The following is a 72,089-nucleotide window of genomic DNA, read 5'->3' on the forward strand; positions in this document are numbered from 1 at the left end:
GATTTATGTTTGGTCAGGGTGTATACAGCGATGATAAAAGTTCCCACTGTTTCCCGCTACTCCTGGGACCTTCTGTTAAATATTGCTCTTTCATCTATAGCATTTTCTTTTCCTATGAAATTGTTATCAAAAGCTTCTCTGACTTTCTCATAAGTTTTCTGGTCTTCTGCTGTGAGGAGCAGACCACACATAAAATATCATCTGTAGAGTTTTCTATTGGAAAAAAAAGTCTATATTTAAAAAAATGAGAGCATTCACTTGATGTTGTTCTGGTTTCTAAATTAACCCAGGATCCACCTTTACCTCTAAAATCCCCTGGTTCAGTTGGGTCAGCTGCTTAGATTTTGAACTCCATCTCTCCTGTGTAGAAGCCTGAATCTGCTGAGTTAATATTAATCATCCTTTTGAGGAGTTAATTTGATATACAGATGTTAGGCTGGATTAATGGAATGTGAGCTTATTTTTAGACTATAGAGATAAGGCAGTGAAATAACCTTACCTTATCAAGACATGGGTCAATCTGGACTGATTGCCTAGAATGATAGGTGATCATTGGTTCGTAGAATCAATTCCATGAGAATGACTTGGATTGGTGTTTCTTGCACTAATAATAGAAGACAGCATGTCAACCCTTTGATGTACCTGAGACGATGCCCTTGGCTGACCAGAGGGATATAGTATATAAGTTCCAGCAGTGCTTGGAGAGATCCCAGTGTGTTAGACTGAAAGAGAGGCAGGATATGCTGCACTTCTGGAGGAGTTTTCCCAGCAAGAGCTTTGTTTCCTTATACTTTCCTTTCTAGTATTGTCTTGCTGAAGACAGCTTCTTGTTGAAGTGCAAATTGATATTTATTTGATTGCCTACCTCAAAAAGAACACCTTGCCCCTTGGCAACACACGCAGTTCAAGGACACTTCCAACTAACCAAAATCATTCAAAGAGGACACAGAGCAGGAATGGGGAGGTGGGCATTGTAAGGGAATGCCCACCTCCTGGCCTGTGGGGGTGTGAGTGTTATTGGGTTGTTGTTTTTATTTTGATTATATATTTTGTGGTTTTATATTTTGATTTTGTTCTGTGAACCACCCTAAGACCTCCGGGTATAGGGCGGTATATAAATTCAATAAATAATAATCATCATCAACTCAACTCTGCAGTATGGTTTTAAAACAATCATCTTACCACAATTCATTTTAGATGGTGGTAATACTTTGGAACCTGAGATACAGCCTTATCACAGCCCCAGTAAAGTTTAAAACAATTCTCTTACTTTAATTCATTAAAATGCCACCGTATCTATTTCATTGTTCATGGAAAATCATTCAAGGGCATCCTTAGGAGCAGTGTGAGTTTTCTAGTCTCTGTAGACCTTTTTCACTGCACATCTAAGAAACAGAATAATAATGTCTTGGAATATTGTCTGATTTGTCTCATGCAAGCATTTCTCCCCTCCCCTCCCCCTCCACCGCACTCAGGCAGAAAGAAGGCCTAGCGATAATGTCTGTTTGGCGCCCTGTCAGATCTGATACTGGAGCCCCTGAGGATGCTGAACTTCAAAGCACTTGAAAAGTTTGCTTTGATAAAAGGCCAGAGTTCAACTTTTCTATAAGGCACCGAGAAAGGACAGGGTTTGATAAGATTCACTTGTTAGCCTTGGTCTGTGTAAGTACAGGCTGTGTCAGAGTTGCAAGTGTGGTTAAGCTGAATGAAAGGATGATTGACACACACATACAAAAATGTGAGTTGTGTGGCAGGAGGAGTAGAGGAAATGTATGAATACCTGTCAAAACCAGGAAAGATGGGGATCTTACACAGAAAAGCCTGAAGGGTTTTGACATGCCCACGTTTACTAGGAATGTGCTCTGGGTGTGTTGCCTGAATGTATTGATTTTGGATAAGTGGTGATTCTCATTTTTCAATGAGCAGGTAGTAATGGGAAACTCATTGTATTATGTCACTGGGACAAAGGAAGCTGTTTGAAACAAAGCGAGACCACTGGTCCATCTAGCACAGTACTGTTAACATTGACTGGGAGTGGTTCTCCAGGTATCAAGCAGGACTCTCTCCTAGCCTTACCTGAAGATGTAGGGGATTATACCACAAGATTTTATCATGCGAAGTTCTGCCACTGAGGCTATATCTTCAAATTATATTCTTTTCTTCTGAACAAATAGCCCCTGAATAAGTCAAAGAGGTAGTGGTAAAATATCTTTACTCCATTCTGTGAAGCAACATTTGCTGTAATACGAGATAGTTGCCTCCAGTTCAGGCTATGATCCCTGAGTTTGCATAAGGAACTCTTTAGTGGTTCAATGCAGAATGATTTCTAAAGGTTTGCCGAAGCAAAATATGAAATACTCACAGGATTTCCTTCTCAGAGGAAACATCTGAGGAACTGCAAGAAAAGTCAAAGGCACTTAAGAAAACAAATTACAAGGTATGTCCCTAGTTGGAAGCAGAAGTGATGGCCGCCAAGCAATGTTGGAGTACGGTCAGCCATAGAAATTGTGTGTCTCTAAAACAGAGCTTGGAAAGTTCATTTTTAAAAAGTGACTAGTTCTAGTTTGACATGTAAGAACTGTTTGACAGTGGAATGGACTCCCTTGGGAGGTTGTAGACTCTGCTTTAATGGAGGTTTCTCGACAGAGATTTGATGGGCATCTGGCATGGATGCTTTAGTTGAGATTCCTGGGGGTTGGACTAGATGACCCCTGGGGTCCCTTCTAACTCTACAGCTCTATGCTTTTATGATTTTATGTCCACAAAGAAACTAATTCCAATTCACATCCATCCTTTTGCAAACAAACCCGTTCATGCTAAGTTTGCAGTTCAACTTCACTCAAATGATCCTTGGCATTAGTTTTTCAGCATTCAGAAAGCAACATCAAATACACACAGTGACATGTTAAGGCCCAAAGAGCCTAAAGAGGAAAAACAAATGTAAGAAAATGAAGATGACCTAGAAATCATTCAAAGTTCTACCACCAAATGAATTTAATTCATGTTCTGTTCATTTGTCAAGGATGGGAACTACTTTGGAGTGTAGCTGAGATTTTTGAAGTAATTTGGTGAACTTTGCTAGATCAAACTAGTTCATTTGAAGCACTGGTTTTAACTGACTACTATCTGGGCGTACTAGTCACAAGTTGAGATAAACTGTGACTTTGAACAGCCTATGCCTATATTAACAGTAGTGGGAGGTGGTTTCAATATCCTTGGGAAATAGCTTCTTTCACTCCTTGATGAAGTATAATTATCTAGCTAATTGCTGACTAGAGTTGACTGTGTCTTCCTTGTAATGTGTTTCCTGGGTATATTGAATGTGGTTTGCAAGACTACTTCTAACTTTATAAAATCTAAATGTATTAATTATTGGGGGAAACCAACATTTATGCTGTTAGCATTGGTGGACAGCTTTACTACACATCCACTCTTAATTATTTGCAGCTTTTCTTTTTTAAAAAATATTGCATCTTAGGCACATTGTTGCAGATTGATTTATGACAGGAAGAGACAAATGAGCATGATCGCAAACAATAAAACCCTTGATCAAAATTCTGATTAAAATTGGTGCTTTGAGAAACATAAGGGCAATGTCAAAGATGCGAGAAAAAATGAGTTTATGAAGCATCTTCAAATGCCATTTTTTCTTCAAATCAGAGTTGATTAGTTTCCTCACAAACATACACTCACAACTGTACCACATACTCCAGTGTGCAAATAAAATAAAATATACAAGAAACAGCCTAAATAGAATATGGGACTCTGTAGCTCTGAAGTTCTATATTTCTGGTCTGCAGGAATCAAGTTTCAATTTCAAATGATATCTTAATGACTCGTTGGGGTGTTTTATATTTTGTACAGCTTGTTAGTGATCTCCTCTTCACTTCATCTTTTCCTCAGAGATGGTTCTTTATTAAATTAAATATTTCACTCCAAGAAACTTCTCAAATGTAGTTTTAATAGAGATGGAGATGTGGGGATGAGGAAAGTCCCAAAGACCCTATGAGATGAACATCCAAAGCAAAGAGATGCATGATGAATTGCTTTGTAGAATATTCTAGATGGCTTTGCTTTTCTGACAGTTGCTTTGGGAACACTCTTCTTATTCTAGCACTGTAGACACTGAAAGCAAACTTGCCTTTTGTTAATCTGGAGTGCATATACACAAGAATGCCTTCCTGTTTCTGGACTCCATGTGGCCTTGTTCAGGGAAGCAGGAAGGCAGGCAGCCCAGACTGAGCAGCCCAGACAAGGAAGCAGATGGGTGGCTCAAGCAGGCAGGTGAGCAAGCAGGTGAGTGGCCCAGGTGAACTGCAGAGAAACAGCCAAGACAGGCCAGGACAGCTCCCCAGTGACTGCCTTGTTCTGAAGCCACTAGTCACCTCACATTGTTGATGCAGATTTCAAACTCAGTGGCATTGGGGATGAGGAGGAGGGAAGTGGTGGCAAGTAGGCAACCTGGATGAGATTCTGAGGAACAGTCAGGACAGGCTGGGCAGCTCCCTATACATGACCTGCTCTGCCATTGCTGCTTGCCAGTTTCTTCCTCCTCACCCTCAGAGCAGCTGAGGCCCAAGCAGTGGTGTTGGTGTGAGTTGTGCAGTACGAGCAGGAGGAAGGGAGGACTGCATAAGGAGAGGAGAGGAGGTTCAGGGTTTCTGCAAGCTGTAAAGAAAGTAGTAAAGGTCAGGGTTGAAAATTTGGCAAGATATATGGGAAGTGGGAGGTGGAGGAAACATATAGGAAAGAGGAGGGCTTGCAGAGGTAAGAAGAAGAAGAAGAAGAAGAAGAAGAAGAAGAAGAAGAAGAAGAAGAAGAAGAAGAGGAGGAGGAGTTGTTGTTGTTGTTGTTTGGATTTGATATCCCGCTTTATCACTACCTGAAGGAGTCTCAAAGCGGTTCACAATCTCCTTTCCCTTCCTCCACCACAACAAACACTCTGTGAAGTGAGTGGGGCTGAGAGACTTCAGAGAAGTGTGACTAGCCCAAGGTCACCCAGCAGCTGCATGTGGAGGAGCGGAGACACAAACCTGGTTCACCAGATTACAGGTCTACTGCTCTTAACCACTACACCACAATGGCTCTCAGGCACCCCATATACATGTGTATGCAGATGTGTCAGGAATCGGGGGGACAATGCAATGTCGTGTGGCACCCTGACATTGTGTGCACAACGTCTTGAAGAGGCAAATGCTCTCTGAAAATTGAGGAGTCCTGGCCCTTTCAAAAATATATATTCAGAGGGTTGAAACTGCCTCACCCCCTAGGAGTCAGCACGTGTGTGTGTGTGTGTGTGTGTGTGTGTGTGTGTGTGTGTGACAGTTTCCTTGCAAACTGACTGTTTTGTTACAATCACCATTTGAATGTGTGTTTTGTTAAGTGCCCTGTCTCAGCATTTGTACAGCCGATATACCTATAAGCTGGGTCATTATTATTATTTCCACATTAAGTATGCTAGAAAACTGATAGTGAGAGCTGCGGGCAGTGGTGGCTCTCAATTAAATTTGGTGACAAAGGTATTGGTTTCAGGTTTGGGTAAAATGCGCCCACTCAGTCCCAATTCCTGAGGGGGCTCTTTTTCACTGGCACCAATGCCCTATTGCCCAAAGGGAAGATTCCCCTGCCATTTTGTGTGTTTTCAAACTGATTCAAAAAGCCTCCATTTTGCAAGAAAATGTGATCTGGTACAGCACTAGTCAAAAGGACATATTGGACATAGGCACACAAACTATCGAAGTGGACAAGGGAGTGGACTCACTACATTGGTACCTCAGGTTAAGTACTTAATTCGTTCTAGAGGTCCGTACTTAACCTGAAACTGTTCTTAACCTGAAGCACCACTTTAGCTAATGGGGCCTCCTGCTGCTGCCGCACTGCCGGAGCACGATTTCTGTTCTCATCCTGAAGCAAAGTACTTAACCCGAGGTAATATTTCTGGGTCTGTAACCTGAAGCGTATGTAACCTGAGGTACCACTGTATTTGTTCAGGTAGCGTGGGCTTCCAGAAGTCATAAACAACCCACCTTCATCCATGCATCATGTGATGCATGTTCAGAGCACTTAGGACGCCAACCATCTGATATTTTGGAAGATTGACTAGTGATCATAAATGAGAAAGGGAGGTAATGCTTGCATCACAAACAGAAATAATTTTAACTTTCTGCTAGGTGAGTCCTCCCCATCCCAAATGTGGGTATTTTTGGCATAAATCGTATGTCAGTATAGAGCTACACCTTGATTCACCTGCAAAAAAAACCAGTTAGGATGGGCATATATCAGTAGTTGCACCACTACAAAATCGCCAGCCATGATGTTATATGAGCTCTGTAGGGACACTAATCAGAGCTGCAGGCAGATATATAACATCATAACACGATTACACTTGTTGGATGGTATGCCTATAACTTTACGGTATATAAGCACAGTACCATAATTTCCAAGGGTCCAAGAAGTCCTGCAAGCATCTGTTAAAGTGTTATGTTTCCAAGCAAATTCAATTACTATTGCTCCTTTTATCACTATTATTAACATTATATAGTGCTGACAGTGTGGTAGGTCTTTACAGAGCTAAAAAAATGACAAAGTCCTGGGGAAAAATAGACGTGGCCCAGTAAAATTACAGTAAACATGAGATGGACAAGACAGGAAAGAAGGGAAGATACCAGTGATTTACTGTGAGTGACGAAAAGACTTAAAACAATGATTTTCCAGTTTTCAGCCCCTGGGGTGCTTCTGAACTTTCCCTTAGCATTGAGAAATCCCTTCTACACCTGGGATCTGGTTCCTTAATTCCAACAGGATAACTATCCCAGTACTGAAGATGGAGAAGTTGAGGCTAATAAATAGTGGTTTGCCTACAGCCAGCTACTGAGAGCTAAGCTCCCTTTCACTTGCGGCTGGTGTCTACTGGGACTGACAAGGTAGAAAACCAGGAGACCAACAGCAGGTGGAGCCAGAGACAATGACAGCTGGAGCCAACTAGTCTAGTTTTGTCCCTCATCCTGCTCCCTTGCCAGAGGTGCCGATTTGCTCCCAAGATTGAAGGGGCTTGGCACACGTGTGTGTGACATCATGCACCTGGGGCATGTCGTACACATGTGACATTATGTGCATGTCACATGCATGAGTCACATCATCAGGATGAGGATGAGTGTGGAGCTCAACACGGCGCTGCTTCAATGGTTGCTAGCTCCTCTTCTCTCTTGCTCAGGAGGAGCTGGTTGCTGAAGCCATGCCTCACTGTGGTCCAAGCTTGGTCTCCTTCGCCCCCTCAACATTGAGGGGACCCAGCCCCCTTCCAGCAGTGGAAGACACCTTGGCCCCATAAAGCTGGTGCCCTTGCTCCCTGCTGAGTTATTGTGATGGCCTGGGAATCCGATTCAGAGGCTGAACCGGAGGAATCCCAGCCTGCACAGGAGTCCCCGCCTCCAGGGCCGGCTGAGCTGGGGCAGGGTCTTGATTCTGAAGCACCTGCACCTATGCTGGATCCTCAGGAAGAGGCACCAGGTGAATCCACTCTGGCTCCGGAGGTGGTTGAGGACTCAGTGCCTACAGGTGAGTCTCCCCCTGGGTCCAGTAACCCTTCAGCCTCTCCTGAACTGCAGTGGCGAAGGGCAGAGAGGCGAAGGGAACTGGTTTCTCCCAGGAGGAGTGCTCGCCTTAAGGCCAGGAGAGGCGGGTGTCCTGGGGGCCGGGACCGCCCCTGGCCTCAGAGAAGATAAAGGCCAGTCAGCCCGGTCCCAGGTTGTGGGAGCAACGTCGTTGAAGAGCTGTTTCGGCCAGCATCCAGTCCTGTTCCCCCAGAGTTCCTGTCCTTGCCCGGCTTCTCGCTGTGGACCCTGCTTCACCCAAGGAGGACTGTCTGCCGACCCTCAACTCAGATCCTGGACCTCGCCCCATGGTAACCTCCCCCCTGGACCAGCACAGTTACATAAGGAGCAAGCAGGAGAAAACTGATAGCCAGTGCTCCGCCTGGTCTGCTTCTAAGTACAGCGGTACCTCGGGTTAAGTACTTAATTCGTTCCAGAGGTCCGTTCTTAACCTGAAACTGTTCTTAACCTGAAGCACCACTTTAGCTAATGGGGCCTCCCGCTGCCGCCATGCTGCTGGAGCACGATTTCTGGTCTCATCCTGAAGCAAAGTTCTTAACCTGAGGTACTATTTTGGGTTAGCGGAGTCTGTAACCTGAAGAGTATGTAACCTGAAGCGTATGTAACTCGAGGTACCACTGTACGCAGGAAGACAGGGGTGGGTAGGGCAGTGACCCAGTCACCCTAATAGACCAGTCTATAGGGTCTCTTATAGTTACAGCATCTCCTCATCTGGATCAGGCCAGTGGTGAATAGCAAAATGAGGTTTAAGCATGTTGCCACCACCTCATTGATAATCACCATTGGCATTCTATCCAAGATACCCCTAACTCTGATAAGTTAATACATTTCCTCTGGAAGGTTTCATAGGGAAGGATTGTTTCTTAAACAATCTATACCCAACAGAAAACCTTGTTGCCATCCCACCACAGCCACTAAATTCAAATGGAAATAAGCATATGAATCTCTGTGCCCTGAAGAAGATGAGATAGAGCCTTTTCTCCGTGGAGCAGATGCTGTTGTTTACACAGATGAGTTCATTGAGGGGGTGTCTCCACCTCTTAATACTCTGAGATATTGTCATGCATGAAAGAAAGAAAACATAAATATCTGAAGAAATAGAAAAGGGTTCTTCAGCCAGGTGTTTCTGATTGCTGGTTTCCACTTTAAAATAATTGGATTTCAGCTGAACGTGCTGGAGTTCAACCCTCAGCAAAAACAAAGTGAAGGGGTATATAGATTTATATGTTTATATTTTTTTTTCAATGACTACTCCATCAAGAACCCAAACGGGGGGGGGGGGGGGGGAGGGGACAACTCACTGAAGATGAACATAACTTCAGGAAAAACCTAACAGAACGGAATACTGTTAGCAATTACTTATCTTAAAGGATGACACATGTATCAGCTCCAGAGTTAACCCTGTGTTCATTCACAGGCAAGAAATAGTTATTTTGTTTTATTTTTAAAAAATGTATGACCTGCCCTTCATCTGCACAAATACCAGGGAGGCATAATAACACAATAAATAAATAAAATATTACAACCCACAACAATAAAACACCTCAGCAAGACAGTGGAAGCAGCTAAAGCCAAAGAAACTACTACTGTGCTGAAGGCAAACTAATTCCCCTCTCTATTTTCTGAGGAGGGCATGAAAGGAATGATTTTTCGATGTGCGTACACGCACGTGGTTTTGCCTTCCTTAAAATCGTTATGAGGTGGCTCATGATATTGAGTATCGTCTACTCTTGCTTTTAGCCATTAATTTATTTATTTATCCATTGATTGGAAACGGCTTTTCTGCCTCCCGGCTTCCTAGAAACCAGCTTAGAGGAAGCTGCAGCCAGTCATTCTCTAGGGAACTTTCTGAGAAGTGTGGCCTGCAGAGTTCTGAAGTGCACTGGGGAATTCTGTTGTTCTCTTTAAATACATTTTTTTAAAAATAAAAAATCTCCAGAGCTCTTCAGTACTCTGCAGGTTGCTTCTTGGTCAGCCACGCTTTTTGGAAAGCTCCCTGAAGATTGACTTGCTGTGGCTTTCTCTAAGTAGGCTTGAAGCTATTATAAAAATTGGTTATAAGCAAGAATAGACAGCAGTCAGCCACCTAATGAGTGCAATAATACCTGCACCAGCAGTTGGTAGGTACTTCACTGTGCTGTCAGCTTCTGCCTTCAGGTATTTGGGCCTCAAGCTATTTAGTGCTTTATAGGTGAGCAGGATCAGCCCCTTGAATCTGGTGTCAAATCTGGAGGCAAATCTCCTTATCAAACCATAGAGAAGGTGCAGGGAAATGGGAGCTAGGCTGCCTGTTTCAACTCTTGTTATCATGGCTGAAAGGTATTGAAATTTGTGCAGGGGAGGGGCAGGGATTGTACTTGGAGCTGTATAATATTGCTGTAATATTTGCATGCTTAAAGTGGCACAACATGTAGTCAAGACCATGGGTAGGCAAACTAAGGCCCGGGGGCCGGATCCGGCCCAATCACCTTCTCAGTCTGGCCCATGGACGGTCCAGGAACCAGCGTGTTTTTACACGAGTAGGATATGTCCTTTTATTTAAAATGCATTTCTGGGTTATTTGTGGGGCTTGCCTGGTGTTTTTACATGTGTAGAATGTGTGCTTTTATTTAAAGTGTATCTCTGGGTTATTTGTGGGGCATAGGAATTCATTTTTCCCCCCTTCAGAATATATTCCGGCCCCCCACAAGGTCTGAGGGACAGTGGACCAGCCCCCTGCTGAAAAAGTTTGCTGACCCCTGCTCTAGACCTTAGATGACTGAGCAAAACTGTGAATAAAAACAGAAAAGCTGCTCTGTCCTCCTGTCCTGTACTCTCTACAAAGACCTGAGGAACGAGATCATCATCCCATTCATACTAACCACCCCAGGGTGCTCAACCACTGCCATAATGTCCTTTCTTCTATCAGATCAAAATAAGCAGATAACAGCAAAGGTGGCTAGGTTCATAGTAGGGGCAATCAGAATAAGGGCCACTGACTGACTGCTGATTCAGGACTTTAAATTCTGCTTTTATATCAAATTTCCTTTTCTACGTATACTGCTATGGCCATTGGCTAATGAAAATAAAGTTTTATCTCTCTATTTCTAAGCTGCTCTGAGCTGCTTTCTGTGCTGAAATGGTCTGCTACCTTGCTCAGTCATAGTGACCACAAAGCTTTTCAGCTAATCCATAGTACCTCTTTTCTGAGGAAAGACAGAGAGAGATGTTTGCAAAGCAAAGTTCTATGGATGTAGAACTTTAAGCAAGCCATACTAGACCAAACTTTTTTTTTTTTTGTTTTACAGTTGAAAATAAGGACATAAATATGTAGGTTGTATGGCCCACAGTTCCAGCCACAACCATTTTTTTCTTCCAAGAAACAGGGTAATGGGATAAAGGGGATATTTAAAGTGGCTTCTTTTGAGAAATGCCATCAGGTAAAGATTAAATGACAATGAGCACTCACACTTTACATTGTGGGTGCCGTTTGCAGGATCACACGTGGTGCAACAGTTCCCATTGAGCTTACTGGCAAACGGGCTGGTTGCCTCTCAGTGTTAATTTTTGGAGGTTCACGCCCAGCCTCAGTAACCAAGTTTCTTGCTGGGAGGTGGGGTCAGTCCCATTTATAAATAGGGGGTGGAGCCGATAATAGCCAGGTAGTCGGCTCTGGAGATTCACCCTCTCTTTGCTTAATGTTTCTTGTTTGCAGCTTAACTTTTTCTTCCTGTTTAGCAGGCGCCGCTACGGTCTTTGACTGGTTGGGACCGGGAAGAAATTTTCCTGCATTGGCAGGTTTTATCTTCCCTGTAGCAATTCATCACAACTTTGGGGGTTATGGCCTTGGGTGGAATCCTTTAGTCTTTTCTTCCCCATATGGAGTGGATGGGTGTGAAGTGGTGACTCACTTCCCTGCAGCGGCAATTCCAGGGTCCCCCTCTTAAAGGGGTTATATATATGGGTGTCACTGGCCATACACTGAAAGGTCGCTAATGAATTACCCTGTGTGTGGGGATATGGGCTTGGCTGCCTGCTACACTTACGTCTCGCAGAGCACCCCCATGTCCCATTTACCCTGATGAGCCCCAGTTCCCCTAGATGGGGGGCTGGGAGGGATACACACCCAAGGCCTAAGCCAAAGTCTTCCTACATTCAGAAGTTTAAATAAAGTTGTGGCCGAATTTTAATTCTATAACACATGTCAGAGTCTTTACTCCTTTCTTGTGATTCCTGGGGGCTGGGGTTGTTGCCGCCTGGTCACGCAATAGAAGCAGAAGCCAGGAATCTGAACTACTCAATAGGCAGAATTACAACTTTCGGGGACAAATTGTAAAATTAACACTTTGGTTGCTGGATCTGGAAGCCTTGTCATATTTTGCAGCTGGGGAATATTCCCAAGAAATTATGGTGCATAAAGAAATTAACTTTCAGTGTGTAAACAGCATCTGCACCTCTACCACAGAAGCCGTAAGTTTATGGCAGAGGTGTGTCTGCCTCCCAAATATGTTGGATAAGTTCCTACTGCTGCAGAGGCTCCAGTGCAATAAAACATCTCTTTTTTATCAGTGACTATCCAAAAGACATTTGGGCTTCATCCATACCATTCAGTTAAAGTGCAATTATAGCACTTAAGACACTCCCAAAATCATAGAAACTGTAGTTAGTTAAAGGCGCTGAGACTTGTTAGGAGACCCATATTCTCCTCACAGATCAACAGTCCCAGTGTGGTAAGAATTGCAGCTCTGTCTCTCATAAACTCTCAGCATCCTTAACAATCTACAATTCTCGTAGCATGTTGGGAAACTTGAGCCTTAGCGACTTTGGTTTCAAAAATTAAAACTTTTTAGACATCCCAGGAACAAATATTGTTTAAAATAAAGTACAGTGGTACCTCAGGTTAAGTACTTAATTCATTCCGGAGGTCCATTCTTAACCTGAAACTGTTCTTAACCTGAAGCACCTCTTTAGCTAATGGGGCCTCCTGCTGCCACCACACCACCGGAGTACGATTTCTGTTCTCATCCTGAAGCAAAGTTCTTAACCCGAGGTATTATTTCTAGGTTAGTGGAGTCTGTAACCTGAAGCGTATGTAACCCGAGGTACCACTGTATCTTTGAACCTGGGCAGAGTACCGTATATTTAATGACATCTAGCTTAAACCAAAGACAATACAGGAATTAAATAGATAGACTTTCATAGTAAAATATATTAGAACATTTGTGGAGGACACCCACCCCACCCCCTCAAAAGAATAATCCCAAGGCAACTAGGAGGATGTCAAAGAAGAAAAGCATGAAGGAATCTCAAGACTATATGCAGAATGCCTTGATTTCAGTAGTTCTCACATATCACATTAGGCAAGATGGAAGGATTATTTCCAAACAGATGGTGGGAAATCATGGAAATCTGAGTTCTGGCACGTTTCCTTATATATATTATACACAGCATAGCAGAAGCCTGGAATTAGAAGGTGTGCATGTGTAAAAGTCACCCAGAAAACAACCAAAGTCACCTTCTGTCTGTCATTAAGAATGACATACAGTATTCTGAAAATATATTCAATTCCCATTCATAGCATAATGGAAGGCAAAAATATGTGAATATGCACTAATAGCTAAGCTTACCTGTTATATAAAAGTGGAAGATGAAAGGCAGAAGTTTAATCAGTTTGCACGGTATTGATTATTGGAACTGGAGGCTCATTCGTCAGGTGGTTGTGGCTAATTATTTGACGTCTTTATGACTCCTTAAGAATATATGAAGAATCCTGCTTATGGAATATGCAGAAATGGCAAAACCTATTGGAAAAATGAGAAATCAAGATAACAAACTTTTTATAAAAGAATGGAAATGGTTTATTGAATATCTACAAACAAACTGTAAACAGATAAGAACACTGGCAGGATTATTGTAATAACCTGCAGTTTTATAAGATTATATATTTAAAGGAGATAAATAAATGAGTAAGTTAAGTAAATTAAGAATATGCAGGAAATGTAAAAAAAAAAAAATTAAGGAACCGCAGAAAGCAGAGGAAGGAAGTCAAGTTTTGAAATGTTAGATTGATTGTAAAACTATTGAAATGTATATAATTGAAAATTATATATATGTGTGTGTGAAGAGCCCTGCTGGTTCAGGCCAGTGGCCCATCTAGAACACTGAATTGTCTTCACAGTAGCCAGCCTATGTGAGAATCCCACAAGCAGGACCTGAGAACAACTACTCATATTTGTTGTTTAGTCATTTAGTCGTGTCCGACTCTTCATGACCCCATGGACCAGAGCCCGCCAGGCATTCCTATCTTCCACTGCCTCCCGCAGCTTGGTCAAACTCATGCTGGTAGCTTCGAGAACATGTCCAGCCATCTCATCCTCTGTCATCCCCTTCTTCTTGTGCCCTCCATCTTTCCCAAAATCAGGGTCTTTTCCAGGGAGTCTTCTCTTCTCATGAGGTGGCCAAAGTATTGGAGCCTCAGCTTCAGGATCTGTCCTTCCAGTGAGCACTCAGGGCTGATTTCCTTCAGAATGGAGAGGTTTGATCTTTTTGCAGTCCATGGGACTCTCAAGAGTCTCCTCCAACATGCTCATATTTAGAGGGAGTTAAAACTTTGTAATTAGGCTTTTGAGCCCTCCTATATACTTTAGCTTGCATAAGTTATGTCATTTTACTATACCCTGTTTATATTGTTTTATTTATCTGTTTTCAAAATATTTTTACAACAGTGCCTACATACAACTAAAAAACAGCAGGAGGGAATCAGGAGCAAGTCAACAACACAGCAGGAACGTCATCATCAGCTACATTAAACAACAGCTAACAGTCCAGGCATCAGAGTCCACTATTTTTAGTATGAATTGCTTTAATCTTTTTAAAGGATGAAACATGGGATATGGATAACTTTGAATATATAGTTTGGTAGATGTCTACTATGTTAGGATCAGAGAAGGCTATAATATTGGATACGATAGCACAGTTGTAAAGTAGCATATATGTGTATGTACTTTCCTTTTTCTCTTAATGCCTTATATAATATGAAGTTGAAATGTAATATTTAAATTGTTCCTTTAAAAAGAATAATCATAAATTCAGTCTTTGCCAGTGCATGTCTCCTGGAGGACCTGCAATTCTAGCCTACGCTTTCCTCAAGCCAAGGATCACGGCAAACAGCATCACAGCCAAAGATCCTACTCGTTGCCATGAAGTGGCTGAGCTCCACCTTGACAGATGGATGCACCCAGGATTGGTGCCAAGCATATGTGCTGCTGTGAACTACATATATGGGAGTGAGGGGGTGTTATCCTGGCTATATCCACCCACAAGTTCAGTCTTTTCTTTGGTCAATTGATAGATTTCCTGTATCAAGCATTAAACTTCCTGGCATGAACACACACACACACACACACACACACACACACACACACCACCTGCACACCACACAGAGTGCTTTAAAAATAATGTTCCGTTGCTGAATAGGATAGTTAAAAAAGAGATTCAACCTACCAGCACAGAAGAAGGGAGGGAGAATAGAAAATGCCATTTTCTCTGTTGATAGACAAACATTCAGTTGGCGACTAGAAAAGAGAACTGTCTGTGTATTTAATGAGATGCAGGGGGAGTTTGTCAATAGGTTTTTTAAAAAGAGAGAAAATTATTTCAACCTGCTGGATTGCCCAGATGATATTCTGCCTTGGGAAATGGACTGAGGAAACTGCATCCTTGGGGATATGGGGTTCAGCCCCAGTAACACTATGCTCTTAACTGGCCTAAGCCTGGCCTAAGCCTGGTTAGAGGAAGCCCAGGCTGATGTCAAAGTAAAACTCTTATCTGGCTACCCTATATCTATGGGGTGTGTGTGAGGTTTTCAGTGCCCTCAGTTGCAAAGCTCCTCAGCTAATCAGGCTATGAGCATGACTGTTGCATCTCTGTGCTGCTGGTCTGCATTGGACCATTGAAACTGGATATGACCCCTCACAAAGCTGATGACATATAGCTCTTGTGCCTTATGGGTGACACCACACTCAGCTCTTCCTTCTTTTAAATGTTCCAGAGAAGGCTGTAGCGTGAAATAGCAGTGCTTCAAGATGCATTGAGTGCAAACTTCCTTCACTGCCCCATTCAGACCAACCAGAATCCCTGGAGAAACTGGCTGATGTAAATCAAGCAAGGGGAAGCTGCCCCACGTTCCATCCCTCTAACAGCAATTTGATTGTGAAATCCTTGCTGTTGACGAGAACATACTAGGCTTTCACCCAAAAGGCTAACCCACCCAGTCGACCTTTCAGTGTGCACACTGAGCACCACCAAATGGTCCACTGGAACATGCTACTCTTGGTGGTTAACCTTCAGCTAAAGGCCTAGTTCATGGGTAGGCAAACTAAGGCCCGGGGCCTGGATCCGGCCCAGTTGCCTTCTAAATCTGGCCCGCGGACAACCGGGGAATCAGCATGTTTATACATGAGTAGAATGTGTCCTTTTATTTAAAATGCATCTCTGGGTTATTTGTGGGACATAGGAATTGGTTCATTTCCCCCCCAAAAAATATAGTCCGGCCCCACACAAGGTCTGACGGACAGTGGACAGGCCCCCTGCTGAAAAAGTTTGCTGACCCCTGACCTAGTTGTACAGTGGGCAGGGGTCACAAATCCTGTGAAGCCTAGGAACTTGAGGAATGTTATCCCCTTTGTGAAGTGTTCTTGACTGCATAACTAAGTCAAGCTACCTAGTCAAACCAACCAGTTGCTATCCATGTTTGTGTGCTTATTTCTCCTCCCATTCCATATTCTTATTCCCCTCTCTTTTCTCCTTTGGTCTGGCTGACAGGATAGCATTGAAATATAATTCACCCTCCTACTTTCCTTGGTAGCTGAGAGTAATTGGGAACTCAGGGAAATAGAAGTGTCCTCAAAAGGAATGGCAACATGCTTTGCAGCTCTATAGAAACCCTCAACTTCATCTTTTTCTGGATTGCGGCCTCAAGACCAAATGAAGCCATTTTATGAGACCCTATAACAAGCCGCAGCCCCTCTCCCACTTATGTTTTCCAATATATCAAGTTAAAACAGCTTTGTGTGGCAAGTAATGTGAGCTGAGGAAGGCCTTTCAAACATTAACAAAACGTATCGGGTTGCAATGAGGACAAAAAACCCCGTATGCTTTGGTGTAAATTACTTAAATGGAACTTTTCATCATCCCAGAGTTCTGATACATTGGTTCACAATGAAGGCAGGCCTCTCAAAAGGTAAAGCTGTGTGATTGCTAGGAGAAGAAAGAGAAATTAGCTCCCATTGTAATTGGATTACTTGTCGATATTGCTCGCTCTCTGCGAAGAAGTGGGGGTAGGATCTACCTGTGCTGTATTATGACAAACTTGTGTTTATGAATTTGCTGTAGTTACTGTACTCATGGATGAGTGGACTGGCCCTATTCCACTTCTCTATTGTTCCTTTTGTTTCACCTGCACCATGTTCCCCCTCTTGTGTATTCCAATTACCCATGCAAATATCCAATATTATTTCTAAAATTAAAAAGATGTGCCATTGGCTGCAGCTTGTGGAACCTTCAGTTCATTTTCACAGTTTTCCCCCCTCGCCTCTTATGGTGCTGAAATGAAAGTTGATAAAACACCTCCAAATAGTTCTCTTGATATTATTGTGATCATTTTCAGGGATAACAAAATAATACAATTCTATTCTGGGATTGTTCTGGGACTCTGACATCCAGTTAATTCTATCCTGATTACGCATGAGGAAGAAATGCCACTTAGAAATAAACTCATCTAGTTTGCCCTTTCCAAAAAAATATATGAACCGAAACAGAGGCATTCTTCAAAATTCGCACATCTCAGAATTTTGCAATGCAGTTCTGCAGCAAAGTAATGTGTACAAACATGCATGTAATGAGCTAAACTATGCATAGAAATGCATATATGAGGGAAACATAATGTAATGGTATAGTGTGGTTACTCATGCGTAAACTGCCTCCACTTCAATTAGATCGTTTGCTCAAATATGTTTAGGGTTAGAGCTCGCCCTCCGTGACCTGTTAGTCACTTGCAGAATCCGCCAGTGGGCGTTTCTTGAATCTCTTCCAGCATAAAAGCTGCTTGACCCCAAGTCTCCGCCTATGTTCCCTGCGCGGAACACGTCTGCGCAAGTAAGGGGACGGCAAGGGCGTGCCAGCGCTCTCTCCGCTGGTTTCGGTTGAAGGGTCTTGGAGCCCTGACACCGATTCCTCCATCTCCTCTCTATTGGTGTCACGCTGAATTCCTTCCCCCCGACTGGTTCCCTCTCCGGCATCGCTCTGGAGCCCTGCCTCCGCTTTTCGTTTTGATGTCAGTTCCCTGACACATAATATTTATATAAATGATATTGGGCGAAATATTTTACAAAAAGGTATATATTAGGCATAAATGCATACAAACGTGTATTAGGAGAAATTCTCTGAATTTTCATGATTACTCTTTTTTAAAAAGTAAACTGATGTGGAAATGTACAGAACTAATCTTAATATTGGGGGGAAATGATAAATGGAAAGATAACAAAATGGAAAGATTTGTCCAACTCTATGATAGGTTCAGATTTAAGAATGTTATTGGCAGGACTGAAAGATTCACCTGGTTGTAAGATCCCCCAAGGCTGCAGCGTTCCTACTTTCTGCACAGTCAGACTATGATTTTAGCGAGGGGGAAAGAGAGGAGCAAAATGACTGATTTGCCCTCAGCAGAAGTTACTGCTGCTGCCATGGTCAAAGCAGGGGTGTCCATCTAGTTGCCCTCCCACCCAACCACTTCCTTTTTCTGCTTCTGCTGCTCTCCATCTCTGCTGAAGGAAGGAAGCTTTTATTCTCTGCCATGCAATATCTCCTTCCTTCATGTGTCAAATATAACCTTGGTCTGTGCAATTTCATTGGTGGGAAAGGGTTAACCCCTCCCCATCCAGAATGGCCCTGATCCTCTTTGCAGGGAGGTGCCAGCGGTTGCTATCACTGGGAAGCGGGAAAGTATACACACAACACAAAACCACAGGTGGTCACTAACCAAGCGCTACTTAAGGTGGGCTCATTTAAATTAATGGGCTTGAATTACGTGTCTATTGATTTCAGTGAGTCTGAGTAGATCTACTAGTGAATATTACCTGAAGGTAACCTTCTTTGCCACTTGTGTGATTTGGATGTGGGTAGCCATTCTGCAAAGCTGAAATAAGAAGAGCAGAGATCACTTAGCACTATAAAAAGCACAATTTTCTCTTGCATTGACACATTCAGGTAAATAATGTGCAAAGTTACTCTGAGAGTATTTCCATTTCCACTCCTACGTAAGAGCACTTGCGATGGGGAAGCAACCATATCAGCCACTTATAATCAAAGCTCCAGCCTTCTGTATATTGGTTTTCAAAGATTGTGTTATAACTCTGCAGAACTGTACATCACAAGTGATGTACAGAGTAATAGGAAAGGACTTAGGCAAGAAATTTATTAGCAGCATCTTCTGCACCGTAACAATAATAAAAATCGTAAACTGGAGGCATCAGTAAAAATACAATTGGCAATGAAACAGGAACAGGTCGTGCGTAAAACAATTGTAAAACAGAGAGAGATGAACTAATGTTAAGCTACTATACTGCATGTTGAGTAAGTCCTCCTATGTTGCAAAATAATTTCAAAACAGATTCAGAGTAAATCGCTTTCTCCACTTTCAAAACAAGGGAAATTAACAGAGTTCTGTCTTCACTTTTGCAAAACTAGTGTAAGAAGACAGACTTTATGCTTTCAATGAGTCTTTGCTAACAAGTGAGAGAATACATAATGGCTGAAACAAGAAAAGGGTCAAGTTTGAATGATTCAGCTTGGTTTGAGTTATTACACATCTACAGAATATAATCTAAATTTAAGCCCTGTTTATTTACAATAATACACTGACCTACCAAAGTAGTTATATCAAGTATGGGAAACTTGTGGCCCTCCATATGTTGTTTGACTTCAAATCCCATCAGCCCCAGCCAGCATGGCCAATGGTCAGAGATGATTGAAGCTGTAGTCCACCAACTATATTGCCCTCTGTCACCGGACATCTGATGAGTTCATAAACCCTCTTTCTAGATGGTTACATTTGGGCTTGTAGTGCATTTATAGCAGACAGCAGACCAACAGTTCCATGTTTTGACAAGCTGCCAAGTAGCAGCTCCAATGAAGCAGGCTTCACCAACTTGGTGGCCTCCTGATTTTCTGGACTACAACTCCTATCAGCCCCAGCCATTTGGAGGGCACTACTGTTCTGCTCTAGACAGCAAAACTCCCTAATTCTATGCCTTTAATGTCCTACACAAATATCATGGGATATGTAGTTATTCAAACAAGCATTTACAAACAATGCAAAGCAAAAAAAAACTTTTTGCAAATTTGACCTTCTGAAAAATCTGGCCAATTACAGTAAATAAATTTATGGGTCAAAAATAGAAATGTTAAAAAATATCCTTCCAAAGCTGTTGCATCCCTGATGTTTTGTTACCTGTATTACATTTATTTTTAGACTGCATTTGCTTTTCCCACTTCTGCCTCGGTGTGTGACTCTGTGTGTAAGACATTTTTGTTTGAATGAATGAATGAACAGACACAATGGCCCTGTTATTAAAGACTTGTCCTATCTGAGCATTTTCTTCTGCTTTGCAATTGGCCGGTAAAAATAAAAGTGCCCTTTTATACAGTTGGCATTTGCAGTTCCATACAGCAATTTGGTACCAACTCATTACCTAAGATAACAACATAGACGATGACCATGCCCACTGATTCAGAAGCAAAGTAAAACAAGAGAGCCACATCTAACTGGATTAAATCATGGTTCCATTGAAGGGAATGTAAATACGTCTTATTTTCTACCAGCTGGGGAAGATCTGGCACAGAGTTTTATACGGATGCACCTAAGCATTCCTACAAATTAAATGCTTCAGGCCAAACATCTCCAGTGTGTCCCCATTAAATCCTCGTATCATGCATAAAAGTAATAGCATTTCTGAAAAAGAGATTATGATGGGGGAAGGTATGTGATAGAGCAGCCAATTTTACAGTTTTATCATTTTCATTCCCCTTTCTTTGCATTTGTATTTGATTCACACTATCTACACAACTTCCAAGAGATTTAAATGCCATGTTTTGATTGGGATTAATTTAACATGTTGGGGGTATATTGGGGATTCTCTAGCCTCACGGCGTGGCACACTGGAGGCACATTAGTGATACTGAAATTGGTCCTTTTTTGCTAGCTTTTGTTCTTGCTCAGTTAGAAGGCGTTTATCCAAATCTCACTGAGACCTTTGCGGACATGTAGTGATTTGTGAGTGCTTTTGGGAGATCAGTGAGATATGGGTCCATGTCCTGCAGATTGGGCTTGAACAAGCTGTGACTTACCCAAGTGAATGCTACCCACCAACCATGTATTGTGACCTGCCAAGTATTGCAGTTTGTCTTTACTGATCCACAGCAGGCATTATTCACAACTGCAATGGAACTGAGACTCTCACCCCAACATTGTTACGGTGTCAGCCTTGCTCTGTGCCATAGGAGAAATTCCAGCCTTTAATGCCACATTTTGTAATCTGAGGTTTGATTTCATTTAAAACAGGCATAGGCAAACTCGGCCCTCCAGATGTTTTTGGGACTACAACTCCCATCATCTCATCCATAGCTAACAGGACCAGCGGTCAGGGATGATGGGAGTTGTAGTCCCAAAACATCTGGAGGGCTGAGTTTGCCTATGCCTGATTTAAAACAATAATAATGCATAAATAATTTAATGCCTACTTATTCTACTTACTGTAGTCAGGAAATTGTTGAGCACAGGAACCCAGGGACATATGCCATTATTCTTTTATGTTGTTTTATATTGCAACATTAAATATATGCTATAATATTTAATTCATAGAATAGGTAAAGCTCAATTTATTTAAGTAATTCAAACATTTTTTTTACCTCTCTTTCATTTGACTCTCATTGGACTTCCATCATCTAGCAGAGCCAATAGTGGAAGCTGTAGTCCAACTGCATTTGGAGAACAACATGTTGCCCATTCTTGAAATATATTCTCATATTCCCTCATCATCTTAGCTGACATGAGCAAGCAACAAGGTTCTGATCCATATTAACTTTACTTGCCTTTTCACAATCAGATACCATGTGGTTGGTTGGAGGGGCATAGGTCAGTGGTAGAACCAGGGGCAGCCCATCCTGTTTTGCTGCCTGAGGCGAAACAGGAAGCTGTCGAGTCCCCATACCGCACCGTACCACCGAGGCCTGGCTTACCACGGTTATGTGGCAGTGACAGCTTTTGGTGAGATCTCGCGAGATCTTGATGGAAGTCACATCTCCTCACTTCAGTGGCACCTGGGGTGGATGGGTTGCCTGTGAGGATTCTGCCACCTGAGGTGGCTGCTTCAGTCCACATCATGGTTGGCAAGGCCCTGTGTACAACATATGTTTTGCATACAAAAGGTTTCAGGTTCATTGTGAGAGAAGACTCCGTATATCAAACCCCAGAGAGCTGTTTGTAACCAAAGGGTGTGAAGCAACACTAGTAGAGGATGTACCGTATTTTTCGCTCTATAACACGCACCCGACCATAACACGCACGTAGTTTTTATAGGAGGAAAATCTGTAGGCATGCCACCTGTAGGCATTCCCCCCATAACACGCACATAAATTTCCCCTTACTTTCTAGGAGGAAAAAAGTGAGTGTTATGGTGCAAAAAATACGGTAACTACATGACCCAGGGAGAGGGTCATACAAAGAAGGATGCATTTGGCCTCAGATCTTCCACACCCTGGTTTAGACAATCCTAAGCAAGATGGACTGGGACGCGGGTGGCTCTGTGGGTTAAACCACAGAGCCTAGGACTTGCCGATCAGAAGGTCAGCAGTTCGAATCCCTGCGACGAGGTGAGCTCCTGTTGCTCAGTCCCTGCTCCTGCCAACCTAGCAGTTTGAAAGCACGTCAAAGTGCAAGTAGATAAATAGGTACCGCTCTGGCGGGAAGATAAACGGTGTTTCCATGCGTTGCTCTGGTTCGCCAGAAGTGGCTTAGTCATGCTGGCCACATGACCCGGAAGCTGTACGCCGGCTCCCTCGGCCAATAAAGCAAGATGAGTACTGCAACCCCAGAGTCAGCCACAACTGGACCTAATGGTCAGGGGTCCAGTCTAAAGGCCTGGCTCAGTAAATGGCAGCTTCCTATGTACATCAGATTAAAAACGCTCCCCAGGGAGGAGGGAAAAACAAAGTAAAAGTCTTGGGTAAAGTGCCAGAGACATACATCACTTTCTGCATCTCAGATGGCTGAAGCTTTATCTCTAAGTAGTGCCATATAGTACTTCCCTCAGAAAGAATGTATTTATTATGATGGTAATCCCAAATGACAGATACAAGGCACCTGCCAGATTGAACACATCTTCCCATGAACAACTCATACCGCATAACAACACTTTACTGCGCTGGCTTTCATCTTTTATGTGGGGTGTCAATTATAGCGGAGCATCAGCTCTGACCTTAAATCTTTAAAAATGGAATCATAAACTACTACAGAGGGTCAGAGCTGACTGAAACAAGCTACTGCTGCTGTTAAGCAGTTGCTAGGTACCAGGGCCAGCCCAAGACTTTTTGGCATCTGAGGCAAACAACAAAATGGTGCCCCTCCTGCACCAGGGAAGAAGGGGTGAGTGAAGAATCCACATCAGGAACAAAGGGAGAATAAAGATCTACACTGGGAACAATGGGATGAATCAAATCAATCTCACCCTATGGCTGAAGTGGGAATCACAGATTATCAAGGGGGTGGGGGAAGGGGGCCATGCTGAATCATGCCAGGTGGGTGAAGAGCCCAGGAGACTCCAGAGGGCAGCCTGGGAAAGGGACTTCTCAGTGGAAGCTCCTCTCACATGGAACACCCTCCCTACTGAGGTGTTTCTGCCTCCATGTCTTTATAGCTTTAGCTGGTTGGCTGCAATGGGGAGCCAACATGCCTTGAGAGTGCCTCCTTCTTCCGAGCTTCCATTCCAGCATCAAGATCTGCAGAAGAGTCTGGCCTTTTCACTGACCTACCATTGGGTGAAGTACACTTTGCAGGAATGTGGGATGGGGTCTTTTCTGTGGTGGCACCCCAACTGTGGAATGCACACCCCTCTGAGGCATGACTCATGCCAGTGCTGTTAGCAGTTGAGGACACACCTCTCTGCTTGGGACTTTTTATTGGATGGATATAACAGAGACTAGTCACCAGTGGAAATAATTCACTGTCCTTCTGCACTGTTACCAGGATTGTGTAGTTTTAATTATGGTTTTTATTTTTATTTTTTAATATGATGCATGGCATGTTTTTTATTATTGCTGGGTGTTATATCATAACCCATACTAGGCTTATTAATTTGAATAAATAAGGCCTGAATAAATAAGGTGGCAGTGGATTTTCATTCAACTGTGATTGTCTGAGGGGTGAACACTGACATAGTGCTATGCTTTGTGCTCCTTGCCTATTCAAATAATAATAGTGGGTTTCAGTGAAGTCTGTCGAAGGTTGGTGAAGCAATGAAACTGTTAGCACATTTGTTAAGCTAGGCAGGGTCAGGCATTGCTTCTTACTGGATGGGGGACAACTTGTTGAAATTCCTGCACTTCAAGGGTTGGACTTAGATGATCCTTCCAGCTTTTTGATTCTATGTCTATGGCAGATCAGCCTCTGAGCACAACAGACTGATTTGAGGGTTTGAAGGAACCTTGCTTCCATCTTGGCAGAACATGTGGGTTGCATTTTTTTATTCTTTTGGTGGGTTGAGTAAGAGCAGGTCTATATAATTTCACCCTAAAACTGAAAGCTCCCCTCCCCGCCTTTTTAAGGAAAGACAGTTGCTACAGTGGCAGCTCTATATACATCAGTTCTTCTGGGCATGCTTAATTAAATCATAATTACAAAAAATATCCTTGTCAGGCTCTACAGTACTATAGGGAAAGCAGAAGACATGTAGAGGAGAATCTCATTATCAGAGATCTGTTCTCTGAAAATTAAAATTGACTTCTTCCAAATAGACTAGATGAATGGAAAAGCCGGCGTCTTTATGAATTTAGAAAGTAGTTCAAAGATACCATGATACCAGAGAGAGAGAGAGAAAGAGAGAGAGAAAGAAAGAAAGAGAGAAATGATTTAATTAAAGTACAAAATAGATGCTTGATTAGGAGATAAAATCTCAGGTTAAGAGATGACCCCAAAATGATCTCTAAAAGTATAGTAAACACCCACCTCCCCATCATCATCTCCTCCTTATGCTTATGGAAGGAGAATGTTTTCGCTGTTTCCTAAGCAGGATACAGCTAAGCTGCATTAATGCTCTGGCCTGATGTAATGACAGCTCCAATGAAAACAGTGTGACTAGCATAATGCTGTTATCATCACTCACTGTGGACAAACCTTTAATCCTGCTTGTGGCTCCAGACCTAAGCAGACAGTCATATGGTACAGAAATGAATACTTGGAAGGGGAATCAGAATCACAACTGCTGGCCTCAGCCCTGACCTTCATGTGTTCATCAAAGCCTGTGCAGAGCGGCTTGATCATGTACACTCCGCTATGCAGAGGCTCTGAACGTGCAGCGCATGCAGAGAATGTCGTCCGCTATGCACAAGTTCAAATCAACGCATGGAAGCTGGGGGGCAAAGCCAGCAAGGAACAAACCCCCTTTGTGCTGCCAAGAAGCTCCTGTTAATACAAAGGTGGTTTCTCAGTGCTGCAATGTAGCACAAGACTATGTCCCTCAAACCCATGCAGAACTAGAACTGCACAACTGGGGGGGGGGGGAGTTGAGACAAGGCCTTTAGCCTAACTCCAGATTGGACAGACAACGCTTGCAGATGGTGGGCTGCAGGGTCCAAAATATTAAGGGAAGCTGGAGGGAGCAGAGAAGGTTTCCTGTTGCAGTAGTTCAACACCCCGTCCCACACAACACATGGGAGGTTCCAGAGCTGATAGACAAGAAAGCAATAGAGGGGACAGGGTTGAGGGGCTTGTCCCTCTTATCTTCACATCATCATCATCATCATCATCATCAAATTTTATTTATAGCCCGCCCTCCCTGGCCAGAGCCAGGCTCAGGGTGGCTAACACCAATAAAATCACAGTCAAAACATAATGGGGGGGGGGAGAGATAGAGAAAAACCCAATTTAAAATACAGGTTAAAAACCAATTTAAGGACTTCCGGGTTGGCGCCATCGCCGAATGGCGGACTCCCTCCGAGCTCCGGAGGGAGTCTGCTCGGCAGGGGCTGGGTTCTACCGCGCCGGCGACGCGGGGACCCTCAAAAACCATGGGCGCTGAAACCCATGGGCATGGTGACTTGGCTGGCACCGTTTGCGCCCCCCCCGACCATGCGAAGGAGCCTTTTTAAAGGCTGCGGAGCGGGTGACAGGGGTGGTGGTGCTGTGAGTCTTTTGCTTCCCCTGCCGAGCGAAGCCGCATGCCATTTGGCGGAGAGCGCTGACTTCTTCCATTGAAAATCTGGACTTAAAAGAACAACCCGTGAGTAATTGGAACTTGGATTAAAAAGGGGAATAATTTTTTTCTTAAATTCGGAGCGAGCGGGGGAGGTATAAAAAGGAAGTCAACCTCCCCCCTGTTGTAGAGGAGCTAAAGCAAAGGACCTGACAACTAAGATCGAGCGCAACCTTTTCTTTTGATAAAGATATTAATTTCGCGATGGAAAATTATAAGTTGGGCTGGAGGAGAAGAGTGGAATGTGAATTAAAATACAACACCCCCCCCGGAAGCCCCGGGAGCGATCCGTGAGAGCGCCTGGAGAGGAGAAATAGTGGTTTTGACAGCTGTCAAAGGAGCTGCCAAAACTGAAGAAGAAAAAGAGAACTTTGTTACGAGGATTTTGCTGGTTACATTTGTTATAAATTGGATATAAACTGTTTAAAACAAGGAATAATAAGTTACTTTGACTGGTGGGTGAGATCGGGAATGAAACTGAGTTACTATAATCCCTCTAGAGGAGCTGTGGGTTATTACAAGTTTCGCTGGCATGGAATTTGAATCGGACATTTTATCTCCTGGGAAACTGCAGAAATGGAACACTATTTTGTCTACAGAGGTCTACACACTAAAGGAGACAATAGATTTATCTATTGAAGAATGGAAGGGACTTGACGTAATGTTTTGTTCCTGAATAACAAAGCCTCTGTAGAGGAATTATAAGCTTTTTGGAATTAGAACATTTCTGCAGGAGAGCAGGGGGAAAAAAGAAAAAGAAAAAAAAAAGAGGAGAAGAGAGAACATCAAGAACAACAAGAAAAACAAGAAAACTGGACAAGAACTGGACAAAGATAGACCCTTTCTAAGATTGGACATTTGAAATTAAAGATGATTAAAAGATGGTAAAGATTACTAAAAAGACGGCAAAGTGGACTGGTGAAGGATTATGGCTTAGACTATGGTTCAGATGTGGGAGCTCCAGGAGACAGTGGATTTGATGGACATTGGGAACGCAACCGGGAAAGGGGGGAGGGAAATTTGGAATCCAAAGGGTGTTAAATTATATTTTATTCTTTTTTTAATTCTTTTATGTTAATCTGTACCTTATATTAAAGAGGGGAACTCGTGGAAGGGAACAGGTCGATTTTAGGGGATGGGAAAATATTTTTTAAATTGGGTTAATGATAATAATTTTAAAATTTGGGGTAAGAATTTGTTGAATCTATTTGAAAGAATTGGAATACAAGAGGGGGTGGGGAGGGGAAAGTCCTGGAAAGATGATATTGAAAATAAGGCCTTAAATTTGGATGTTTTTCTTTCTTTTGTTATATTTGAAAATCTTTAATAAATATTATTAAAAAAAAACAACCCCAATTTAAAATGCAGCCTCATTTAAAAGTAGCCGATAAATCAAGATCATAAGGGGAGGGAACTATAAGGGTCAGACAGAGTCCAAACCAAAGGCCAGGCAGAACAGCTCTGTCTTGCAGGCCCTGTGGAAAGATGTCAAGTCCCGCAGGGCCCTAGTCTCTTGTGACAGAGCATTCCACCAAGTCGGGGCCAGTACTGAAAAGGTCCTGGCCCTAGTTGAGACCAATCTAACCACCTTGCGACCCGGGACCTCCAAAATGTTGTCATTTGTGGTCCTCCACAGGGCACCTCTCCACCTCCAGGAGAGGTGGTCCCATAGGTACATGGGACCTAATCACATGTGTGTGGAATTTTGAAGAGGGCTTGTGACTCAGGAAATGGGGAAACCATAGTCGCACACCCCCAGGGGCCAAGGCCCTTTGGGCCAGCCAATGCTTTTTTTAAAAGGGAGCAGTCCCCCCCCCCCGTTTTTAAGAGAGTGAATGCAGAGCTGGGCGCAGTGCAGCTCAGTGGTTGCTGGCGCCCACTGCTGCCGCCATCCCCCGTCTTTCCCTTGTGATAGCACAATCGCATACAATAATGCAAATTGCTTTGCAAAGTCGTGTATAGTATAGCCAAAACAGCATGAAAAGATGTGCATGTCATTAGAAATTTGCATGAAAACATTGATAAATTTTCAGGAGGGCTTAAAAAAAAATTGCACACATATGGAAATGTGGAGACCTGAATTTAAGACTAGAAATAGGAGAAATGGAAAGAAGCAGAAACTGACAGATTCACCCGACCGTGATAGCCACAGATTTATTTATTTATTTATTTATTTATTTATTTATTAAAATTGTATGCTGCCCTTCACCCAAAGATCACAGGGCAGTTCGCAACATAAAAATACAAAATAAGAACACAAAGTACCTAATACATAATAAAACAATAACAATAATCTCCGTTGGCCTTTGGCATCTTAAAGGGTCCATGTTGCATATACAGCTTCAGATACTGAGTTTTAATAATTCTTATTTGTATCTGTGGCTGCTTTATGGGCCTTTTTCATACATTCAGTTGCACATTTCCATTCAATTGCACATATTCATTAAACATATATTTGGAATTTTATTTTAAAAATGCAAATGCTGAAGAATTTTGAGGGAAGAATTCTGCATAAGCTGCAATATATATATATATATATATATATATATATATATATATATATGCACATGTAACTATATCTTTGAAACACAGGTATCAAATCCTTTTATCAACTCCTTTAGTGAGCTCTTAAAGAAAACCGCTGCTGCAATTCTTCCTCTTGGCTAATTGCTGCAACAAAGTCTTCAGCTGCTGCTGACAAATGTTTCAATAGAGTATTTTCCTCCAACGATATTCATTTTGCAGTATCAAATTCATGGTTAAAGCAAATGTATTTATTTTTTGTAAATGAGGGGGGAAAATAGCTATATATATATATATATATATATATATATATATATATATAAGCAATACGCTCCATGGTAATGTCTAGACTTCAGGGTGCAAGTTTAGTTTCTTAATACTATGTCTCTTTCTCTCTTACGCAAGCCAGCAACAGGTGTTTTAATTGTTTAAACTGATTATTGATAATTATTGATGAGTCTAAAAACAAACGCAGAAAACCATTCGAGTTCAGAAAGCTGACTAACAGCAAATGAGGAAGGACCAGAAATGAAACACACCACATGCACTTCCATTCTCAGTTTTGAAAGAGCTAAGCAGGTTGATATTGGAGGTCAGTAAATGTTTCTGGTCAGTCCCAGAAAGGGCTTTGAAAACTGAACTACATCAGAATGATCCCAAACCCGATTTAAAAGCTCAGGCAAAGCTTGGACACATTCCTGATCATGTCATTGAGAATGAGATAGGATTCATCCATAGCTGTACGTTGTCCATATCACAGACTTTGTGTAGTATGAGTTTGAAACATGGAACCTTTCGTTGGTTATTTTCTGCTGTTTGCAGAGCCTAACATTGTATCATAATTCAACGAACAGCTGCTCTTTTTGCAGCAGCAATTTGGATCAGTATAGAATTCCCCACACCCATGTATTAATCTTGAGTCTCTCTCTTTATATATAAGAAAGCACCTTTACATTCCTTTTTACATCAAAGAGAACCACTGTTGGTGGCTTCCTAAGAATATGCCCACCCTGTTCCAATTCCCCTACTTTTAAAATGTTTTAATGCATCCTCTTCTAGCATCTATACACATCCCTACAAAAAGAGGGTGGTCAGTAAATGAGTTGGGGAGTTGGAGAAAGCTTATTCTCTCTACCATATATATGAAGCCAAATATTTTATAAAAAGCAGAAAAAGAACAACTAAAGAAAGCAAGAACTAAGCTGGTAAGCGCCAGGTCTTTGCTTCTCCCACAACTGCTACCTGCGTATTTTGAAGAGTCCCATGATGTGTGATTATGGCTTTATAGCTGGTTTTAAAAGGTAGCTGAATGGTCAAATGCCACCAGAGATTGAAGCTTAAATGAGAAGGTTCAAACCTGTCAGCATAAAAAGCCTGTTATTGTTAAATATGAAAATGACAGGGAGCTGCAGTGCTGGCTTTTGGGTAGGGCTGGCCGCATGCCCAGTGCAAACTCACATCTCATGACTTAATGTCCCAATCAAAGCTTCTCACGATTTTATGTGCAATTTACGTGGATTTCTCAGGAGTCTCATACATTGCCGCTTTAAGAGGCTTTTTAAGGCATTGAACTGACCCTGGACATCTTGCTGCATCCAGAAGTGTAGTGTCACATGAATAGTGATAACTTTGTTGATCAGGGAGAAACAACAGTGCTTACTTAAGAAAAGAAAAAGAAAATGAAAGTGCCAAGCCTTCTGGGAAGTCATACATCTGCCGCAAAATCTTGAGGCTGCAGCCCTGTATTCCCTCCAGGGGAATTGTCCCCAGAAAACTCATTTGGATTTACTTCTGAGTAGATTTGCCTATGATCACAGAGTCACTTATTTCTTGGAAGGATTATAGTCTGCTTTTCTTTCATAAAAGAGATCCAGAGTGATGAAGAACTGAATGAAGCAGGAGACAGGTGAATACAAAAGCATCTAAAAAAGTTACAATCTATTTGAAACCACTAAAAAACATAAAAGCTGTAGCTCCTGTCAACACTAAGGTTCAGAAAGGTTGTCGTAAAAACTATGTTTTGACCACAAAGCAAGACAAGCAAAATAATCATTTCTGAATTTGATTTGTTCCAATGACTCCTAGTTTGATTTGGTCATTTTCTGGTTCAGATATAACGACACATTATATGCAGTGCTTTTTTTCTGGGGGTACGCATACCCCTAAACATTTTGTGAATCTTTGTACTTTTGTCCATTTACTGTATTTATTTTCCCCGATTTGAACTATAAAATTGTGATTTTCTTGAGTCAAAATGAGAGTACCCCTGTAAAATCAGTTATGATTAAATGGGAACAAGATATAGGTCACAACATCATGATAGAAGACTGGGAAAAGTTATGGAAAACTGACTTAAAATTTACAGATTGTTCCCTGTTGAAGGAGAATTATATGAAGATGATGTATAGATGGTATTTGACACCAGTGCAGTTAGGGGAAATGTACAAAACTAGTTCAAATATATGTTGGAAGTGTAAGGAAAAGGAGACATTTTATCATATGTGGTAGGATTGCAATGTAATCGGAAAATTTTGGGAAATGATATACAATGAATTGAAGAAAATGTTCCACTTAACATTTGTTAAAAAACCTGAAGCATTTTTGATAGGGATTGTGGAGAAAGACCTGCCAAAAAAGCTGAAAAACATCTTCATGTATGCAACAACAGCCGCGAGAGTCCTAATAGCACAAGGATGGAAGACTGAAGAAATTCCAACCAAAGAATCATGGCAATAGAAACTGATGGATTATGCAGAATTGGCAAAATTGACACATAAGCTATGGGACAAGGATAATTGTGACTTCAAAGATGAATGGGAACCCTTTACAAACTATTTGAAGATGCAACAAAGTGAATTGGACTCCTTGGCAGGTTTTGAATAAATACTCACAAACACTTTATTGACAATAATCAGTTAGATAATTTAAGGATTTATACAACTTTGTAGCATGCAGAGAATAGCATTTACAGAGAAACCAAAGACTGGAACTGAGGGAAGTCGGGGTGGTGGTGGGGTTTGTATGGGATGGTGGGGGGAGGGAGGAAAATGGGGGGGAACCAAAGATGACATGTTTTTTGATAATATGTTTTGTTTAAATTTCTAATAAAAAATTATAAAAAATATGAGAGTACCCCTAAGCATATTTTATTTTTTAAGAAAAAAGGCACTGATTATATCTGTGTTAAGTTTAAAGCAGGAAATAGTTGTCCCCAATCTCCTCCTGAGGGTCATTCATGGTGTACTGAACTATGGTTTATCACTATATTCAAACTGGACCATTGTGTGCTGCTGGGACTTGCATTCGATATAATACTTGAACCAAACATCTGGTTTCTTCTTGTCACTGCTTGGAACAATGCACCACCCAAATTATTTGAGAGCTTAAGAAACGGGAGGGGGGAGTGAACTGACTCATTATTAAAGCTTTGCAGTTTACAAAACAACAACAAAACCTGCAGCTAAAATTGCTAGTTGTTGACAGGTGAAATGTGGCATGGAAAGAGCCCTCACTTAAGATCAACGATCTTTATTGATTTTCTAGAAACTAACTTTTATTTTAGATCAGCAGGGGTGTGGGGGAGCTTCTGGATTTTATTTTTTTGCTGTTAATTTGGTTAGCTAAACTGTCATGGGCAGGCCTGCGCTGGAATGTTTTCCCTTGCCTTCTGTTAGCCTTTCAGGCCACAGCAATGTTACATAAAGTTAATGTTTGATGGAGTTCAAATGGGAGGTAAAAAATGGTCTTCTCGATAACAGACACAATGGGAAGGTTATCCATCCATTCACCAGTGAATCCTGAAGTCTTGGAGTCCCATCATTTTTACTCAGAAGTAGCTCCCTGGGTGTGGCAGAGCCATTATGTTAACTTCCTGTCAGTGGGTCGTTGATATGATAGGGGCCCACTTTCTGAACTTCCTGGAAACAACTGAAGACAATTTTCTTCCAACAGACATTCCCTGCTGGGTGAATAGGTATTTGTCACAAGTGTCTTTTCTGTATTGTTTTAGAATCGTGGAATTGTATAGTTGGAAGGGACCTTGAGGATCATATAAACCAGCCCCCTGCAATGCAGGAATATGCATTACAGGGATTGAACCTGCAACCTTGGCATGATCAGTGCCTATTGTTTTAAGTATGTCTGCTGTTCCTTTGTGTTCTTTAACCCTTTTCACTGTTTTTATTGCCTTGAAAGGATTGTATCTGAAATATACTCATAGTCGAGTAGTGATTTCATGCTCTTTATTTCAGCTCATAGAAACAGTAATTGACCCCCCCAAAACACACACACACACACACACACACCCCCCTCTGGCTTTATATTTACACAATGAGTCCCACGTGATTGGTTGATTCTGCTGTCCTCCTGGAGCCTGATTGGGCTGCTACTGATCCTGCAGGCCAATTGGATGCAACATTCAAGTATCCTACCTGCCTATTGTTCTAGTGATAGGCTGATTCACTTCCTACTGTGGCCTGATTGGGCGGCTCCTGCAGGCCTATCAAGTTGCTGCCTTCTAGAATCCTACTTGCCTGTTGTTCTAGGACCCAAGCTCAGTACATAATAGTGTTGAAAGCAATTAATAAATCAATGATAATAATAAATAATGATATTGATTATTGGAGGGGCAGTGGCCATGAGCTGATAGGTACAATGTGAACACACTGAGAGGAGCCTGCATTGGCTCAGCCAGTGTGATTGTACTGTGGTTACTTCCTCAGCCCTCCCTCCCAGTAACAATGCAACAGTGACCTTCTGCCTTTAAGTCAGAGTTGTGGCCTTTGATTGCTTGGCAGACTGAGGGAACCATCAGCCAAGCCCCGCATTCATTTTAATATGGCTTGTGTGGTTTTATTCTTTAAGATAGCCTGGCCAATCAGATACCCTCCAGACATTTTGGACTCCAATTCCCCTCAGCTCCAGCCAACATGACAAATATGAGTCGAAATAACTTTGGGTACCAGATTGACAAGGCTGCTTTAGGAGCCAAGGTTCAAAATATCATACCCTTCAACCTGATGAAAATAGAGACGTTTCATTCCATAATGATAATTTTACTATTTATACCCCACATGTCTTATGGAGTTGCCTCAGCACTCTGGACAGCTTCCAACATATATAAAAACATAAATAAACATTAAACATTTTTTTAAAAAAACTTCCCCTATACAGGATTTCCTTCAAATGGCTGAATAACTCCTTCCTTCAGAGGTTGGATAACTCTATACCCGCCAACATTTCTCCAATGAAAATAGGGACATCCTAAGGAAAATTAGGACATTCCGGGATCAAATCAGAAACTGGGATGGCTTCTCTAAATCAGGGACGTCCCTGGAAAATAGAGACGCTTGGAGGGTCTGAAATATATAGTCCACTGGCATCCCAGTGGTAATAATGTTTGGTGTTTTTAAAATCAGAGCATCAAATCGTTCTATATCTGGGAGGCTTCCAGTCTTCTGACATACATTTGAAAAATTGCAGTCCAATCGTTTTAATGACAACAAAAGTAAGTTAGGTAAATGTTTATTTTGTGGGAAGAAGCACCGCACTGACTGTATTGATAACACCGTTCATTTGTTGCTATAGTCTATTAGGATTGAAAACAACCTTTACAAGAAGATGTTCCAAGAAGTATGCTAAAAGATAATTTTATGAGGCGCTGCAATTTAAGCAATATTTTATTGATTTTTGTCCCTTTTGACTTTGACAGTAATGGTGCAATTTCAGCATATCCAGCCATGAGGTTAATAATAAGAATAAGAATGCTCAGATACTAAGTAATGCATGCTAATGGCATTAATCAGTGCAATGCTTTTTCAGTAGAAAAGAAAGAATTCCTACTGCTGGCGGTTTTGAATATTACAGTTACTTCACTGCTTTTCTCAGAGAAAAATCACGGAAATATATTTTATTTATTTATGTTTATTAAATTTGTATACCTCCCTTCATCCATAGATCTCGGGGCAGTTCACAACATTAAAATATAAAAGATAAAAACACAAACTACCTCATAAAAACAAGAACAAGTGAATTTAACAGTAAGTTCAGATTTCTTTCCGAAATGGTTGGGTTGCCCCCCTCCCCCCACATTTCTATTTTATTTGGCTTATTCTAACAAGACGCCTGCTTCTAGGGAGAAAAGCAGTGACAAACCTAGACAGCATCTTAAAAAGCAGAGACATCACCTTGCCAACAAAGGTCTGTATAGTTGAAGCTATGGTTTTCCCAGTAGTGATGTATGGAAGTGAGAGCTGGACCATAAGGAAGGGTGATCGCCAAAGAATTGATGCTTTTGAATTATGCTGCTGGAGGAGACTCTTGAGAGTCCCATGGACTGCAAGAAAATCAAACCTATCCATTCTGAAGGAAATCAGTCCTGAATGCTCACTGGAAGGACAGATCTTGAAGTTGAGGCTGCAATACATTGGCCACCTCATGAGAAGAGAAGACTCCCTGGAAAAGACCCTGATTTTGGGAAAGATGGAGGGCACAAGAAGAAGGGCATGACAGAGGATGAGATGGTTGGACATGTTCTCGAAGCTACCAGCATGCGTTTGACTAAACTGCAGGAGGCAGTGGAAGACAGAAGTGCCTGGCGTGCTCTGGTCCATGGGTCACGAAAAGTCGGTCATAACTAAACAACTAAACAACAACAATAACATCTTGGGTGGGTGTAGTTTTGCATACTGCTTTGCATTCCCCACTTTTCTGAATGGCAAACATTCCATGGACTGCTAGGAGGCTTGGTTAATGTATGAAGAGAGAGTGTTTATGCTGTTTTGCACTAAGGGCTGTATCTAGGCTTACCCCTTTCCTTTTAATTCATGGATAGACCTGCAATCTAGTGAAGGCTGCTGCTGGAGGAAAGAGAGGGAGGTGGCTTTTGCTGAGTCGCCCTGCCTCCTGTGCCACTCCATCACCTCCGCATGCCACCACAACCCTCCAGAAAACATTTATGGGATATAACAGGGTAGCATAGGTAGGAGGAGCCTTCAGAATTTGCCTCTCTCCACATTCTTCAACAGGGGTGTCCCATGAGTGGAACGGGATTCAGTTCTATGCTTATCAACAGTGACACATATTGACTGGGCAAGAAAATAAGCAAGTGTCCAAGCAAAGCAAAAGTATGGTTTTGGTAGCTCCAAAAGAGAACCACTGTGGTTGTAGTGGTTAGAGCAGACATAGGCAAATTCGGCCTTCTAGATGTTTTGGGACGACAACTCCCACCATCCCTAGCTAACAGGACCAGTGGTCAGGAATGGTGGGAGTTGTAGTCCCGAAACATCTGGAGGGCCGAGTTTGCCTATGCCTGGGTTGGAGTGTCTCACTAGGACCTGGGAGACCAGGTTCTAGTTCCCACTTGACCATGAAACTCATTGGGTTATCTTGGGAGAATCACGATCTCATAGCCAAAGCTACATCATGGGGCTGTAGAAATAGGAGCCCTCTCAAGTATAATAGTCTATACAGTTTTATGGTCCTGCTAAGCATCAAATAAAAAATATGCCTTATCTGGCATACTATCTGGTCTTCCACCACTAGACTAGTACAACCCTAGGATGTGTGCGCAAGTGACTAGGGATTACTTTGATAGAGTAAACAACAGGGGCTTATTAAACCCTCACCTCCTCTAAAAAAACGGGGTTCAAACCCACACCTGAGACTTCAAAATCCTCTCTACTCCCACTATGCTATCTACTAGTAAAGTCAGCTAATGGGCTCTTGGGCCCATACCCAAAAAATGTTGGCTGAACCCCTCCTTTACTAATGAACCCTCTAATTATATCTGTTATAATCTCCAACCTGGGCCTTGGAGAAATCATTACCAATGCCAGCTACCACTGGCTTCTAGCCTGAATTGGACTAGAACTAAACACCTTGCCATCACCCCAATTTTAGCCAAACAACATCACCCACGAGCTACTGAAGTCATGACTAAATACTTGATTATTCAAGCAAAAGCCTCAGCCATTATCCTATTCTCAGCCACCCTTAATGCCTGACACACAGGAACCTGATGCATTACTCAACTTACCACAAACCCAACCCCTATTACACTAACAACTGGCCTAGCTATAAAACTGGGACTAGCCCAAATACACTGCTGATTTCCAGAAATTATACAAGGGACCACCATAACAAGAGCCTTAATCATTACAATTTGACCAGAATCATCACCAATATCTTTATTCTACCTCACCACCAAGTAACTTCCAACTTCCAACAACAATTCTATTCTTACTAGCCATCACCTCAACCCTAGCTGGAGGTTGATCTGGCTTAAACCAAACCCAACTACGAAAAATCATAGCATTTTCATCCCTCGCCCACCTTGGATGAATAATTATTATTGCATCTCTATCCCCAAAACTACTACTCCTAACCCTTTTAGCCTATCTACTAATTACCTGCTCTGTATTCCTGGAGGGGAAAGAGAAATATGTATGCTACCTTGAGCTGCTTACAGGAAAGGTAGAATTCAAATGCAATACACAAACAAACAAACAAATGATAAATAACATTTATCAGTCATCTGCAAAGAAACACCATCACCCTTCCATAGCCGGATACAGACCATATTTGCCTGGTTTGACAATGGCAAGTAAAGTGTGCCATAAATTTCTGTCTCTTTGAGTACCCAACAACCAGCAGAGGTCATTAAGAAACAAGACCTACGGATTTTTCGCTCCATAAGATGCACCTGACCATAAGACGCACTTAGTTTTTAGAGGAGGAAAGGGGGAAAGCCCTGGGTTTTTTTTTTTTTTGGGGGGGGGGAATCAGCTCACAGTTGTGCAGCTTCTTTTGCAAAGGGGAAAAGCCCCCCTTTTTTGAGGATCAGCTCACAGTTGTTGAACTTACTTTGCAAAGGGGAAAAATTCTGTTTTTATAGGGGCCAGGGATGGAAAGGGAGCCAGCGACCGACCACACATTCGCTCCATAAGACACACAGACATTTCCCCTTAGTGTGTCTTATGGAGCAAAAAATACGGTATATAAAAGCCTTGGGAGACGATTACCTGACATATCCAAAGTGGCCAGTGTGGGGATGGAGTTTGGGGACCACTGGTGCAGGCAACACTGAATTAGACTGGTCAGTAGCCTGACTCAGTATTGGCAAATTCCAGTTTCCCTATGTTGAAATTCTAAATTGCAGTTTATTCAGGGAATCGTAGCATGGGATCCTCCTTGTTCATTTGTGGCTAGCTTTAAGGTGTGTGTGTGTTTTAAGCATCAAAGGGTTGCAGGGGGCAATTAGTACAACATTTAGAAAAGCCACCCTGGAAAGCGTTCTCTTTCAAGTATGGGGGGTTTGCTCATAGAGAGGGGAATTAATTTGCTCATTAAAGGCATGGAGAGGCACAATACCAACTGCCACACATCTGATCGTGTGCTTTCAGAGTGATTTATGTAGAAAGAAATGACCTTTGTCATATTAAAAAAGATGGATTAATTTAGCAGTCAAATGGATCCTTTCAAAATCAAGATATGTTCCCTTACTACAAGGATCATATACTCTGTCAGAACTTGGCACAGAGTTAATCAGTGGCGGCAAAAGCCTTTCTTGGATTGATAAAAATTAGACTCCCTGCAAATAAGGAACCCACTTCTTTGAGGGATGCCGGAATAAAACAACCCAAGCATGAAAACATAAAATACAATCACAATTATTAGTTCAGCACTATGGGGAGTTGTGGGGGAGGGGGGGTGCATTTAGACTGATGAAAGCCATTTTCTCTTCCAACATGAAATACGATACCTAGGAATCAATTGTTTTACATCTACAATCAAAGGTTATATCCTGAGTGAAGTAATTTTTGCATGAAAGGGCTATTATTAAAATCTTGTTAAGCTTGAAAAAATGGTTAGACATAAAATAACACCCCCCCCCGCAATTGTACTACTGCATAAATGAATGGTGTCAGTGTTCATTGAAAGAAAATGATTAGGGACATTTCCTCTAGATTTAATTTTAATTTGTGAGAGGTTAGTGAAGTGTTAAACAATTAAGCAACAAAAAACATGTCCATTCTGAGTCTGATGCTTTGGCTAGATTTTCATAGGTATCATCTATGCATCTGGTTGCACGGCTATGGGGGGAACAAACCCCTCTTGAAATGACCGTGCTGCAAGATCTGGACTCCCTCCATGCAGACTGAAGGTGTAAATAGTCGAATAAACCATATTTCTTAAAGCCACAGCAGTTTCTGCCATGTCTCAATTTTCCAAAGAACCATAGGCCTCGATGGAAGATAGGGGTGTGTGTGGAAACCAGACTACTATACAAAAACAAAATTTGCATTTATTGCTCTGCTCACTTTTGCTGATACATCATCCTTGGAAGGCATTCCCCAGGACATAATGCAATTCTCAGGTGGATCCCCCCCCCCCTTAAACTCATTCTATAACTAAGTGGAAGCCCATGCAACTGAAACAACCACATTATTATTCCTTGTTTACTTCTGCTTGCCCAACTTTAATCCTGTTTTAAGGCTGCTTTATAATTTTGTGACTTTTAGATTATTTACTGATTTTTGTTGTTGTTTTAATTGTTTCCTTCCTTTTGGAAACCATCCCAGGCATATAATTGAAGGACAGTATGAAAAAGTTTATAATAAATTTTAAAACAGACATGTCTCTCAAGGTACCACTGTCATCTCAGTCCAGTATCACAGATGACACCTTCCTGTCAACACATGCAGCTTAGCACCTGGTTATCTCAGCCTGCCAATTACGGTGTATCCCTCAGTGCTAAGAATGAGCCTATGCTTGCAACTGGATAATGTCAGCTGCAACCTGATTTTGCAGTAGATAAACCGACACAGATCACTCCCTTTCACTGGGAGATAAGCTGTGAGTTGATAATTGTGCATCGGTGGAATTATAGGCTAAATCCTAATCAAAAAAGCAATCCCTGCCTTGCCCGTAGAAAAATGGATAGTATCACACAGCTGGTCACCATCTAGTCTTCACACCCTACTCAGTGCTGGAAGGCCAAACGTTGAGCAGCCCCAGAAGTTGTCAGCCTCTGTTTTGAAGACCTCCAGGAAGGGAGAGTCCACTACCTATCTAGGTAACTGGATTCATTAGGAGAGGGATCGCTTTGGATGTTGTTGGCAGTGCAGGCCCAAAACAATTTATTTCCTGAGACAAAGGACAAGATGGTAAATCCTGTTCCCACCACATCCACATATATATGGAAGCTAAGTGGATTGGCAGCTGAATCGAATGGGGAAGCATCCTCCACCATAGCTGTGGTAGCTGGCCAGTTTAGGGGCTCAAGGACATGTCATGTCACAACAGAGAGCAGCAGCTGGGACTTGAGGCAGCCACCTTACTTTCTCTTAAAAGACAGGCAAATCTAGTAACCATTGTAGCTAGCAACCCTCAATATGCAGATGTGCTAGTATCAAATCCCTAGGAACATCAACAATGAGGCTACTAACTGGTTGCATTTCTGAGCTTTTACAATTTCCCGCCTAAAATAAGCACATGATCTCCAACCATTGAGGTCCAGCGCCGAGGGCCTTCTGGCGGTTCCCTCCCTGAGAGAAGTGAGGTTACATGGAACCAGGCAGAGGGCCTTCTCATTAGTGGCGCCCACCCTGTGGAATGCCCTCCCATCAGATGTCAAGGAAATAAACAACTATCTGACCTTTGGGAGACATCTGAAGGCAGTCCTGTTTAGGGAAGTTTTTAATGTTTGAAATTTTATACTGTTTTTAGTCCTCTGTTGGAAGCCGCCCAGAGTGGATGTGCAGGGTAATAATAATAATAATAATAATAATAATAATAATAATAATATACATAAGAGGTGATCCACAATCCTTTTTTCCATCTGTCAAAGTCTTCAGCAGAAAACACTGGTGATAGAAAATATACCCATGTGAATAATAACTGAGGAAACAGCCCCAGCAATTTCTTAAATGTTTTCAGGCTTCCTATAGGCATCTGTTTGGGCCACTGTGAGAATAGGATGTTGGATTAGAAGGGCCTTTGGCCTGATCCAGCAATAATTTTCTTGTGTTCTTAAATAAGCAGACTTTAGTCATCCCCTCAATAAAGTCAATGAGAGGGGGCAAAAAAAGGTTAAGGCTAATATCCATTCTTTGCCTGTTAATTGAATTCTGGTAGTAGATTTTGGTGTTCTGTGTTGTTTGTTTCAAGAACTAGGCTGCTAGATTTCTCATTATTTCCTCTCCCTGTTTGAAATGCTTCTCTCCTAGCTGCTCATTATCAGATCATATGTATTCTTCCCTTTCATTCCAGATTCTTTTCCACAGATGTTTAATACCTGAAGGGAACAACTGGCATCTGCCTTTGCTTTTAAGTAAATGCATATCTGTATGTGAGGCATACTATCTGTGTCTCCTTATAAATTAGAATGTTTAGCAAAATGTAGCCTTCTAAGTATGGCAGACAGGCTTACATTCTAGTGTGGTTGTTTGAACACACATTCATTTGCTGCCCTGAACACAAATGCCTTGGAATGAAGTGAACATCTGTTGTAATCACTTCTACCACACTTCAGAATATCTTACTTAGGGTAAAGATGAAAATAGAATACATTTTACAGTGTGGTAGATATGGTTTCAACATGAGAACGCTTCATTTCTTTTTTATATATATATAGTGACTGAAAAACTTAAGGGCAGAAGTTCAGTCAAGAGGTCCTATCATTATCCAGTTTTGTGAGTTCGTTTCAAGTTATCGAGGCCTGTGGATGTGAACAAGATGTTTGCCCCTGTTTGGCCTGAAATAATAGCTTAATCCTTGCCCCTCATGGCTTATTCAAACTAGCTGTGGAAAGATTAACTAGATGGATCTAGGAATCAGCTAATTCATCTTTGCATGATGGAACAGTGTTTGCTTCATTGAAGGAGGTAGTAATGCATTCACTCCTGAAAAAGTCCTCCTTGGTTTCTGAGGTATTTGACAACTGTCTCTTAATACTGGATGCTACAGCCCATGTTTTCTGTCACCTTTGCTAATTGTTATTGTCAGCTTTTCTGTTTTATGCCACACACCATTTCTGAGATTTACCATGCTGACTGGGCCTGATGGGTTTTGAGGTCTAAAACATCTGGATGGCAAGAGGTTAGTGAAGGCTGCTCTAGAGCATGCGGGTTCTCTGGAGCGATGTAATTCATAAATTCAGAAGATGAAGTCATTAATACACGACAAACCCATTCCCTCTCAGTATATCAGAATGCTCAGCAAGAAATATGAAAGGAGAATTGGCAAGATGAAAGTTTTGATGGAAATGTAGTGAAAAACAAAATGTAAAGAATGTGCCTTTATAAATACATATTTATAGATAGTCGGCCAGTGTTGAACCTTGTCGTGGTGCAAGCCAAGCAAGCAAGGTTTCACTGGAGGACCAGGCTTGTGTTTGCCATGGTCAGTCCTCCTTTCAGGCCCCTTATGGAGGCCCCCTAAACCAGGGGTCTGCAACCTTTAAGACAAAAAGAGCCACTTGGACCCATTTCCGAAGAAAAAACAACTGGGAGCCGCAAAACTCGTCATTATAAAAATAACTTTTTTGTCACTTTTTATTATTTCTTTGTTTGACCCCTCAGAATTACTCCTCCTCATAGAAATAAACATTAAATTAACAAGTTACCTTTTTGTGTGTGTGTGTTCTTCACTCCCCTTCAAAACAGTGACCAGCGTACATGCCCCTTACAATATAGTGGGCGGGCGGGCGAGAAGGTGACATCGGGACGGTGCGTGACTAACGCACGCACCGCCCCCATGCGACATCACAGCCAGTACAGCGCCCGCCACAGTGGGGAGTGTTGGGGCGCACAATGCGCCTCCTCCCCTCGCTAGTATCCGCCCCGGAGCCGCGGCAAAGGTGTAAAAGAGCCACATGCGGCTCCGGAGCCGCGGGTTGCAGACCCCTGCCCTAAACCATGTCAATCCTGCCCAATGCTGTTTCTACCCTCATACAAATTGTGTTCTTCTGCTTAATAAAGGAAAGCCATAATTTCACTGAGGGAAAGGCAGCGGGGGAACCCAACCAAGTGCCAAGGAGGTTGAGAGGGAAAAAAAATATTTCTAACCCTGTCAACCAATGACCCAAAATTGCTCAGTGAAGGGTGGTTGTGAGATCCAGGGAAAGCAGCTTTATACAGTGGTACCTTGCAAGACGAATGCCTCACAAGACGAAAAACGCGCAAGCCGAAAGAGTTTTCCATTTTTTGAGTCGTTCCGCAAGACGAATTTCCCTATGGGCTTGCTTCGCAAGACGAAACGTCTTGCGAGTTCTTGCGAGTTTGTTTCCTTTTTCTTAAAGCCGCTAAGCCGCTAATAGCCACTAAGCCGCTAATAGCCGTGCTTCGCAAGACGAAAAAACTGCAAGACGAAGAGACTCACGGAACGGATTAATTTCATCTTGCGAGGCACCACTGTATAGGCTCCCCCCTCCTTTCAGAAGTATGGGCTCTTGGGACAGCTTTTTCCCATTACACAGAGAAGATAATAATAATAATAATAATAATAATAATAATAATAATAATAATTTTTATTTATATCCCGCCCTCCCCAGCCGAAGCCAGGCTCAGAGCGGCTAACAACATTAAAATGATACAACATTCTAAAATCAGTTCATTATAAGATCAGTTCAAATCAGATTAATGGCAACCATTGGGCTAGAGTTCTGTGAGGATTGCCAAAGGAGGGGGTGAGGCTGTGCCCTGGCCAAAGGCCTGGTGGAACAGCTCTGCCTTGCAGGTCCTGCGGAAAGATGTCAAGGCCCGCAGGGCCCTAGTCTCTTGTGACAGAGCGTTCCACCAGATTGGAGCCACAGCCGAAAAAGGCCTGGCTCTGGTTGATGCCAGCCTAACCTCTCTGTGGCCTGCGACCTCCAAGATTTTTTTGTTTGAAGACCGTAAGGTTCTCCGTGGGACATACCAGGAGAGTCGGTCCCCCAGTATTTTGCTGCAATCTATGGGCCATAGCGCCACTGGGCAAAGGCGTCCCGTGCTTATTGGGCACAGAAAGAGGGTTATATCATAAAGTTAAATAAAGCAGTGTTTCCCAACCTTGTGCCTCCAGCTGTTTTTGGACTACAATTCCCATCATCCCTTGCCGCTGGTCTTGCTAGTCAGGGATGATGGGAGTTGTAATTCAAAAACAGCTGGAGGCACAAGGTTGGGAAACACTGAAATAAAGGTTTAAAAATAATGATGAAAGTCAACAAAGGTTTCAAAATAATAAGAGAGAGGGAGAGAGTGGTAAAAAGGGGAAAATGTTTGGTCATGAATAAAATATACAGCACAAAAGGTTGGGTAAGACATGAACCCTCGAGGGTAATTTGACTGCACTCATTCTTTCATCCAAAAGCAACCTTACTCTGAAATTTACCACCATCAAAGAACAAAACTTCTTTGATGGTGGTAAATTTCAGAGTAGATTTCAGAGTTGATTCAAGGAGAGAGAGAGAGAGAGAGAGAGAGATTGAGAGAGAGAGAGAGAGAGAGAGAGATTGTAACAGCATTTTTTTTTAATTAAAGAAATCTGAAATTGATTCAGCATGCCCTTTACCAATAGTTAAACATACAGGCGTATGAGTTTAGAATGGCCTTTCTTTTCTTCATTCAATATCAGATTGGTTCTTGCTTTAATAAGTGCCGTCTGTCAGGGGGAAATATCATCTCTGTGCACCAGTTACTTTTGTGGGCAGTTTATTATTTCTGACAGGTTAGTCAGTCTGCTGGAACTGATACATCCCTGAACCCTCCGCGGGAGTCGGTTGAATGTAATTTCCATGGCTGGAATCCTTTTGCTGGTGGCTCTCCTCTCCCCCATTCCTGCTGCGCTCCTTTTCTTTCATTTATTCTCCCCTGGAGTAAATAGGATAGTGAAAAGTACTCAGAAAGTCCAGCAGCTCAGCAGGTGAGATACACCTCAACATGCCTTAGAGGACTCAGGAGCAATCAAAGGGGAACAGCGGTGGAGTATCAGTGTCCCTTTGATTATCACAGCTGTTTTAGTGCATTATTGATGGATGAGTCAAGCCCTGTTCCTCTTGTTCCTCTCTGGCACTGCCTTCCTTTAATGTGGAGCAATTGATTTCCATTGTGTGTTAAGACAAAATAATCATTTGTTTTTGTACATTTACCAGTGGAAAGGTGATGCCTGCCTGCCACAATTGGACATAAATTACCATATAATCGTCAACAGCATCATTAATCCTTCCCTCCCTTTGCTGACTCATTTGTCTCTACAAAGTCAAGCACACTAAGGGAAACCGGCTTTTTAAACAGTAGCTAATAATTGCTCGTTTTCTCTCTCTCTCTCTTCTTCATTGTATTGTGAAAAATGCATGTATTTTAGTAGGTCTGAATTTGCTGTTAGGATGCGTTCCAGCTGGCGTTCCCCAAATGGTGCCCAGGAGTGTCACAGCACCATCAGATACTCCCCTCTGTTAAAATCCTCTGCCTCTCCCATTTATTTTAAAGCGCTGTTTGGAGGTGTTAAGAACATAAGGACACCAGGCCAATGACCCATTGAGCCCAGAATCTTGTTCTCACAGTGGCCAACCAGATTCCTGAGGGAAGCTTGCAATCTGGACATAAATGCCACAAATTCTGCCCAGTGGTATTCAGAAGCATACATCTGACACTGGACGTAGGACATAGCCACTGATGGGAGAAAGTTTTGCATGTTTTGGGGGAAGATGTGTAGGCTGTTGCCTTTTTTTAATCCATGAGGTTCTGGGGAAAGCAATAGTATTTTGCCTGCTGTTTGAGGGGGTGACTGCATCTTGAGTATCACCAGTTTTTTCTTCTGAGAAATGGGTAGTTGTGGTAGCCACAACAGTTCCTTAGACTTTCAAATGTGTCTCCAGGCCCCAAATGTTTGTGCTATAGAATGAGGATGTAGCCAAGTGGGCACTTTTTTTTAAAAAAAACAGACAAACTAGATTATGCCCTATGGATGAGTGATGCATTAATGGAAGTATTGAAGATTGTGACAGAAGGGGGGAAAGTTTGTAGTCTAAAGATTTAGTGGAGTTTTGAGTTCTGTACCTGGCTTAGCTGCAAAGCAATTCTGTTGATTTTCATCCTCTGGAAAGTTCCTTAATTGCTCTGTAAAACTGAGGGTGATGATGATGACACAAGCCTAAAAGGCAGGATTAATTCATTAATATAAATGATCAGAAGATAAGTCAAGGAAATGAGACTTTACAAAGACAAATGAGGCTTCTTTTCACTCACACATTTTGGATCTTTAAGAAGAACATCTGCCCAAAGGATTTTAAAGCTTGCCCAAATTTGGCAATCATCAGCATTTGGAGTGCATGTGGAAGAGAATCCTGTGGCCTGAAAATCCAATGAAAATTAGCAATCATGAAAATCTTTATATCTTCTTTAACTGAACTACAGTGGTACCTCAGGTTACAGATGCTTCAGGTTACAGACTCCGCTAACCCAGAAATAGTACCTCAGGTTAAGAACTTTGCTTCAGGATGAGAACAGAATCACGCACCTGTGGTGCGGCAGCAGTGGGATATCCCATTAGCTAAAGTGGTACCTCAGGTTAAGAACAGTTTGAGGTTAAGAACGGTCCTCCGGAACAAATTAAGTTCTTAACCTGAGGTACCACTGTATCATAAATTGGCATTCAAATCTATTCAATGTTCTTTGACTAGGAATGAGACAAGAGGCAGAACCTGAACAGGGGCCACAATATTATTAACTGTTTACAAAGCATCTGCAATGGGCTAGACTCCAAACGTTAATGTGGGCAGATGACTCCAATCCTTCACTAGGGTTGCCTCTGAATTGTGAACCTTTTCTTGGCTCTGAGCCTGGGAGCAATTCCTATAACTGTTCCTGCCTCTTCACTGTCACATATCCACAGGTATGTTGAAGGAGGACCCCTGGAGTTCCCACCTATGGATCAAACATTGGCATGTCTCAAGAGTGTCTCAGGCCATATCCTTCATTAGCTTTGATAATTTGGTCCATCCAGGTTCTTCATCACTGACTTCTAACCCCATGCTTTATTTTAATTTATTTTGAGATGGCTTGGTTAGTAGAGCATGAAACTCTTAATCTCAGGGTCATAGACTCAAGCCTCATGTTGGGCAAAAGTTTCCTGCCACATGCCAGGTGTAAAAATGGAACAATTTTGCTGGCGTCCAGAATTATGGTAACCCTAGGTGACTCTCCTGGTCCCTTGCTAATCTACAATGCTTTGATTTGATTATTCTATAATTCTATGATTTTATACAAACATATATAAGTATTTGGCCCCCTTATTGAAGGAGGGGATTTATCGTACTGATACTTCCAGGAAGAATTATCTGCTGAATAATTGTTGTGGAGAATGTGGCAGGATTTAGTACAGCCATGAAATTGCATCACCATAGGTCCGAAGAGCCATTTTCTTAGCTCACGGTGTCTGGACAGTTTTATCCTAAAGTATATCCTACTGCGTTTCATTAATTGTTGTGTCCTGATCCACGTATACAATGCACCTTTTCTATGCAAATAAAGGTGAATGGTTGATTGATTCCATGATCTAAGGCTTCCTAAATTTGTATCTCTTCGTTGCAGAAGGAAGCATTCTTGCCTTAACAGCTTCCTTGCAACTTCCTTGAAGGTAGTATACAAATATTTGGGGCAGAAGTTGTTGGGATTCAGAACTTACTGGGTTAATGTTTGTTCTGAGTGTGCCTCCCATTCTGACGTTTGGAAAGAGGGAGGAGCTCTACTTGTTGTTCTCTCTGTGTCTCTGAGAGAGAGAGAAGGACGCCATGAATGCTAGCAGTCCAGGAGAATCTGAGAAATGCTGAGCTGTAAATATTTGCTGCAATAAAGAACTGATGAACACACAGTGCTTGGTGTGTTTGGATCTGAAGCAGACTGCAACGGTTTTGATCCGCTGTGTTTTTACTCTGCAAGGCGAAACCGGAGAGGAAGAAGGTCTGAGAGCAGCTTGGCTGGGAAGCGTGCCGGACCGCATTATGCTGGGGCTAATTGGGCCATAAAGTAATTAGCCAGCCAGTGCCAATTAAGATCTTATCAGATCTTCACAGGTTATGGAGGACCTAATTACCGCTAATAAAACTGTTGCTAAGAGTCTGCCGGTGAGCTTGGAAGTCTTGAGGTCAGCTTGGCAATAGCTGGAAGACGCTACTGAAGCGGCAGAGGTCTGCGTTCTGTGTTTTGCCTGCTGCAGAGAGGCAAGAGTTGCTGAGGCAGAGAGCTGAGAAAGCAGCTGAGGAATCGGGTGCCGGAGAGCTGACTGGTGAAACGTGAGTACAGCAGCTGGGGCCCCGGGAAAGAGGAGAGAATGGCAGACAGCCAGGTCCTGGAGGACGTTCCGCTTGAAAAGCTCACTTTAAGAAGTTGGGCAACCTGGTCCAGAAGAGTAAGGGGTTGGTTTCTGGTTACTGGGCTTTGGAATGTAAGCCAGAAGGAACCACTTCCCCTGAATCCAGGTCCTGAAGGGACAGACGTTACAGGCTTTGAGGCTGCGTTGCCTGAAGATAGCCAGCAGAGAATGCAAAGAGAGCTTGCTATGCTAAAGGCATGTGTACATGCATCACTTTTGCCCAGTTTGGAGGGCGTAAAGTCAGCAAGGGCTGCCTGGGAGGTGCTGAGAAGTTTGTGTGAAACTTCAGCAGGATGCCAGGGCCCTGGAGAAGTCATGCAGAGCCTGGAGATGGCTGTAGCCCCTGTCCCTGAGGTGCAAGTCGGGGGGGCTGAGAGTTCCAAAGGCAAGTTTCAAAAGTTTTCCACTGTGAGTGCTGAAGTGGAACGCAGTTTCAGCGAGGGCAGGGCTGGCACAGAGGGCTCTTCCGGAAGAAGGGGGGCCAGGCCAGCTGAAAGGAGCCCTGGGCAGTATTTTTCCACTGGGGATCGTCGTCATGCAAAGTCTGGAAAGCTCCGGAGAGCTAGACGCTTCAAGGTCGGCCACCTGGGCAAAGTGAAGATAAGGCCTAAAGAGTCGCGTGGGAACGCAGAGGCCAGTCCGGTCTCCAAGGCAACGGAGGAGGCTACTTCTACGGAAGCTGCCAAGGCCCTGAGCAAGGGGGAGTTGGTTGCCAAGACAACCAGAGAGAACTGCTGCAAAAGCCCAGAGAGAGGGGGCAGCGGGACATTTGTTGCCAGTATGGCTTTGTTTGAGGACAGCTCTGAGAGACACACTGATTTTCGCTTTGTAATCGACTCAGCAGCTAACTGCAACCTGATCTCAGAGACCCCTGCAGTCGAGATGTGGAATTGCAAGGCAATTCCGGCTGGAAAAACTGTTCAGTTTGCAAATGGGACAAAGAAAAATGTGACTAACTTTGCAAATGTATTGTTTTCTGTTTTGCAGGAGCAGATGGAAGTTTGCATTGTGCCAGGAGTGCAACACTGTATTTTATCTGTGCCTTATTTGTTGAAAAAGGGGTTTAAGGTTTGCTTTGAACACGATGTTTGTACAATCTCCAAAGGAGGGAAGCAACTGGTCAGAGTTGCAAAGGGGCAGAATGATCTCTTCATTCTTAAAACGTCTCTGGAGGGTGAGGGGAAGGTTGAGAAAGCACAAGCCCTGCGTGCTACAGTTCCCACTCATGTTTCATGTTGTTGTGTGTGGCATAAGAAGACAGCGCATGCCTGTCTTGAAGAACTACAGGTGCTACCTGAGGTTTCCAAAGGCTGTAGAATTGCGGAATGTGCAAGAGTCCTAGATTGTCAGGCTTGCAGACAGGCAAAGGTAAGAGGGTGCAGTTACCCCAGGGTGGAGAGGGTAACCACAAAACCTTTTGATCTTGTGCACATAGATCTGTTGGGTCCCATGAAGGAACCAAGTTTGGGAGGGGCCAGGTTTCTGCTGACACCGCAGGATGATTTTTCGCAGAACACCTGGACACATGGTCTCAAGTCCAAGGAAGATGCAGCACAGCTGATTAGGTGTTGGATTGAGGAGGTGGAACTAATGTTCTCCACCAGAGTCAGGGAAATTGCTAGTGACAGAGGTTCACAGTTTACTGGGTCTGCTTTGCAGAAGTTCTTTCACAAGAAAGGGATAAGTCACACAGTGACTTCTCCTCAACAGAGGGGGGTGGCAGAGCTCAGAAGTGAGGCTCTGGTTAAAGCTGCACAGGTGATGCTGTTAGACTCTGGGTTACCTCCAAAGTTTTGGATGGAGGCAGTTAAATATGTGAGCTTCACCTGGAATCGGTCCTACAATTCAGTGGTAGGAGACACACCGTTTTTCATGCTTCACGGGAGGAAACCGCAGGTTCACTTCCTCCGTGCGTTCGGATCAACGGCCTCGCTGCCGGTGCCTGAAGCTTTGCGAGGGCCAGGTGAACCCAAGTTCCAGAAAATGATCTTCTGTGGGTATGAGCCAGCGGCTCGTGCATGGAGGTTTGCATATCCGTCAGGTGATCAGAGTAAGCTGCTGATCAGTAAACACGCTGAGTTCTATAAGCAGGAGGAAAGGTCAAAGACCCCTGCCAGACGCGATATTCTTTCAGAATGTCTTTCTGATTCAGAGCAGGAAGGTTCTGATGAGGAGGAAGGAGAGCCAGGGGCTGAGTCTGCTGATGACGATCAGCTCACTGACCAAAGTCAGGAGCAGGATGGGGCATCTCCGCAAGTTGTAAAAAGGGAGCCCAAGAGTGAGCCTAGTTCTCCTGTGAGGGTAATTCCAAGGGTTCGAAGACGTGTTAAGTCAGAGGGGGAATCCCAGGATGCAAGGGACACACCTGCTGACCACAGTGAGTCAGAGGCAGTGCCTGAGTTTGTGCCCAGGAGGTCCAGTCGCACAACGAAGGGAATTCCACCTGAGAGGTATCAGGCCACAGGTGCGTGGGTGAGTTTCGCACAGTGCGAATCTGAGAGTTGTGAGGATGTTCCACAGATGCCTGACAGGAACGCCAGGAGAGGGCGCAAGGCATTGGGGAAGGGATTGATCTCACAGAGGTCTGCAAAGGTACATCCACAGGTCTTGTCAGAATGCTCTGCAAGAGGGGGTGTTGGGATTCAGAACTTACTGGGTTAATGTTTGTTCTGAGTGTGCCTCCCATTCTGACGTTTGGAAAGAGGGAGGAGCTCTACTTGTTGTTCTCTCTGTGTCTCTGAGAGAGAGAAGGACGCCATGAATGCTAGCAGTCCAGGAGAATCTGAGAAATGCTGAGCTGTAAATATTTGCTGCAATAAAGAACTGATGAACACACAGTGCTTGGTGTGTTTGGATCTGAAGCAGACTGCAACGGTTTTGATCCGCTGTGTTTTTACTCTGCAAGGCGAAACCGGAGAGGAAGAAGGTCTGAGAGCAGCTTGGCTGGGAAGCGTGCCGGACCGCATTATGCTGGGGCTAATTGGGCCATAAAGTAATTAGCCAGCCAGTGCCAATTAAGATCTTATCAGATCTTCACAGAAGTATACAGTGGTACCTCGGGTTACAGATGCTTCAGGTTACAGACACTTCAGGTCACAGACTCCACTAACCCAGAAATAGTACCTCGGGTTAAGAACTTTGCTTCAGGATGAGAACAGAAATTGTGCAGCAGCGGCGCGGCGGCAGTGGGAGGCCCCATTAGCTAAAGTGGTGCTTCAGGTTAAGAACAGACCTCCAGAATGAAGTTCTTAACCCAAGGTACCACTGTACTTCCCTCTCAGCAGTATGAACAGGAAGACCCTCAAATATAGTACTGCTTGATTTTCAAGAAAGCAAACATATAAAAGGGAGTGGAGATAAGAGCATTAAGTGTGGGGTATAAAATTACTGAACTACACTATTGCAGGAGGAAGGGGGCATCTGTGAAAATAACCACAAACACACTCACAACTCTGGTGCCATCAACTTTCCACTGCATTCACACCCTTTCAACAAAACAAAGCATCCTTCCTATGATTGAAAGGACTGTTTCCACAAACAGAATGGCTCTACTAAATCCAAGTCATTGATCCCAGCTTTCTTTGGATTGAGGACCTTCTACCTGCCAGGAAGAGCCAATGATTATGATTATTATTATGATTATTATTATTATTATTAAAAAGTTGCTGTCCATCTGACTGGGTTGCCCCAACACTCTGGGTGGTTATTACTAGTTCACTTACTTTTATTTCCCAACTCATCACTACAGCTCACATCTAATCGTGTTTGTAGGTTAAACATCACCTTAGACAATGCAATAACCCCCCCCCCCCCATCATATCAATGAATGGAATGGTGGAAATAGTATATGAAAGACTATTCTTAATCCATACACACACATACAGACACATATATATTTGACATCTCTATAACTCCCTCCATCCCAAGCATGAATTATTTCTCAATTAGTTAATTCCTAGTGGTATTTCTCAGTTCTCTCCATCCTTGCTAGTGCTTGTAGCACCTTCTGATTTAGCATAATCTGTTAATTAAATTAATTAATGTTCTGTTTACCTCTTTCCCCTAGATCATTAATGAAGATATTAAATAAGACTAAAGCTAACACCTGTCCTTATTATACCCCCAAGGACACGGCTCTCACTCCAGACATTCCCATTTATCACTAGGAGAACTGTATGTCCCTTCAGCAGATTTATATGCATCTTAAATGGGAGATTAGTGAGAGTAGAGGGAGCCTCACTGGAGTCCATTCACCCATAAAGTTCATTAATTTATTAGCATGGAAATTCCGAAACCACATGCCTCTCAATCAATTCTTCTCCAGTTATTTATCCAGTTTTCCCACTGAAACCCTTAACGCCAATGGTGGTTTGGGGATTTGAAGCTTGCAGTCTAAATTACAATGGCATGGCATAAATCTAGCTCATGGCTCACCAAATGATAGAAGTGTATATGGAAATATGACTGCCAGTTTGAGCTACAGCTGGCTGGCTGCCTGGAACTCAGACCCAGCAAGGGTTTCCTGTTCCTTTGAGCTACTGGTTTGCCTACTTGGCAGTTTGTCACCTTTTGCGTAGGATAGAGACAAAAGTTCTCAAATGAGGTGCCATTGCTTGACCTCTTTCATCTATCAGAAGGTTCAGCAATAGTATAGAGAGTGCAGAAGGACACTCTGTTTTGTTTTTACATACAGAAATGGTGTATTTATGTTCCTTTCCAAATTATAAACCACCAGTTAACCAAATATTCTGCTGCTGCTTCTTCCTTCCAGTTATTTTTGACAGTCCTACTACTCCCCATGCCAATAAATCATTTTGAGTGCTAGAGGAGATGACAAACTTGTTCATTCATGTGTGTGTATGTGTGTGAGAGAGAGAGAGAGAGGGGGGGGGCAGAGAGAGAGAGACTCGCTGGTAATTTTCTAGATAACTATGGGTTTCAACCAATAACATTTTACTCAAAGTACAACCATTGAAATTAATAAACCCAGCTTAGTTATATGCATTCATTTCAGTGAGTCTACTCTGAGTGTAACTAACACTGAGGACAATCCTAATTTTCCAGGTATGGCTTTTGGAAAGGAGCAGCCACAGCTTGTTTCAAATGAGAACCCTACTGTCAAATGTACGTGGTTGCAAAAGAAAATGACAAAGCTACACAGACCAATTCACATTTACTTTAAGAAATAGCAAGCTAATGGGTCTTCATTTTCACTTCAAATGCAAATATATCAGTTGTTCATTGTGACTGTGGAAGTTTTTGAGATCCTTGGCAACATTCTCCAATGAATAGATCAGATGGCAGTAAAGAGATATGATAAATGTGTCCCTAGCTTTGTTTGAGCAGCAATTCTTCCAGGGGTGGGAATCTGTTGTTGGACTACAACTCCTGTCAGACTTGACCACTGATTATGCTGACAGGGGCTGCTGAAATTTTGAGGACTAGGTAACCTACCTCTGCAAGGATTCTGGACCCACCGGGTATAAATCTGATTAAACTCACTAGGGCTGCCATTCTCAGTAAACATCTATGGGATTTTACTGCATGTTCCATGGAATAACAACTTATCTAACAGCTTGCAAATTAAAATGTTTGTAGCTCCCCCCCCCCTCCCCGTTAACTGGACAACTTTTGAATGCTTCCTGAAATCCACTTTGTAATAGAAGTTAAATGGTGCATTAGGTGAATGGAGTGCCAGCTATTTCAATCAAATTCAAAATGTAGCCAGTTAAGAAATTTTAAGGTCTGTTATACAAGCTTGTATATAGCTGGTTAGGAATTTTAAAAGCCTTTTATATAAGCTTTTAAAAAAGGATAAGCTGTTTAATAAGAACCAAAAATTTAGGAATGCTATGAGAAAGCACTGACCTGTTATGTTTAATTTATTCTTCCCTTGGTTGGGCAATAAATAATACATTTAAAGCTGTATTTCCATCTGCTGAAGTCCTTGTACACTGAGCCAAACTCCATCTGTAACAGATTTGAGAACCCAGGTTCAGAAACAGTCACATTACGTATATCAGTGATATAATAGCCACTGTGAGGCTGGCATATTTGGGCAAACAAAGCAAAGACCCATTAACCTTGATTTGCCCTTGACTAGCTCTCATCTGCCTGCCATCTTTATTACAATCAGTTTGGGGATGGCTCCCTCTGTCATTGGCTGTGGCATTAGTTTCTCTATCTCCCAACCCACCAATCCTAATAGACACCAGAAACCACCGATAATGACACCTTTTTCTGTCCAGCCGATTTAATCAGAGTAGCCTATGTACATCTTCATTTTTATAAAAACAAATTTTGTGTGTGGAAGAACTGCACCACAGTGGGAGAAGTTGCATTTTGAGTGATAACCTTTGAAATTTGTACTTACCTGAATTTTTAGTTGCTGTACCAAACAATGTTCACAAAAAAGAACGTATCTGGGGAAAGTGTGCACAAAATAATAATAAGTAAGTAAAAATAGCATGCAAACTGTGTTATACTGGGGGGGGGATGCTTGCAGGAATGTGTACATTAGGCAAAACTGCAAAATGAAGAACAAATTCACACTTATTAATAATAATAATAATAATAATAATAATAATAATACTTACACCCCACCCATCTGGCCGGGACTACCCAGCCACTGTGAAGCTTCCAACAGAATATTAAAAGCACAATAAAACTTCAAACATTAAAAGCTTCCCTAAACAGGTCTACCTTCAGCTGTCTTCTAAAAGTCAGATAGTTGTTTATTTCCTTGACATCTGATGGGAGGGCATTCCACAGGGTGGGTGCTACTACCGAGAAGGCCCTCTGCCTGGTTCCCAGTAACCTCACTTCTCTCAGGACGGGAACCGCCAGAAGGCCCTCGGAGGAGGACCTCAGTGTCCGGGCTGAACGATAGGAGTGGAGATGCTCCTTCAGGTATACTGGACCAATGCCGATTAGGGCTTTAAAGGTCAGCGCCAACACTTTGAATTGTGTTCAGAAACGTATTGGGGAAAGTGCTAATGGATTTTCAATAGGTTTTTTTAAAAACACACACATACACATTGCTACAGTTTGAGAAACAGAAAAATGAGAGAAATTAAACTGACAAACATTCTATCCCAATAAGTAAACCATCATGGGCTTAGAGCTTAACAATGCATGGAACCCATAGGTTGGGAAAGGGCTGTAGCTCAATGATGGAGCCCCTGCGTTGCATTTAGAGGGTGCCAGGTCCAATTCCTGGCATCTCCAGGTAAGGCTGGGAGAAACCCCTGCTGGAAACCCTGGAGAATTGCTGCCAGCCAGAGTAAACTATCTTGAGTTAGATGGACCAGGACCCTGACAGTCTAAGGCAGCTTCCTATGTTCTGAAGTAATTCTCATTGAGTTCCATTCACATTTATTTCAACATAAATGTACATAGGATTGCACCGTAAATATTATTTTTATTACTTTATTTTATTAGTGGAAAAGCAGACTACAAATGGCATTAAATAAATAAAAGAGTGGAATGTTTGAGTAATTTGCTAAAGTAAATGGATATGGGTTAACACTGGACTAATATTCATTCTGTTTATTCCCTTGTTTTGTTCAGGCACTTTGTTCAGGCTGCTGCTAATAATACTTGCAGAATACCTGTAGTATAATGTTGGTTTACATTAAAGGAGACAATAAAATCAGCGCCCCTTGGGATGGAAGAAGAGTAATTACTGACCCATCCTAACTTAAATCTGCTAGTACTGTCTTAGAGGTTGAAGAAGGATCTTGGCCCTAATCCAAATGCTAGTGAAGTCAATAAGTCTTCCATTTACTGTATAATATTAATTTTAGACTGTAGATCTTAATAATAACCCCTTGCTTCTTTGACCTTTTCATTACTTAGTTGGTAATTATTTATAGAAAATGATAGCCATATTTTAACATAAGGTAAAAAAGTAGAAAATCTTGGAGTCCATAGATAACATCTTCTAGTGGGTTTGCAGTCCACCGATTGTCACTGAGATCCATTTCCTGTGAACCAGTTACAGGTGACTCCATATTGCTCACAAGTAAAGGTAAAGGTAAAGAGACCCTTGACCATTAGCCCAGTCGTGACCGACTCTGGGGTTGCGGAGCTCATCTCGCTTTATTGGCCAAGGGAGCTGGCGTACAGCTTCCGGGTCATGTGGTCAGCATGACTAAGCCGCTTCTGGTGAACCAGAGCAGCACACGGAAACGCCTTTTACCTTCCCGCCAGAGTGGTACCTATTTATTTACTTGCACTTTGACATGCTTTTGAACTGCTTTTGAACTGGCTTGAATGACTTCAGCTACAGAAGCTGAGGCTGCTGGAAAAGCCAGAGACCATCTTGTCTGCTTCTTAGTGCAGACCCAGGTCACTGAGCTTGAGCTTCCACAGCCACCACCCACTATGAACCACCATTGGCAGAATTGGCAGCAACAGCAACAAATATATTCTATTTTAGTCTCTTGTTAATTATTCTGTTTTAAATGTGCCTTTTATATTTGACTTCCTTTAATGATGTGGGGGTTTTCCCTTTTTTGGAAAGTAGTATAGAAATGGAATGAATGATAATAATAATTAGCAGATCTGCTGTGATGCTACAAGGTAGTTTGGCGAACAGGAAGCGGTACACACCCTCAGACTAACACTGGCCTGCTGTGACATCACAGAAGTTTATAAGCTGGCAGCTTGGACAAAGAGAGCATTTGTCTCGTGTATGTGTGGATTGGGATGAGTTGTGCCCACTGATGCCTGTACTTCTGCCACTGATGCCCCAAATAATGCCCCATCATCATTTGATGATGATGTAGATTGGCTACTGTTTTATTGTGTTTTACAAAACTTAAAAACTCTGTTGGTGAACTACAGTAAGCCCACAACTTATGCACACTTAACTTGTCTGCATGTGGCTTTATGCACTTGGCATAATCATCATCATCATCATCATCATGAAGATGATGCAGGGGTTGTAAAGGGGGAGGGCACCCAGGTAAAAAGGACTTTGGCAATCATTGACCCCATTTCTTTGTTGACATTTCTATTCCACCTTAAGGGCATCTGTAGTTGTAGTATGCTTCCACAAGCCTCACGCCTATTCTGTGTGCGCAGTTTGATCTGCTGATAGTGTGCCCTGGCTGAATAAGCCTGGGTCACTGATTTATGTTGGAGCAGATGTGGTGGTCTTTGCACTGGGCCGCTGGAAGGAGGCGGCCCAGCCGAGGCTAGCCAGCTGGCCTTCCGGCCCTCTACATGCTGACATTCTTGTCCCTGGAACAATAATGCCCATGTAGATTGCAGGCTTACCACACTTAGATCCAATACAGTCCTACGTGTTTCAATCCCAAATAAATTGAATTTTAACCTGCCTGAAAAAATGTCCTTACAAAGATGACAAAAGTGTTATTTAAACTTATTTTTCTGTTGAAAAGAATGAAAATTAAGAGTGAAAGGGTTCGGTTTCCCCCCCTCTACATCTTCAGTGTCCTCTCTCTCTCTCTCTCTCTCTCTCTCTCTCTCTCTCTCCCTTGTGTGTGTGCCATAATTGCAGATCTGTAAGCATTCAATGCAGATTGGCTGGGCATAAGAGTGGTCCTCTAAATTACCATCAAATCCTAGCAATATCACCTCACTTCTCCAACCCGTTTGAAGAGTAATTGATCTTCTATTTGGGCAGATCTTCAAAGAAGGGTTGATTCAATGTCCATTAGGTGGCAGCATTTTATAGTGACTGAAAATAGAGCAAAATGTGCAAAGGAATCCCACAGCCATTAAAGGGTTTATTATGTATATGTCTCCCTCATTGCTAATCCGGTCCAGTATTTTTCTTTTTCAATGACTTTGCTGTCTCAGATGAGGGATAGCCTGAAAGTGGACTCTCAATAATATCTGTACCATTGCTCTCCTATGCATTCACACTAAGTGCTCAAAATGCCAGTTAGGAAACAGTGAAGCTAAAAATATCACATATATTAGATGATTTAGCAATTCAAACACTAAGGAGATTTGCTAAGGATACTGGTGTTCAGTTCTTGTATACTAAATTATAATAATTTAATGATAATTAAGGGCTTGTCCACACTTCCACTTATCCTGTGCCTAGAAAACATAAGGTAGCGCAGCCATATGTCCAGATTTCCTCGGACATTACCAGAGTTTCAAAGGCAGAATTGAGGTGCAGGTGCTTTGTCCTGGATATTAAGCAAGTCGACCGAAACATGTTCTTTCTAGACATGAGTCTGAGTGGTTTTGCCATTGTCCTGCTGTTTTTCCCCTGGAAAACCTGCTCTTTTGCAGGTTTGGAACATACAGCAAACTAGGGAAAACCAAACTGCCATTTGCTCCTATTCCACGCTAAAGATCAGTTTTCCCCAGGAGAAAGTGGTGAGGCAAACAGAGGTGTGGAGAAGCCTAAAGAATTCGATAAAACTACCTGTGTAGAGAGCTAATTCTGTTTTATACCAATGATGATACTTTTAAAAAATAAAATAATAATAATTAAACCGTTTCCAGCAGAGTAGATATGGCTTTCTGTCATGGATGATTTAGTTGAGATTCCTGCATTGCAGGGGGTTCAACTAGATGACCCTTGGAGGAGGCCTCCAACTCTGTGATTCTGTATTATATTTTACCATCTGCTCTAGCTGCCTGGAAATTTCCAGGCCCAAGTCCTGGTGTTAACCTTTAAAGCTTCAAATGGCTCAGGACCAGATTAACTGTGGGATCACAGGTACCTCCACAACCGGTGTTTTAACGTGGATTTCCCACTCTTTGTTCTGTGGATAGAGGGGATGTGCCTGCTGAAACATGGAAAGTTATGTAGCTTACAGTGGGAGAACAATGACCAGGCAGCACTAATAACCCCTCAGTCTGGTAGCATCCCACTGTCATGGTCCAGTCTACGGACGATCGAAGTCCCAGCTGAGGACGTCGGGACTGGGGGCAAGATGGTGGGGTGGGAGCAGGAACAAGAGTCCAGAAGCCAGGGGTCTGAGGGTCAGGAAGCAGGGAGTCACAAAGTCAAGGGTCTGAGGGTCAAGAAGCCAGGAGTCAAGAAGCAGAGGTCTGAGGATCAAGAAGCCAAACACAGCAAGGCAGGAAACGTGTTGCTGTGGTGAAGAGCCAAAGGGAAATGCTGACCTTATATCCCTTCCTGGCTCTTGCCACCAGGTGCAGTAAGTTACCAAGTGGCTTCACCTGTGCGGCCTCACCTTGCCTCTCCAGAACAAGCTTAGGAAGGCTCTAGGCCTGCAAAGCCCTACTGGTCACAGGGCCTGCCTCCTGCACGCACTCCTGACACCCACGTCCTCCCCACTCCCACACCTACTTGGACTCTAAGATCACCTTCCAAGGCCATTTCCCAGGTAGTCCTGCTAAATGAGGTCTAGCAGGTTGTTACTGATAGTAGTCCTTTTTAGTTTTTGCAGCTCAGTTGCAGAATGTCCTCCCCAGACAAACTCACTTGGTGCTTACATTATGATTCTTTCAGTGCCTGGTGACAGCTTGTTTTGTTTTTTTCCTCAGGCTTTTCTATCTTAAATACTTTTAGTACTATTTAGAACTGTTGTACTGATGTTCTTTTACACTAGTGCTTTTATTCTGTTGCCGGTTTTATTTTACATTTTATTTTGCCCTGGTATTTTTTATTTCAGGATTTTGAGATGCATTCAACTAAGTTTTACTCAGACCCATTGGAATGAATAGGTGTTATTCGTTTAGGCTAAGTTTCCATCAGTGCAAGGATTTTTCCTTGTGCTACATAATGTCCTCTCCCTCTTCTCCTCCCATGCATCCCACATATCTGTTCTGGGTTTTTCCCCAGCCTAACAAAGCAGATTTGGGGATAGGGGGGCATATGGGGGAGGAAATGGAGAAAGTCTTGTATGCTAGTGTTAATCCTTGCAGACATACAACAGTTTCACTGAATAATGCCCAATGGACCCAAGCGGATCATGTCCATTAACTTCAGTGAGAGAGTTCTGAACAGAACTATAACATGAGATACAATCCTTTCCATTGATATTTTACTTATAATTTGCCTAGAGAACTTGTGATTCTGGGCAGTATATTATTTGTTTATGAATTGCCTTTTGCATGTGTGTCTCAATGCAATTGAGTTAAATGATGTAATTGAGTAAAATGCAGAATTGGTTGGGGGGGATCTCAAGGGTCATCTACTCCAACCCTGCACAATGCAGGAATCTCAACTAAATCATACAAGACAGATGCTTAAAGACCTCCAAGGAAGGTCGACTAGCTCCCTACACCCTTGCAGGTAGCGCTGACCCAGAGCTCTATCATAGGTCAGCCAAGAGTGAACACCTGAGGCAGGTGAAAAGCCTGGGAACAGACTCTTTTCACTCCCCAGATGCTCCCCTGGACTCAGGCATGGGGGGTGACCAAACCAAGTCGAGTCCCTGGATTCCTTTAATGGAATACCCTTCACATAGGGACGGAGAGACCGTTCTCCCATCCCTATCACATGAACCGGTGCCTATCCTCAACCTTACAAGTTGTGACGAATTGCTATGTGGCAGACGAAACCCAAATGACTACAGCTAATCAGCCAAGTGGGGAAAATTACTTCCATGCCTCTGTCCCAACAACAGACGACACACAACGACATAGCAAGGTCAATCGCAAAATGCCCTAGAATTAGGGAGAGGTGGGCGGGTGTTCCGATGCATGAGCCAAAAGAGGAAGCTCTGGGACATGTAAAGGTAAAGGTACCCCTGCCCATACGGGCCAGTCGTGACCGACTCTAGGGTTGCGCGCCCATCTCGCTTAAGAGGCCGGGGGCCAGCGCTGTCGGGAGACATTTCCGGGTCACGTGGCCAGCGTGACGAAGCTGCTCTGGCGAGCCGTTTACCTTCCTGCTATAAAGCGGTACCTATTTATCTACTTGCATTTAAGAGTGCTTTCGAACTGCTAGGTGGGCAGGAGCTGGGACCGAACGACGGGAGCTCACCCCGCCGCGGGGATTCGAACCGCCGACCATATGATCGGCAAGTCCTAGGCGCTGAGGTTTTACCCACAGCGCCACCCGTGTCCCTTTTCTGGGACATGTGCATAAGCATATATAGATCCCTCAATCCATTTAGATTTCACCCCATTGGCCAGATTAAACCCAGCAATGAAGGACCTACCAATCGTGTGTTGTGGCTATCCAATGTACCCACCCACAACCAGGAGGTCAGTCTCCAGGTCTCACCTCAACACGTGCCCTCTTTTAGGGAGGACACGATCTGTCAGAAAGTTCTTTCTGATGTTTAGCCAGAATCTCCTTTCTTGTAGCTTGAAGCCATTGGTTCAGAGCAGGAGAAAACAAGCTTGCTCCATCCTCCATGTGACAGCCCTTTAGATATTTGAAGATGGCCATCATATCTTTTCTGTCTTTGTTTGAACTCATTCAGCCTCTCCATCTTGCAGCTCCTCATACTGGAGTGATCATACAGATAGGAAGCTTATTCCCAGTCTAACAAACCATGAATTATTGGACTGAGATCATGACATATGACCTGGGTAACTGTGTGCTATAGAGAGATATGTGGCAGATAGTGGCCTATCACTCTGGGAGAAAGAAGTGAGAACTACAAGGAAAAGCAAAGGAACTCAGAATCTAGGGTGGAAGAGTTTGTACAGTTTGCTCAACAAAGTTACAACTAAGCATGTCCAATCAGTTAGTCTTAAGTAATAATGGAGTACAAAGTTTGACAACCACTGCTGCAGTCATTTGTAGATTGCTCAGCGCAGTGGGGGCCTGATCTAAAACTGGGAACTGTACATGCTACTGCAGCATAAATAATATAAATCATAATGGATGGTCTTTATCACCTTGGAAGCCTCTGTCAGTTTCATATCTAGTGTAATTAAGTATTAGGTAGATCACTGGGCCCCTGGGGTGAACTCTTGGTATTTGAATTTAAAGTGCTATGTTAGTTCAGTCCAATTTATTTTTAATCCCCACTCCCTTTGAAATTCAAATAATACAAATTAATGAAATCTGGCTGCCATTGGTATATTTTTCCCTGGGAAATAATGCCAGGAATCTTTTTTTCCCCTTCTTGAACAAATGAACTGAAGTTTTTTGTTTGTATGCTGCTTGTTATCCTCAAACCATATCATGTTTCATAATCTGTTAATTGTCTCAGATATGGTTCCATAGATGATCCTCATGACCTGCTGTGGGATTTGTCTAGAAGTCAAACAGGATTAACATGCCTAGTTAATCTCAGTGAACAGCATCTATGGGTTCTGCTAAGAATGTATTGTTTTTGGAGAGGCGGAAGTCTGCTCTTGGAATGAGATAGATTTAAAAAAAATGTTTTACAGCCAGGATAAATAAAAGCAAAGTCCAGCATTCTGAAACCATGGTCCCCATACTAGTATATGCAGAATATTATAAGCATAATAAAGAAAAACCAGACAAATCCTAGGTTATTTCTATGCTGTGAAGTGGGTGGAGAGAAACAATTGCCTAAGTAAGGAATGGCCAGTGTCAGGCAGCTGAGAAAAATGGTTTTATATATAAGAACATAAGCCCATCAGATCCATCCCAGTGGCCAACCATAAGCCTCTGGGAAGCCAGGAAGCAGGAACTGAAGACTTCAGTACAAAGATGGGACCTGCTTCAGTAGAAAGTAGCAACTAGCTCACTTACTACACTGACTTTGGCTGTGTTGCCATGGCTGTACTGTTAGTTTTCCAGAGACTTGGTTAAAATGACTGGCATTGTTTTGTAGTTTGACAGCTTTATATATTTAAAAAGTCTGTGAATGGTACACTTGCAAAGAAAACGCAGTTTAAAAATCATTTCACGGAGGGAGAAAAGCATCCATGCGAGTACATCAATAGTTTGGGGTCATGTTGTTAATACTGTTGACAGCGGGGTTTTGGTGTGTGTGTTTTTAGCTTGTGAATATCCTGACTTAGGGGTGCTTAAGAATCTCTGCCCCGATGTTGTATTCAATATACCATTAATTTCATGAGCTGTAATTTGGGGGTTATTTAAAGTCAGGTCAGATTCAGCTGTGTTCCAAAATTAGACGTCGCTGTGAGTGCGTTAGTGTGCAAACGAGGGATTGCGCTAGTATTTCCTTGCCTCGAGCATTGATAAGGTCTGTGACATCAGTGGGTTTCTTATTAACCAGATGTGTCCTGCCCTCTCCATTTCCACTTCAGTGCCCATTTTAAATATACAGCCGTGACAGAAGCAGCCAGAATGGAAAAGCAGGCAGCTTCAAAGGACGCCCAGGCATGACGGTGGCAGTCAGGTCTCGAAGCCCTGAGACATTGGAAGCTGCTTTGCAAAGAGTCAGAACAGTGGTGCATCCAGCTCAGTGTTATTACACGTTACCCCAATCTTTGCCAAGTGATGCAAGATTCCAGGTGTCTTGGCAACTAAACACATTTAGAGTGTCCTTTGGGAAAATGAGGCACCGCAGAAACTGCTCTTGAGAATGAACTACACCACATCCATAAGTCCAGAGAAGGGAAGGAGGGTATACAAAGCATCCAATTCATTCACCAGCACCAAGTAATGGCTGTGGTAGCAAGGTAAAGGTAAAGGGACCCCTGACCATTAGGTCCAGTCGTGGCCGACTCTGGGGTTGCGGCGCTCATCTCACTTTATTAGCCGAGGGAGCTGGCGTACAGTCATGTGGTCATGTGGCCAGCATGACTAAGCTGCTTCTGGCAAACAAGAGCAGCGCACGGAAACGCCGTTTACCTTCCCGCCGGAGTGGTACCTATTTATCTACTTGCACTTTGACGTGCTTTCGAACTGCTAGGTTGGCAGGAGCAGGGACTGAGCAACAGGAGCTCACCCCATCACGGGGATTTGAACCGCCGACCTTCTGATCGGCAAGTCCTAGGCTCTGTGGTTTAACCCACAACGCCACCCGCGTACTTGTGGCCAAATCTCTTAAGCTTTTTTTCCACAGTGATGTATCAGTTCATTCAATAAATTGAGGAATTAGAGATTATATATCCCAGTGGGTCCACTCTGGCTGCCTCATATTGCATCTGCTCCTCCTGCAAATCTGCACTGGCAATTCAGTGCAATAAGATGGAAGGCAGGTGTGTGACTGACTAAGCTTGTTGGGCACTGAATTGTACTTTAGCTATAATCACGCATGCTATGCTATATGATACAAAGCTAAAGCAAACACACAGATTCTCTTTATAAAAGAAAGTCATATAAATGGGGAGGGTGAGAAGGAATTGGCACTGTATAATGAAATTGTTGGGTTTGATTAGCGTAAGAGACCCACTTCATATTTGGTCAAGATGTCCCAGGCTCTGTTTGGAATTGGCTTGTCTAAAATTAGCTAAATTGAGCTCAGTCTTGCCCAAGTCTGAACTACCTGGTTTAAAACTCAAGCTAAGGGTTAAAGGTAGGTCCAGTCGCGAACGACTCTGGGGTTGCGAAGCTCATCTCACTTTATTGGCCGAGGGAGCTGGCATACAGCTTCCAGATCATGTGGCCAGCATGACTAAGCCACTTCTGGCAACGCAGAGCAGCGCACGAAAACGCTGTTTACCTTCCCACTAGAGTGGTACCTATTTATCTACTTGCACTTTGACGTGCTTTCGAACTGCTAGGTTGGCAGGAGCTGGGACTGAGCAATGGGAGCTCACCCAGTCTTGGGGATTTGAACTGCAGACCTTCTGATCAGCAAGCCTTAGGCTCTGTGGTTTAGACCACAGCGCCACCTGCGTCCCTCAAGCTACTAGGGTTACTAGCTGGTTTAAAACTCAAGCTATAGTTCTCATTACACACCCAATTATGTGACCTGGGGATATCATGAGTTCTTGATGCCTTCCTCCACACCAACTTCCTCAGGAAACCCTTTTCACTTGGAAACCTGAAGAGTCTTGTAGGCCTCCATGATCCCAGTCTCCTGAATAGTCCACTCTTGTTGCCTTCCTTTTCCATTACTGCAATGGTGTTCAGGGTGAAACTCATTATGATATAAGCATATAGTTTGGAAAGTGTCAGACTCAGTTTCAAATTATACGGAATGCCTAAACTAGGGAAGTTCATACTCTGAACTCCCAAAATCCAGTGAAGGCTTGCATCTATTTTGATTGGTAGGGCAGAAGGCAGACAAAGAGAATCCAGAACCATTGACTTATTCTACTTTTGTCCCCATCCTTTTCCCTGTAGGGCATCCCTGAGACACAGAGGGAGGAATCTGATGGCCAGTACCACACCCTCGACTGATTCTCAATTTAAGTAAGATGGCAAGCAGGAAGGGGCCAGCTGAGGGCAGTCTCAGGTTGGTTGGGCAGTGCCCCATTCACTCTAATGTGCCAGTCTTCACTGCCAAAATTAAAACATTGGTTTCACCATTATATACTGCCTGTCTGCCAAGTCCTAGAGAAGCAAGCATACCCTTTCCTCATTCAGTTGGGAACATCCTGTGAATTAATATACGAGTTCATCACAAGACCACAAGTTTGTTATGAACATTTTCCCTTCTGAGACAGAAATGCCTGAATTATAAGGCACTGTAGCACTTTTGCCCTTTTCTGTTTATGAGAGACAACAAGAGGGAGAAATCAGAACCCAAGGGAAAGAAGGTGGAGCAAAATGGAGCTAAGGTTACAAGTTTTCACTAAATTATGGGCAGGCAAGCCATTCATCATTCTTTCTAGTAAGGCCTCAAAAGAAGCAGAAGCAGAAGAAGCTTCTTGAAACAAAGTATAATCGTGAGTATTATGCCGCAGTTTAAAAATAAATGAAAAACAGAGTTGTAAAACAGGGAAGTCGTGCCCATTATATCTTGGTAGCCTACACAAATCACATGGTGAGAGTTGGAAAGCTTCCATCTAGTCCAATCATCTGCAATGCCTCAGCCACCAGAATGTACTAAACATCCTTCCAGTTGCCCTTATGATCTAACCATTTAATGGAATGGTTAGCATGAGTCAGTTCAACCTCTTTGGCCCTCAGCTTTTAACACTTACAACTCCAGCTGTAAGGACTGGAAACTTGCTTTATCTCATAGAATCATAGGATTGTAGAGTTGGAAGGGAACCCAACTCTAGACCCTTCACTGCAAGAAACTCAGTAATACAACAAAGCCCTTTCTCCCCCACAAACACGCAATCACATTTTTTAAACTGGAGGCATCAGGGATTGAAGTTTGCCCAGACCCATGGTTATTCACAGAAAATACAAATAATTCGCTGAACAAAACAAAATTCACTCCATGCATATGACCAGAGCTTCTGAACTATGGACAGTATTATAAAAATTAATTCATGGCTCACCTTCTAAACCACCATCTCAAGCTGATTTACACGTAAGATAGTTAAAATCTGTTAAAAACACAAAAACAGCAAATGCATTTAAAACAAGACGTGTCATAAAGACCCATTAAAATGCCTGTCAGAATATAAACATCTTCAACTGTTTCTAGAAAGTGCAGATAGTGGTAGCTTGTTATGTCTCAGTAGGAATGCTACTCCACTGAACGGGAGCAGCCACACTAATAATCAATGAGAAACAATCTAAAAACCAAGTGGGAATGGAAGTTGGGTTTTGTATGCACACCTCTTTATTTTAAAGAGCTAATTGAGACTTGCTCTCAATGGCGCTGTCCTCTCTCTCTCTCTCTCTCTCTCTCTCTCTCTCTCTCGCACACACACACACGAACATAACATAGAAGAGGAAGCAATTCCCAGAGGACTGATCTGGAGACCAAGAGTTGGCCTGCAACCTACAGAGGGCCACATGAAATTATGCCAGGGGCCACTGCAGGTTCCCTACTGTTGTTCTAGAACAGCCTTTCTCAACCTGTGGGTCCCTAGATGTTGCTGAACTACAACTCCCATCACTCCTAGCTTGCAAGGCCAGAGCTCAGGGATGATGGGAGTTGTAGTCCAATAACATCTGGGGACCCACAGGTTGAGAACCACTGTTCTAGAGTATATGTGTGCTTTTTTGCACAGCACCAAGTCAAAACTTCAAAAGACCAAAAATAAGAAAAGAGAAGGGCGAAAGGCTGATTTAATCATTTGAAGGATGTTCTATAGTCATAACGATGACAAAAATGGCCTTAAGTGTCTTTTGTGCATTACATCAAGCTACTTGCTGCTCCACAAACAGGAACATTTTAACTTTACTTCAGCTTTTACCTCCTGCAGTAAATTCTGATGAGGTACTATACAGACTGAAATGATGATAGATCCCCAGCCAAAGCTAAGTGGGTTTTAGGGGTTTCTTTTTTTCTTCTTCTTTATGGCAAAGTGCTAGTGGATTTGGTACATTATAGAGTAATAGCCTCCAGGGTCCTACTGGAAAATGAGGGGACACAACCTAAGCTGATGTGACAGAACATGGCGCTACGTGATGCTATTTAGTGAGAAGAGCAAAGAGTTTCATTTTCAGGAGGGCCTTATTCCGCGTGTCATGATGAAGAATGGGAAACAAACCTAATTCTTGTAGCAAATAAATGGCAGATGGAGTAAACTACCAGTTTCCTTTCTTTAAGAGTCTACAGTAAAAGCTTTATTTTCAGACATAAAAACGATTTGGTGGTGACAAATCTCCTGTCAAAGAGTCAAAGTAGCTCTGAAGGTTTACAACAGTAGACTTGACTTACTGTATGATGTAGATGGGCATCAAAAAAGTTGATCTAAATAAATGCCAACAAGTTATTTCTCTAGTTGTTTAGGGTTGTTGTTATGAGTTGTCCAAGCCTACTTTATTCTTAAGTGAAAATACCCTTTATTCTTTAAAACAATGTGGGTTGCAAGCAGTATTTAGGACAGTGTTCTTCAGCTTTGGTCTTCAGATGTTGTTGAGCTATAACTGCCATATCTTCATCCAACTCAAGGATCTCAAAGGAGCTGAATGCTCAAGTATCATGGGAGCTACAGTGCAGCAACTGGAAATCCAAAACAGAATATTAGTGATTTAAGAGAAATATACTATTTATTTACATTTGTGAAAGAGGACTCCATTTTCAGATTCTGGGCTGACAATTATTAACTGCCCATCAACCAGGTCCTCTGAGCAGTTTGACACATATACAAAAATAATTTTTTTTTTTTGTGTGTGTACAATTATCAAAAGTTTGAACAAGAAAATCAATACAATCAACATCAAAATCCTTCTACAACAGTCTTTAAAACCCACCTTAAATTATTTTTCCAAAGGTTAATATACAGTGAGCACCAACTTGGAAATAAAAAGGTCATCAACTAGATCCAAGCTTTAACCCAGGATCTGCAGGCATTTCTGATTTTATTTCAAAAGATGTTGAGTATAGGATGGAACTGATTTTGTGCTATAAAACATCCACAGCTAAAAAATAATTAAAAAATCACCCTGCACCACAATGCCCTATAAACATGTCTCACCTTAGCATCATTCATGGCTTATAATCAAGCAAGCTAGCAGAGCAATTCAGCGGTGTGTCGACCACCGCTAATGGCTGATAGGTTTGTACAGAATGTAATTGAACTGTGAAATTCATTTCATCAGAAGTGGCTGGATTAAAATAGCAGCTGGATAATTTTGAAATGATCAATGATAACATTTGTAATTTTGCATGCTCAAGTGGAGTGTTCAGCTGCTACGATTCAAGGCACCAGCTTATAACAATAAAGAACCGGAAGATAGCTTCCAACATGCCTTGTCACTCCTGCCTTAGGCATTCCTGTCTCGCCAGCTACTTCAGCTGTTTACTAAGGGCCAAGGAAGGCTACTGAAACATTCATCTGTTCCAGTGCTTTCCTTGAACTTAAATGTGCAAATGTTCACATTTTTAAAAACTCTTTGGTGATCTTGTTTCTGATTTGGTGCCTTCCCCACCCACTTTGGTTCCTTGCATCTCTCAGAGTGATCACAACTTATTAGGGATCATATAATTCATGGCTCTGGATAGTTTGGACTATGGCTATCCTGGGACTGACGGGGACCAGGTTTGCAAAATCTGATGTACTGAATTTGATGGCACCAGTTTGGCTATATGCCGATGTCTCTCACGCAACCCTTTTCAGGCATTCAGATGGCTACAATTATCACAACCGTGTGTAGAAAGTTCCTGCATGCTTTACGCTACAGGTGACTATGTCAGCAGCAGAGCCTGCCACTTGCACATTCTATGCACATGCATTGTTCTCACCTTGAACATATGTGAAGGGCTTTAGAGTGAAGGAAATCTCCCTGGACTACTGGGTGATCCCATGCAATCATATATAACACCATCACAAATGACATAGTGAAGATGATGACATCATAAAATGATGTAAGCAATTGGAGTTGGCTATGCACTGATGTCAGTGAGGGCAAACAAACCTTATTCAGAGTAAGAGAGATACTCCTGAGAAGAAAAACACTTCATTCTCCCTTTATATCAGTTCCTCCATGATTGCTGGAAGGAAGATGAGGCTTACAATGCCAATGAAAATGTTAGCAAAAATTGAGTTCCTTTCAGCACTTGGTGTAACAGACAGCAACAAAAGAGTTCCCATGCATAAGGGTGTCCAGTCCTGTAGTTCTCCTATCAGAAAGAGCTGTTTTGTGGAGTGCTGCTCTCCCTATACTTATAATGTCTGCCATCAACCACTCACGCTTTCGTTCTGGGGTGAATCCAGACAGGTTTACAAGACAGGTTAATATTTGCTACCACTCTATACAGAGTTCCCTTCAAGACTGTAAGAATCTTCAGTAGTTCTGCCTGTACATATTCCCATTTAAGTGTCCTTAAGAACCATGTATTTCAGTGGGTCTTCTCTGAGTAAAACTTACTTGGATGAAACCCAATATCCATATGCATGTGGTCTGAAGGTCCATGAGGCCACTGCTTTGCTGAAGCTAAGCAGATCTGGATGAGAGACAACCTGAGAACCACATATATGCTGCTTTGTGTTCAGTGGCAAAAGAAATGCAAGATATAAGCATCAGAAAATTACTGTACATCTGCACACAGCATATAGATGAGTAAGATATTACACTCCAAATGTTTCAGCCAATAGTCACTGCTTCTCAGACAAACCTTCCTTACAAGACTGTGATGATAAAATGGAGAGGGGGAAAACCATGTATGCCCCCTTGATCTCCTTGGATGAAAGGTGGGATATAAATGCAACAGCAACAAATAATAATAAATTGTTCCTCAGCAGGTAACTACATTGAGCATGTACATGTAAACTGCCAACTGGAATTATTGATTCATGCACAATATCTTCAATCAGTTCCAAAGCAAGTGACTCTGTCATGAATTAAGCATACAGTGACTGGTAAGCCGTGCCAGGAAGAAACAGAAATCAAAAGACATCATCATTATCATCATCATTATTTTTAAAAGCAATATATTAGCTAAGGTGAATATATGTGTGCCAGGTGACCGAGAAAAGAGGAATTGTGTTTCTACTTGTTAATTATCATACTTAAAAAGATGTTTCTTTTTAAAAAGAAAAAGAAAAATCACATCCAGTGATATAGTCTAGTGACTTCTGTTGATAAGGATCTATTAGCAAAGACCTGATGTTGCTAGGAGCTGTGAATCAGTCCTGAATACAAACAGAGAGCTCATTTGTAAAAGCATTACTAGAGATGAATCCCTGATCTCAATTAACTACCAGCTCAAGTCATATCAAGCTAATATGATTCATTAGAACATAACAAGAGTAAATAATTTTGCCACCAGAACAAATTTATTTCAGATGCACTGCAAGCCTTACTTAAAATGTCAGATAGATTATAAATACATGCTAAGTGAGTTAATGAAAAGATTAATGTCTGTGACATCTGTGTTTTCAGATATACCTCTTTATTCTTTCCAGGATGAGAGCCCTCATCTCCACCCCTACAATGGATATTTTCTTTGAAATATATAGCACTCTTTTCTACCACAAATTAATCATTGACCTTCTACCTGCACTTTGCATTTCCAAACTGAAACAATGCATACACCCACAGACATACTTGAAATGAAAGACTGCTGAGTACAGAATTGGTGTTGTGTAATTTTTAGAGGTGCTCCACACAACTTGTGTACCACCAGAGGTTCCATCTGTTGGAATCCTGGAAGCTAAGACCCAAGTTTGGGGACAAGTACGCTTTGGTGAGAGATCCCCAGTAGAGATTCAACATGGCCAAACAGCAGCAAAGAAGGGCATGTAAATACAGACTGTGAAAACTTTAAAATATGCCCTTCCCAGTGAATTCCAAGATGTCTCCTTCCATAGTTATTTCCACTTCCCTAGCACAACGATAGACCCCAGATAGTGGTAAGGGGAAAGCTGAAACAGATGGAGGGATGGAAGAATGAGAGGGGAAAGCTCTCTCAGTTCAGAGTCTGGTGTGAACAAATCATATTTTCACCCTGCCTCCTCAAAGCAGTGGGGAAGAAGACAGAGGTTTGGGATGTGCCATAGAGACAGGAAGGTCAGATCCACCCATTTTTGGCACTGGCTTCACCCACTGCTGGGTTCAGCCCCTGTCAGGTTACTTCTAAGGGAACATTACTCTTAAGATATGGGGAGAGGGTCTGCATCCTTGCTTTAAACACTTATCAGAAGCCAGGGGTGCCATCTTGAATAGAACATAATGGATCACAAGACACAGCACACACACAATGACAATGCCCATCAACTTGGGTGGGGGGCAGTCCCCTCAAATATTTTAGGGGGGGGGCTGAAGGTACCTTGGCCCCTAGGAATTGGCTCCTATGCCAGCAGCAATTTTCCACTGCAAGGAACTCTGGAAACTTCTGCCCAGAGCTAAAGTTTTATTCATTTAGCCTTTTATTTGTTCAGTCTATAAAATTTGAGTAATCTGTAGCCAAAGCCAACAGGGAAAAAAAGTATGATTCAGATTTTGAGGAAGAGGCTTGGAACAAAAATCGAGATACCCCCCTTCTGTGTTTATCCTTCTGAGAGGCAATGAACATTGTATGCATTTTTAAGACTTGGAAGGGGAACTCAGTTTTACTGACTCATTAAATACCCAGGAAGACAATATTGCACTCATTCTTCTAAATGTAAAGTATGCTGAAATGTTCTTCCATTCACTGTTGCCACCATTTACAACTTAGATTGAAAAACAAAGAACTTGCTGTTTGGCTCTTTCAATTCCACCCCCCTCCTTTTTCAATACAATATTTTT

This window comes from Podarcis cretensis, assembly GCF_951804945.1.
Source record: "Podarcis cretensis genome assembly, chromosome: 7".
Classification (NCBI taxonomy): Eukaryota; Metazoa; Chordata; class Lepidosauria; order Squamata; family Lacertidae; genus Podarcis; species Podarcis cretensis.